Source organism: Schistocerca piceifrons, chromosome X (assembly GCF_021461385.2).
Source record: "Schistocerca piceifrons isolate TAMUIC-IGC-003096 chromosome X, iqSchPice1.1, whole genome shotgun sequence".
In the NCBI taxonomy this organism is placed as follows: Eukaryota; Metazoa; Arthropoda; class Insecta; order Orthoptera; family Acrididae; genus Schistocerca; species Schistocerca piceifrons.
Window position 1 is genome coordinate 987507187 of NC_060149.1, and position 72089 is coordinate 987579275.

Below are 72089 nucleotides of genomic sequence, written 5' to 3' on the forward strand. Positions count from 1 at the left end.
CTTCTTGTAATTAAGTCGGTATTGTGCCTTTTGCATTTAATTCCGATGCAATTTCTGTGTTTCATCGTCAATAAGGTCAGAGGGATACAGTAAACCTGAAGTGAAGCATCGGAATCTATAACAAGTGTCACAGGAATGGTTCAAAACATAGATAGTGGGAAGAGTCAATCTTCTTGTACCTAAGTCGGCATTGTGCCTTTTGTATTTAATTCCGATGCAATTTCTGTTTTTCATCGTCAATAAGAAGGTGCAAGGGATACAGTAAACCTGGAGTGTAGCATCGGAATCTATAACAGGTGTCACAGATAATGGTTCAAAACATAGACAGTAAGAAGAGTCGGTCTATTGTACTTAAGTCGGCATTGTGCGTTTTGTATTTAACTCCGATGCAATTTCTGTGTTTCATCGTCAATAAGAAGGTCCAAGGGATACAGTAAAACTGACGTCATGTATCGGAATCTATAACTAGTGTCACAGGAATGGATCCAAGCATCGACAATAAGAACAGTAAGTCTACTTGTACGTAAATCGGCATTGTGCTTTTTCTATTTAATTCCGAAGCAATTTCTGTGTTTCATCGTCAATAAGAAGGTCAGAGGGATACAGTAGACCTGAAGTGAAGCATCGGAATCTATAACTAGTGTCACAGATATGGATCAAAATACAGTCAGTAAGAAAAGTCAGTCTCTTGTACTTCAGTCGGCATTGTGCGTTTTGTATTTAATTCTGATGCAATTTCTGTGTTTCATCGTCAATAAGAAGGTCCAAGGGATATAGTAAAACTGACGTCATGCATCGGAATCTATAACTAGTGTCACAGGAATGGATCCAAGCATCGACAATAAGAAGAGTAAGTCTACTTGTACGTAAGTCGGCATTGTGCTTTTTCTATTTAATTCCGAAGCAATTTCTGTGTTTCATCGTCAATAAGAAGGTCAGAGGGATACAGTAAACCTGAAGTGAAGCATCGGAATCTATAACTAGTGTCACAGGAATGGTTCAAAACATAGTCAGTAAGAAGAGTCAGTCTTCTTGTACTTAAGTCTGCATTATGCCTTTCGTATTTAATTCCGATGCAATTTCTGTGTTTCATCGACAATAAGAAGGTCAGAGGGATACAGAAAACCTGAAGTGAAGCATCGGAATCTATAACTAGTGTGACAGGAATGGTTCAAAACATAGACAGTAAGAAGAGTCAGTCTCTAGTACTTAAGTCGGCATAGTGCCTTTTGTATTTAATTCCGATTTAATTTCTGTGTTTCATCGTCAATAAGAAGTTCAGAGGGATACAGTAAACCTGAAGTGAAGCACCGGAATCTATAACTAGTGTCACAGGAATGGTTCAAAGCATAGTCAATAAGAAGAGTCAGTCGTTTTCTACTTAAGTCGGCATTGTGATTTTTGAATTTAATTCCGATACAATTTCTGAGTTTCATCGTCTATACGAAGGTCCAAGGGATAGAGTAAACCTGAGGTGAAACATCGGAACCTATAACCAGTGTCACAGGATTGGTGCAAAACATAGACAGTAAGAAGAGTCAGACTTCTTGTACTTAAGTCGGCATTGTGCATTTTGTATTTAATTCCGATGCAATTTCTGTGTTTCATCGTCAACAAGAAGGTCCAAGGGATACAGTAAACCGGAAGTGAAGCATCGGAATCGATAATTAGTGTCACAGGAATGGTTCAAAACATAGACAGTAAGAGGAGTCAGTCTCTTGTACTTAAGAAGGCATTGTGCATTTTGTATTTAATTCCGATGCAATTTCTGTGTTTCATCGTCAATAAGAACGTCCAAGGGGTACAGTACAGCTGAAGTCAAGCAACGGAATCTATAACTAGTGTCGCAGGAATGGTTCAAAACATAGACAGTAAGAAAAGTCAGTGTTCTTGTACTTAAGTCGGCATTGTGCCTTTTCTATTTAATTCCGATGCAATTTCTGTGTTTCATCGTCAATAAGAAGGTCCAAGGGATACAGTAAACCTGGAGTGAAGCATTGGAATCTATAACTAGTGTCAATGGAATGGTTCTAAGCATAGACAGTAAGAAGAGTCAGTCTTCTTGTACTTAAGTCGGCATTGTGCCTTTTGTATTTAATTCGGATGCAATTACTGTGTTTCATCGTCAATAAGAAGGTCAGAGGGATACAGTAAACCTGAAGTGAAGCATCGGAATCTATAACTAGTGTCACAGGAGTGGTTCAAAACATAGTCAGTAAGAGGAGTCAGTCTTCTTGTCCTTAAGTCGGCATTGTGCCTTTCGTATTTAATTCCGATGCAATCTCTGTATTTCATCGTCGATTAGAAGGTCCAAGGATACAGTAAACTTGAAGTGAAGCATCGGAATCTATAACTTGTGTCACATGAATGGTTCATAACATAGACAGAAGGAAGAGTCAGACTTCTTGTACTTAAGTCGGCATTGTGATTTTGTATTTAATTCCAATGCAATTTCTGTGTTTCAACGTCAATAAGAAGGTCCAAGGGATACAGTAACCTAAAGTAAAGGATCGGAATATATAACTAGTGTCACAGGAATGGTTCAAAACATAGTCTGTAAGAAGAGTCCGTCTTCTTGTCCGTAAGTCGGCATTGTGCATTTTGTATTTAATTCCGATGCAATTTCTTTGTTTCATCGTCAATAAGAAGGTCCCAGGGATACAGTTAACCTGGAGTGAAGCATCGGAATCTATAACTAGTGTCAATGGAATGGTTCAAATCATAGGCAGTAAGAAGAGTCAGTCTTCTTGCACTTAAGTCTGCATTGTGCCTTTTGTATTTAATTCCGGTGCAATTTCTGTGTTTCATCGTCAATAAGAAGGTCCAAGGGATACAGTAAACCTGAAGTAAAGCATCGAAATCTATAACTAGTGTCACAGGAATGGTTCAGAACATAGTCAGTAAGAAGAGTCGGTCTTCATGCACTTAAGTCGGCATTGTGCCTTTTGTATTTAATTCCGATGCAATTTCTGTGTTTCATCGTCAATACGAAGGTTCAAGGGATACAGTAAACCTGAAGTGAAGCATCGGAATCTATAACTAGTGTTCAGGAATGATTCAAAACATAGACAGTAGGAAGAGTCCTTCTTCTTTTACTTAAGTCGGCATTGTGCACTTTGTATTTAATTCCGATGCAATATCTGAGTTTCATCGTCACTAAGAAGGTCCAAGGGATACAGTAAAACTGAAGTGAAGCATCGGAATCTATAACCAGTGTCACAGGATTGGTGCAAAACATAGACAGTAAGAAGAGTCAGACTTCTTGTACTTAAGTCGGCATTGTGCATTTTGTATTTAATTCCGATGCAATTTCTGTGTTTCATCGTCAATAAGAAGGTCCAAGGGATACAGGAAACCGGAAGTGAAGCATCGGAATCGATAATTAGTGTCACAGGAATGGTTCAAAACATAGACAGTAAGAGGACTCAGTGTCTTGTACTTAAGAAGGCATTGTGCCTTTAGTATTTAATTCCGATGCAATTTCTGTGTTTCATCGTCAATAAGAAGGTCCAAGGGATACAGTAAAGCTGAAGTCAAGCAACGGAATCTATAACTAGTGTCGCAGGAATGGTTCAAAACATAGACAGTAAGAAGAGTCAGTGTTCTTGTACTTAAGTCGGCATTTTGCCTTTTCTATTTAATTCCGATGCAATTTCTGTGTTTCATCGTCAATAAGAAGGTCCAAGGATACAGTAAACTTGAAGTGAAGCTTCGGAATCTATAACTCAAGTCACATGAATGGTTCAAAACATAGACAGAAAGAAGAGTCAGACTTCTTGTACTTCAGTCGGCATTGTGCCTTTTGTATTTAATCCGATGCAATTTCTGTGTTTCAACGTCAATAAGAAGGTCCAAGGGATACAGTAACCTAAAGTAAAGCATCGGAGTATATAACTAGTGTCACAGGAATGGTTCAAAACATAGTCTGTAAGAAGAGTCAGTCTTCTTGTCCTTAAGTCGGCATTGTGCCTTTTGTATTTATTTCCGATGGAATTTCTTTGTTTCATCGTCAATAAGAAGGTCCAAGGGATACAGTTAACCTGGAGTGAAGCATCGGAATCTATAACTAGTGTCAATGGAATGGTTCAAATCATAGGCAGTAAGAAGAGTCAGTCTTCTTGTCCTTAAGTCGGCATTGTGCATTTTGTATTTAATACCGGTGCAATTTCTGTGTTTCATCGTCAATAAGAAGGTCCAAGGGATACAGTAAACCTGGAGTGTAGGATCGGAATCTATAAGTAGTGTCACAGGAATGGTACAAAGCATAGACAGTACTTAAGTCGGCATTGTGCCTTTTGTATTTAGTTCCGATGCAATTTCTGTGTTTCATCGTCAATAAGAAGGTCCAAGGGATACAGTAAACCTGAAGTAAAGCTTCGGAATCTATAACTAGTGTCACAGGAATTGTTCAAAGCATAGTCAGTAAGAAGAGTCGGTCTTCTTGTACTTAAGTCGGCATTGTGCCTTTTGTATTTAATTCCGATGCAATTTCTGTGTTTCATCGTCAATACGAAGGTTCAAGGGACACAGTAAACCTGAAGTGAAGCATCGGAATCTATAACTAGTGTCACAGGAATGGTTCAAAACATAGACGGTAGGAAGAGTCAGTCATCTTGTACTTAAGTCGGCATTGTGCCTTTTCTATTTAATTCCGATCCAATTTCTGTGTTTCATCGTCAATCAGAAGGTCAGAGGGATACATTAAACGTGAAGTGAAGCATCGGAATCTATAACTATTGTCACAGGAGTGGTTCAAAACATAGTCAGAAATAAGAGTCAGTCTTCTTGTACTTAAGTCGGCATTGTGCCTTTTGTATTTAATTCCGATGCAATTTCAGTGTTTCATCGTCAATAAGAAGGTCAGAGGGATACAGTAAACCTGAAGAGAAGCATCCTAATCTATAACTAGTGTCACAGGAATGGTTCGAAGCATAGTCGGTAAGAAGAGTCAGTCTATTGTACTTAGTCGGCATTTTGCCTTTTGTATTTAATTCCGATGCACTTTCTGTGTTTCATCGTCAATAAGAAGGTCCAAGGGATGCAGTAAACCTGAAGTGAAGCATCGGAATCTATAACTAGTTTCACAGGATTGGTGATAAACATAGGCAGTAACAAGGGTCAGTCTTCCTGTACTTAAGTCGGCATTGTTCCTTTTCTATTTAATTCCGATGCAATTTCTGTGTTTCATCGTTAATAAGAAGGTCAGAGGGATACAGTAAACCTGAAGTGAAGCATCGGAATCCATAACTAGTGTTACAGGAATGGTTCAAAACATAGCCAGTAAGATAGTCAGTCTTCTTGTCTTTAAGTCGGCATTGTGACTTTTGTATTTAATTCCGATGCAATTGCTGTGTTTCTTCGTCAATACGAAGGTCCACGTAATACAGTAAACCTGGAGTGAAGCATCGGAATCTATAACTAGTGTCACATTAATGGTTCAAACATAGTCAGTAAGAAGAGTCAGTCTTCTTGTCCTTAAGTCGGCATTGTGCCTTTCGTATTCAATTCCGATGCAATTTCTGTATTTCATCGTCAATTAGAAGGTCCAAGGATACAGTAAACCTGAAGTGAAGCATCGGAATCTATAACTCGTGTCACATGAATGGTTCAAAACATAGACAGTAAGAAGAGTCAGACTTCTTGTACTTAAGTCGGCATTGTGCCTTTTGTATTTAATTCCGATGCAATTTCTGTGTTTCAACGTCAATAAGAAGGTCCAAGGGATACAGTAACCTAAAGTAAAGCATCGGAATAATTAACTAGTGTCACAGGAATGGATCAAAACATAGTCAGTAAGAAGAGTCAGACTTCTAGTCTTTACGTCGGCATTGTGCCTTTTGTATTTAATTCCGATGCAATTTCTGTGTTTCATCGTCAATAAGAAGGTCCAAGGGATACAGTAAACCTGAAGTAAAGCATCGGAATCTATAACTAGTGTCTCAGGAAAGGTTCAAAACATAGTCAGTAAGAAGAGTCGGTCTTCATGTACTTAAGTCTGCATTGTGAATTTTGTATTTAATTCCGATGCAATTTCTGTATTTCATCGTCTATACGAAGGTCCAAGGGATACAGTAAACCTGAAGTGAAGCATCGGAATCTATAACTGGTGTCACAGGAATGGTTCAAAACATAGACAGTAGGAAGAGTCAGTCTCCTTTTCATTAAGTCAGCATTGTACCTTTTGTATTTAATTCCGATGCAATTTCTGTGTTTCATCGTCAAAAAGAAGGTCCCAGGGATACAGTAAACCTGAAGTGAAGCATCGGAATCTATAACTAGTGTCACAGAAATGGTTCAAAACGTAGACAGTAAGAAGAGCCGGTCTTCTTGTAATTATGTCGGCATTGTGCCTTTTCTATTTAATTCCGACGCAATTTCTGTGTTTCATCGTCAATAAGAAGGTCAGAGGGATACATTAAACCTGAAGTGAAGCATCGGAATCTATAACTAGTGTCACAGGAATGGTTCAAAACATAGTCAGTAATAAGAGTCAGTCTTCTTGTACTTAAGTCGGCATTGTGCCTTTTGTATTTAATTCCTGTGCAATTTCAGTGTTTCATCGTCAATAAGAGGGTCAGAGGGATACAGTGAACCTGAAGTGAAGCATGGGAATCTATAACTAGTTTCACAGGATTGGTTCAAAACATAGACAGTAACAAGAGTCAGTCTTCTTGTACTTAAGTCGGCATTGTGCCTTTTGTATTTAATTCCGATGCAATTTCTGTGTTTCATCGTCATTAAGGAGGTCCAAGGGAGACAGTAAACCTGAAGTGAAGCATCGGAATCTATAACTAGTGTCACAAGAATGGTTCAAACATAGACAGTAAGAAGAGTCAGTCTCTTGTACTTAAGTCGGCATTGTGCCTTTTGTGTTTAAATCCGATGCTATTTCTGTGTTTCATATTCAATAAGAAGGTCCAAGGGATACAGTAAAACTGAAGTCAAGCATCGGAATCTATAACTAGTGTCGCAGGAATGGTTCAAAACATAGACAGTAAGAAGAGTCAGTCTTCTTGTACTTAAGTCGGCATTGTGCCTTTTCTATTTAATTCCGATGCAATTTCTGTGATTCATCGTCAATAAGAAGGTCCAAGGGATACAGTAATCCTGGAGTGAAGCATCGGAATCTAAAACTAGTGTCACGGGAATGGTTCAAAACATAGACAGTAAGAAGAGTCAGTCTTCTAGTACTTAAGTCGGCATTGTTCCTTTTCTATTTAATTCCGATGCAATTTCTGTGTTTCATCGTCAATAAGAAGGTCAGAGGGGTCCAGTAAACCTGAAGTGAAGCATCGGAATCTATAACTAGTATCACAGGAATGGTTCAAAACATAGTCAGTAATAAGAGCCAGTCTTCTTGTACTTAAGTCGGCATTGTGCCTTTTGTATTTAATTCCAATGCAATTTCAGTGTTTCATCGTCAATAAGAGGGTCAGAGGGATAGAGTGAACCTGAAGTGAAGCATGGGAATCTATAACTAGTTTCACAGGATTGGTTCAAAACATAGACAGTAAGAAGAGTCAGTCTTCTTTTACTTAAGTCGGCATTGTGCCATTTGTATTTAATTCCGATGCAATGTCTGTGTTTCATCGTCAATAAGAAGGTCCAAGGGATACAGTAAACATGGAGTGTAGCATCGGAATCTGTAACTAGTGTCACAGGAATGGTTCAAAGCATAGTCAGTAAGAAGAGTCAGTCTCTTGTACTTATGTCGGCATTGTGCCTTTTGCATTTAATTCCGATGCAATTTCTGTGTTTCGTCGTCAATAAGAAGGTCCAAGGTATACAGTAAAACTGAAGTCAAGCATCGGAATCTATAACTAGTGTCACAGGAGTGGTTCAAAACATAGTCAGTAAGAGGAGTAAGTCTTTTTGTACTTATGTTGGCATAGTGCCTTTTGTATTTAATTCCGAAGCACTTTCTGTGTTTTATCGTCAATAAGAAGGTCCAAGGGATACAGTAAACCTGAATTGAAGCAATGGAATCGATAACTAGTTTCACAGGATTGGTTCAAAACATCGACAGTAAGAAGAGTCAGTCTTCTTGTACTTTAGTCGGCATTGTGCCTTTTGTATTTAATTGCGATGCAATTTCTGTGTTTCATCGTCAATATGGGGGTCCAAGGGATATAGTAGACCTGAAGTGAAGCATCGGAATCTATAACTAGTGTCACAGGAGTGGTTCAAAGATAGACAGTAAGAAGAGTCAGTCTCTAGTACTTAAGTCGTAATTGTGCCTTTTGTATTTAATTCCGATGCAATTTCTGTGTTTCATCGTCAATAAGAAGGTCCAAGGGATACAGTAAAACTGAAGTCAAGCATCGGAATCCATAACTAGTGTCGCAGGAACGGTTCAAATCATAGACAGTAAGAAGAGTCAGTCTTCTTGTACTTAAGTCGGCATTGTGCATTTTCTATTTAATTCCGATGCAATTTCTGTGTTTCATCGTCAATAAAATGGTCAGAGGGATACAGTAAACCTGAAGTGAAGCATCGCAATCTATAACTAGTGTCACAGGAATGGTTCAAAACATAGTCAGTAAGAAGACTTAGTCTCCTTGTATTTAAGTCGGCATAGTGCCTTTTGTATTTAATTCCGATGCAATTTCTGTGTTTCATCGTCAATAAGAAGGACCGAAGGGATACAGTAAACCTGAAGTGAAGCATCGGAATCTATAACTAGTGTCACAGGGTTGGTTCAAAACATAGACAGTAAGAAGAGTCAGTCTGCTTGTACTTAAGTCATCATTGTGCCTTTTGTATTTAATTCCGATGCAATTTCTGTGTTTCATCGTCAATAAGAAGGACCGAAGGGATACAGTAAACCTGAAGTGAAGCATCGGAATCTATAACTAGTGTCACAGGATTGGTTCAAAACATAGACAGTAAGAAGAGTCAGTCTGCTTGTACTTAAGTCATCATTGTGCCTTTTGTATTTAATTCCGATGCAATTTCTGTGTTTCATCGTCAATAAGAAGGTCTAAGGGATACAGTAATCCTGTAGTGAAGCATTGGAATCTATAACTAGTGTCACAGGAATGGTTCAAAACATAGACAGTAAAAAGAGTCAGTCTTCTTGTACTTAAGTCAGCATTGTGCCTTTTGTATTTAATTCCGATGTAGTTTCTGTCTTTCCTCGTCAATATGTTGGTCCAAGGGATACAATAAACCTGAAGTGAAGCATCGCAATCTATAACTAGTGTCACTGGAATAGTTCACAACATAGGCAGTAGGAAGAGTCAGTCTTCTTGTACTTAAGTCGGCATTGTGCCTTTTGTATTTAATTCCGATGAAACTACTGTGTTTCATCGTCAATAAGAAGGTCCAAGGGATACAGTAACCTACAGTGGAGCATCGGAATATATAATTGGTGTCACAGGAATGGTTCAAGACATAAACAGTAAGAAGAGTCAGTTTTCTTGTACTTAAGTCGGTACTGTGCCTTTTGCATTTAATTCCGATGCAATTTCTGTGTTTCATCGTCAATAAGGTCAGAGGGATACAGTAAACCTGAAGTGATGCATCGGAATCTATAACTAGTGTCACAGGAATGGTACAAAACATAGATAGTAGGAAGAGTCAGTCTTCTTGTACTTAAGTCGGCGTTGTGCCTTTTGTATTTAATTCCCATGCAATTTCTGTGTTTCATCGTCAATAAGGGTTCCAAGGGATACAGTAAACCTGGAGTGTAGCATCGGAATCTATAACTAGTGTCACAGAGAATTGTTCATAACATAGTCAGTAAGAGGAGTCGGTCTTCATGTACTTAAGTCGGCATTGTGCCTTTTGTATTTAATTCCGATTCAATTTCTGTGTTTCATCGTCAATACGAAGGTCTAAGGGATACAGTATACCTGAAGTGAAGCCTTGGAATCGATAACTAGTGTGACAGGAATGGTTCAAAACATAGTCAGAAAGAAGAGTCAGTCTTCTTGTACTTAATTCGGCATTGTGCCTTTTCAATTAAATTCCGATGCAATTTCTGTGTTTCATCGTCAATAAGAAAGTAAGAAGGATACAGTAAACCTGAAGAGAAGCATCGGAATCTATAACTAGTGTCACAGGAATGGTTCACAACACAGACAATAAGAGGGGTCAGTCTTCTTGTACTTAAGTCGGCTTTTTGCGTTTTGTATTTAGTTCCGATGCAAATTCTGTGTTTCATCGTCAATAAGAATGTCCAAGTGATACAGTAAACCTGAAGTGAAGCATCGGAATCTAAAATTAGTGTCACAGGAATGGTTCAAATCATTGTCAATAAGAAGAGTCGGTTTTCATGTACTTAAGTCGCCATTGTGCCTTTTGTATTTAATTCCGATGCAATTTCTGTGTTTCATCGTCAATAAGAAGGTCCAAGGGATACAGTAACCTAAAGTAAAGCATCGGAGTATATAACTAGTGTCACAGGAATGGTTCAAAACATAGTCTGTAAGAAGAGTCAGTCTTCTTGTCCTTAAGTCGGCATTGTGCCTTTTGTATTTATTTCCGATGCAATTTCTTTGTTTCATCGTCAATAAGAAGGTCCAAGGGATACAGTTAACCTGGAGTGAAGCATCGGAATCTATAACTAGTGTCAATGGAATGGTTCAAATCATAGGCAGTAAGAAGAGTCAGTCTTCTTGTCCTTAAGTCGGCATTGTGCATTTTGTATTTAATACCGGTGCAATTTCTGTGTTTCATCGTCAATAAGAAGGTCCAAGGGATACAGTAAACCTGGAGTGTAGGATCGGAATCTATAAGTAGTGTCACAGGAATGGTACAAAACATAGACAGCACTTATGTCGGCATAGTGCCTTTTGTATTTAGTTCCGATGCAATTTCTGTGTTTCATCGTCAATAAGAAGGTCCAAGGGATACAGTAAACCTGAAGTAAAGCATCGGAATCTATAACTAGTGTCACAGGAATGGTTCAAAGCATAGTCAGTAAGAAGAGTCGGTCTTCTTGTACTTAAGTCGGCATTGTGCCTTTTGTATTTAATTCCGATGCAATTTCTGTGTTTCATCGTCAATACGAAGGTTCAAGGGATACAGTAATCCTGAAGTGAAGCATCGGAATCTATAACTAGTGTCACAGGAATGGTTCAAAACATAGACGGTAGGAAGAGTCAATCATCTTTTACTTAAGTCGGCATTGTACCTTTGGTATTTAATTCCGATGGAATTACTGTGTTTCATCGTCAATAAGAAGGTCCAAGGGATACAGTAAACCTGAAGTGAAGCATCGGAATCTATAACTAGTGTCACATTAATGGTTCAAAACATAGACAGTAAGAAGAGTCGGTCTTCTTGTACTTATGACGGCATTGTGCCTTTTCTATTTAATTCCGACGCAATTTCTGTGTTTCATCGTCAATCAGAAGGTCAGAGGGATACATTAAACGTGAAGTGAAGCATCGGAATCTATAACTAGTATCACAGGAGTGGTTCAAAACATAGTCAGAAATAAGAGTCAGTCTTCTTGTACTTAAGTCGGCATTGTGCCTTTTGTATTTAATTCCGATGCAATTTCAGTGTTTCATCGTCAATAAGAAGGTCAGAGGGATACAGTAAACCTGAAGAGAAGCATCCTAATCTATAACTAGTGTCACAGGAATGGTTCGAAGCATAGTCAGTAAGAAGACTCAATCTATTGTACTTAGTCGGCATTTTGCCTTTTGTATTTACTTCCGATGCACTTTCTGTGTTTCATCGTCAATAAGAAGGTCCAAGGGATGCAGTAAACCTGAAGTGAAGCATCGGAATCTATAACTAGTTTCACAGGATTGGTGATAAGTATAGGCAGTAACAAGAGTCAGTCTTCCTGTACTTAAGTCGGCATTGTTCCTTTTCTATTTAATTCCGATGCAATTTCTGTGTTTCATCGTTAATAAGAAGGTCAGAGGGATACAGTAAACCTGAAGTGAAGCATCGGAATCCATAACTAGTGTTACAGGAATGGTTCAAAACATAGCCAGTAAGATAGTCAGTCTTCTTGTCTTTAAGTCGGCATTGTGACTTTTGTATTTAATTCCGATGCAATTGCTGTGTTTCATCGTCAATACGAAGGTCCACGGGATACAGTAAACCTGGAGTGAAGCATCGGAATCTATAACTAGTGTCACATTAATGGTTCAAACATAGTCAGTAAGAAGAGTCAGTCTTCTTGTCCTTAAGTCGGCATTGTGCCTTTCGTATTCAATTTCGATGCAATTTCTGTATTTCATCGTCAATTAGAAGGTCCAAGGATACAGTAAACCTGAAGTGAAGCATCGGTATCTATAACTCGTGTCACATGAATGGTTCAAAACATAGACAGTAAGAAGAGTCAGACTTCTTGTACTTAAGTCGGCATTGTGCCTTTTGTATTTAATTCCGATGCAATTTCTGTGTTTCAACGTCAATAAGAAGGTCCAAGGTATACAGTAACCTAAAGTAAAGCATCGGAATAATTAACTAGTGTCACAGGAATGGTTCAAAACATAGTCAGTAAGAAGAGTCAGACTTCTTGTCTTTACGTCGGCATTGTGCCTTTTGTATTTAATTCCGATGCAATTTCTGAGTTTCATCGTCAATAAGAAGGTCCAAGGGATACTGTAAACCTGAAGTAAAGCATCGGAATCTATAACTAGTGTCACAGGAAAGGTTCAAAACATAGTCAGTAAGAAGAGTCGGTCTTAATGTACTTAAGTCGGCATTGTGAATTTTGTATTTAATTCCGATGCAATTTCTGTGTTTCATCGTCTATACGAAGGTCCAAGGGATACAGTAATTCTGAAGTGAAGCATCGGAATCTATAACTGGTGTCACAGGAATGGTTCAAAACATAGACAGTAGGAAGAGTCAGTCTTCTTTTCATTAAGTCGGCATTGTACCTTTTGTATTTAATTCCGATGCAATTTCTGTGTTTCATCGTCAAAAAGAAGGTCCCAGGGATACAGTAAACCTGAAGTGAAGCATCGGAATCTATAACTAGTGTCACAGGAATGGTTCAAAACGTAGACAGTAAGAAGAGTCGGTCTTCTTGTAATTATGTCGGCATTGTGCCTTTTCTATTTAATTCCGACGCAATTTCTGTGTTTCATCGTCAATAAGAAGGTCAGAGGGATACATTAAACCTGAAGTGAAGCATCGGAATCTATAACTAGTGTCACAGGAATGGTTCAAAACATAGTCAGTAATAAGAGTCAGTCTTCTTGTACTTAAGTCGGCATTGTGCCTTTTGTATTTAATTCCTATGCAATTTCAGTGTTTCATCGTCAATAAGAGGGTCAGAGGGATACAGTGAACCTGAAGTGAAGCATGGGAATCTATAACTAGTTTCACAGGATTGGTTCAAAACATAGACAGTAACAAGAGTCAGTCTTCTTGTACTTAAGTCGGCATTGTGCCTTTTGTATTTAATTCCGATGCAATTTCTGTGTTTCATCGTCATTAAGGAGGTCCAAGGGAGACAGTAAACCTGAAGTGAAGCATCGGAATCTATAACTAGTGTCACAAGAATGGTTCAAACATAGACAGTAAGAAGAGCCAGTCTCTTGTACTTAAGTCGGCATTGTGCCTTTTGTGTTTAATTCCGATGCTATTTCTGTGTTTCATATTCAATAAGAAGGTCCAAGGGATACAGTAAAACTGAAGTCAAGCATCGGAATCTATAACTAGTGTCGCAGGAATGGTTCAAAACATTGACAGTAAGAAGAGTCAGTCTTCTTGTACTTAAGTCGGCATTGTGCCTTTTCTATTTAATTCCGATGCAATTTCTGTGATTCATCGTCAATAAGAAGGTCCAAGGGATACAGTAATCCTGGAGTGAAGCATCGGAATCTAAAACTAGTGTCACAGGAATGGTTCAAAACATAGACAGTAAGAAGAGTCAGTCTTCTAGTACTTAAGTCGGCATTGTTCCTTTTCTATTTAATTCCGATGCAATTTCTGTGTTTCATCGTCAATAAGAAGGTCAGAGGGGTCCAGTAAACCTGAAGTGAAGCATCGGAATCTATAACTAGTATCACAGGAATGGTTCAAAACATAGTCAGTAAGAAGAGTCAGTCTTCTTGTACTTAAGTCGGCATTGTGCCATTTGTATTTAATTCCGATGCAATGTCTGTGTTTCATCGTCAATAAGAAGGTCCAAGGGATACAGTAAACATGGAGTGTAGCATCGGAATCTGTAACTAGTGTCACAGGAATGGTTCAAAGCATAGTCAGTAAGAAGAGTCAGTCTCTTGTACTTATTTCGGCATTGCGCCTTTTGCATTTAATTCCGATGCAATTTCTGTGTTTCGTCGTCAATAAGAAGGTCCAAGGTATACAGTAAAACTGAAGTCAAGCATCGGAATCTATAACTAGTGTCACAGGAGTGGTTCAAAACATAGTCAGTAAGAGGAGTAAGTCTTTTTGTACTTATGTTGGCATTATGCCTTTTGTATTTAATTCCGAAGCACTTTCTGTGTTTTATCGTCAATAAGAAGGTCCAAGGGATACAGTAAACCTGAATTGAAGCAATGGAATCGATAACTAGTTTCACAGGATTGGTTCAAAACATCGACAGTAAGAAGAGTCAGTCTTCTTGTACTTTAGTCGGCATTGTGCCTTTTGTATTTAATTGCGATGCAATTTCTGTGTTTCATCGTCAATATGGGGGTCCAAGGGATATAGTAGACCTGAAGTGAAGCATCGGAATCTATAACTAGTGTCACAGGAGTGGTTCAAACATAGACAGTAAGAAGAGTCAGTCTCTTGTACTTAAGTCGTAATTGTGCCTTTTGTATTTAATTCCGATGCAATTTCTGTGTTTCATCGTCAATAAGAAGGTCCAAGGGATACAGTAAAACTGAAGTCAAGCATCGGAATCCATAACTAGTGTCGCAGGAATGGTTCAAATCATAGACAGTAAGAAGAGTCAGTCTTCTTGTACTTAAGTCGGCATTGTGCATTTTCTATTTACTTCCGATGCAATTTCTGTGTTTCATCGTCAATAAAATGGTCAGAGGGATACAGTAAACCTGAAGTGAAGCATCGCAATCTATAACTAGTGTCACAGGAATGGTTCAAAACATAGTCAGTAAGAAGACTCAGTCTCCTTGTACTTAAGTCGGCATAGTGCCTTTTGTATTTAATTCCGATGCAATTTCTGTGTTTCATCGTCAATAAGAAGGACCGAAGGGATACAGTAAACCTCAAGTGAAGCATCGGAATCTATAACTAGTGTCACAGGATTGGTTCAAAACATAGACAGTAAGAAGAGTCAGTCTGCTTGTACTTAAGTCATCATTGTGCCTTTTGTATTTAATTCCGATGCAATTTCTGTGTTTCATCGTCAATAAGAAGGTCTAAGGGATACAGTAATCCTGTAGTGAAGCATTGGAATCTATAACTAGTGTCACAGGAATGGTTCAAAACATAGACAGTAAAAAGAGTCAGTCTTCTTGTACTTAAGTCAGCATTGTGCCTTTTGTATTTAATTCCGATGCAGTTTCTGTCTTTCCTCGTCAATATGTTGGTCCAAGGGATACAATAAACCTGAAGAGAAGCATCGGACTCTATAACTAGTGTCACTGGAATAGTTCACACCATAGGCAGTAGGAAGAGTCAGTCTTCTTGTACTTAAGTCGGCATTGTGCCTTTTGTATTTAATTCCGATGAAACTACTGTGTTTCATCGTCAATAAGAAGGTCCAAGGGATACAGTAACCTACAGTGGAGCATCGGAATATATAATTGGTGTCACAGGAATGGTTCAAGACATAAACAGTAAGAAGAGTCAGTTTTCTTGTACTTAAGTCGGTACTGTGCCTTTTGCATTTAATTCCGATGCAATTTCTGTGTTTCATCGTCAATAAGGTCAGAGGGATACAGTAAACCTGAAGTGATGCATCGGAATCTATAACTAGTGTCACAGGAATGGTTCAAAACATAGATAGTAGGAAGAGTCAGTCTTCTTGTACTTAAGTCGGCGTTGTGCCTTTTGTATTTAATTCCCATGCAATTTCTGTGTTTCATCGTCAATAAGGGTTCCAAGGGATACAGTAAACCTGGAGTGTAGCATCGGAATCTATAACTAGTGTCACAGAGAATTGTTCATAACATAGTCAGTAAGAATAGTCGGTCTTCATATACTTAAGTCGGCATTGTGCCTTTTGTATTTAATTCCGATTCAATTTCTGTGTTTCATCGTCAATACGAAGGTCCAAGGGATACAGTATACCTGAAGTGAAGCCTTGGAATCGATAACTAGTGTGACAGGAATGGTTCAAAACATAGTCAGAAAGAAGAGTCAGTCTTCTTGTACTTAAGTTGGCTTTTTGCGTTTTGTATTTAGTTCCGATGCAAATTCTGTGTTTCATCGTCAATAAGAATGTCCAAGTGATACAGTAAACCTGAAGTGAAGCATCGGAATCTAAAACTAGTGTCACAGGAATGGTTCAAATCATTGTCAATAAGAAGAGTCGGTTTTCATGTACTTAAGTCGCCATTGTGCCTTTTGTATTTAATTCCGATGCAATTTCTGAGTTTCATCGTCAATAAAAAGGTACAAGGGATACAGAAAACCTGAAGTGAAGCATCGGAATGTATAACTAGTGTCACAAGAATGGTTCAAAAACTAGACAGTAGGAAGAGTCAGTGTTCTTGTACTTAAGTCGGCATTGTGCCTTTGGTATTTAATTCCGATGCAATTTCTGTGTTTCATCGTCAATACAAAGGTCCAAGGGATACAGTGAACCTGAAGTGAAGCATCGGAATCTACAACTAGTGCCTCAGGAATGGTTCAAAGCATAGACAGTAAGAAGAGTCAGTCTTCTTGTACTTAAGTTGGCATTGTGCCTTATCTATTTAATTCCGATGCAATTTCTGTGTTTCATCGTCAATGAGAATGTCAGAGGGATACAGTGTACCTGACATGAAGCATCGGAATCTATAACTAGTGTCACAGGAATGGTTCAAAACATAGTCATTCAGAAGAGTCAGTCTTCTTGAACTTAAGTCGGCATTGTGCTTTTCGTATTCAATTCCGATGTAATCTCTGTGTTTCACCCTCAGTAAGAAGGTCAGAGGGATACGGTAAACCTGAAGTGAAGCATCGGAATCTATAACTAGTGCCACTGGAATGTTTCAAAACATAGATAGTAGGAAGAGTCAGTCTTCTTGTACTTAAGTCGGCATTGTGCCATATGTATTTAATTCCGATGCAATTTCTGTGTTTCATCGTCAATACGAAGGTCCAAGGGATACAGTAAACCTGGAGTGTAGCATCGGAATCTATAACTAGTGGCACAGAGAATGGTTCTAAACATAGACAGTAAGAAGAGTCGGTCTTCATGTACTTAAGTCGGCGTTGTGCCTTTTGTATTTAATTACGATTCAATTTCTGTGTTTCATCGTCAATACGAAGGTCCAAGGATACAGTATACCTGAAGTGAAGCCTTGGAATCTATAACTAGTGTAACAGGAATGGTTCAAACATAGTCAGTAAGAAGAGTCAGTCTTCTTGTACTTAAGTCGGCATTTTGCCTTATTAATTTAATTCCGATGCAATTTCTGTGTTTCATCGTCAATAAGAAAGTCCAAGGGATACAGTAAACCTGGAGTGATGCATCGGAATCTATAACTAGTGTCAATGAAATGGTTCAAAACATAGACGGTAAGAAAAATCAGTCCTCTTGTACTTAAGTCGGCACTGTGCCATTTGTATTTAATTCCGATGCAATTTCTGAGTTTCATCGTCAATAAGAAAGTCAGAAGGATACAGTAAACCTGAAGTGAAGCATCGGAATCTATAACTAGTGTCACAAGAATGGTTCAAAAACTAGACAGTAGGAAGAGTCAGTGTTCTTGTACTTAAGTCGGCATTGTGCTTTTGGTATTTAATTCCGACGCTATTTCTGTGTTTCATCGTCAATAAGAAGGTCCAAGGGATACAGTAAACCTGAGGTGAAGCATTGGAATCTACAATTAGTGTCACAGAAATGGTTCAAAACATAGACAGTAAATGACAATTCCGATGCAATTTCTGTGTTTCATCGTCAATAAGAAGGTCCAAGGGATACAGTGAACTTGGAGTGAAGCATCGGAATCTATAAGTAATGTCACAGGAATGGTTCAAACCATAGACAGTAAGAAGAGTCAGACTTCTTGTACTTAAGTCGGCATTGTGCCTTTTCTATTTAATTCCGATGCAATTTCTGTGTTTCATTGTCAACGAGATGGTCGGAGGGATACAGTAAACCTGAAGTGAAGCATCGGAATCTGTAATTAGTGTCACAGGAATGGTTCAAAACATAGTCAGTAAGATGAGTCAGTCTTCTTGTACTAAAGTCGGCATTGTGCCTTTTATATTTAATTCCGATTCAATTTCTGTGTTTCATCGTCAATAAGAAGGTCCAAGGGATACAGTAGACATGGAGTGTAGCATCGGAATCTATAACTAGTGTCACAGGAATGGTTCAAAACATAGGCAGTAAGAAGAGTCAGTCTTCGTGTACTTAAGTCGGCATTTTGCCTTATGTATTTAATTCCGATGCAATTTCTGTGTTTCATCGTCAATGACAAGGTCCAAGGGATACAGTAAAACTGAAGTGAAGCATCGGAATCTATAAGTAGTGTCACAGGAATGGTTCAAAACATAGTCAGTAAGAGGAGTCAGTCTTCTTGTACTTAAGTCGGCATTGTGCCCTTTCTATTTAATTCCGATGCAATTTCTGTGTTTCATCGTCAACGAGATGGTCGGAGGGATACAGTAAACCTGAAGTGAAGCATCGGAATCTGTAACTAGTGTCACAGGAATGGTTCAAAACATAGTCAGTAAGATGAGTCTGTCTTCTTGTACTTAAGTCGGCATTGTGCTTTTTCAATTAAATTCCGATGCAATTTCATTGTTTCATCGTCAATAAGAAGGTCCAAGGGATACAGTAAACCTGAGGTAATGCATCGGAATCTATAACTAGTGTCAATGAAATGGTTCAAAACATAGTCAGTAAGAAGAGTCAGTCCTCTTGTACTTAAGTCGGCATTGTGCCTTTTGTATTTAATTCCGATTCAATTTCTGTGTTTCATCGTCAATACGAAGGTCCAAGGATACAGTATACCTGAAGTGAATCCTTGGATTCTATTACTAGTGTCACAGGAATGGTTCAAAACATAGTCAGTAAGAAGAGTCAGTCTTCTTTTACTTAAGTCGGCATTGTGCCTTTTCTATTAAATTCCGATGCAATTTCATTGTTTCATCGTCAATAAGAAGGTCCAAGGGATACAGTAAACCTGGAGAGATGCCTCGGAATCTATAACTAGTGTCAATGAAATGGTTCAAAACATAGTCAGTAAGAAGAGTCAGTCCTCTTGTACTTAAGTCGGCATTGTGCCATTTGTATTTAATTCCGATGCAATTTCTGAGTTTCATCGTCAATAAGAAAGTCAGAAGGTTACAGTAAACCTGAAGTGAAGCATCGGAATCTATAACTAGTTTCACAATAATGGTTCAAAACATAGTCAGGCATTGTGCCTTTTGTAATTAAATCCGATGCAATATCTGAGTTTCATCGTCAATAAGAAGGTCAGAGGGATACAGTAAACCTGAAGTGAAGCATCGGAATCTATATCTAGTGTCACAGGAATGGTTCAAATCATTGTCAATAAGAAGAGTCGGTTTTCATGTACTTAAGTCGCCATGGTGCTTTTGTATTTAATTCCGATGCAATTTCTGTGTTTCATCGTCAATAAGAAGGTACAAGGGATACAATAAACCTGAAGTGAAGAATCGGAATGTTTAACTAGTTTCACAGGAATGGTTCAAAACCTAGACAGTAGGAAGAGTCAGTGTTCTTGTACTTAAGTCGGCATTGTGCCTTTTGTATTTAATTCCGATGCAATATCTGTGTTTCATCGTCAATAAGAAGGTCCAAGGGATACAGTAAACCTGAAGTGAAACATCGGAATCTACAACCAGTGTCGCAGGAATGGTTCAAAGCATAGACAGTAAGAAGAGTCAGTCTTCTTGTACTTAAGTTGGCATTGTGCCTTTTATATTTAATTCCGATGCAATTTCTGTGTTTCATCGTCAATGATAAGGTCAGAGGGATACAGTAAACCTGAAGTGAAGCATCGGAATCTATAACTAGTGCCACAGGAATGGTTCAAAGCATAGTCAGTAAGAAGAGTCAGTGTTCTTGTACTTAAGTCGGCATTGCGCCTTTTCTATTTAATTCCGATTCAATTTCTGTGTTTCATCGTCAATACGAAGGTCAGAGGGATACAGTAAACCTGAAGTGAAGCATCGGAACCTATAACTAGTTACACAGGAATTTTTCAAAACATAGTCGGTAAGAAGACTCAGTCTTCTTGTACTTAAGTCGGCATAGTGCCATTTCTATTTAATTCCGATGCTATTTCTGTGTTTCATCGTCAATAACAAGGTCAGAGGGATACAGTAAACCTGAAGTGAAGCATCGGAATCTATAACTAGTATCAACGGAATGGTTCAAAACATAGTCAGTAAAAAGAGTCAGTCTTTTTGTACTTAAGTCGGCATTGTGCCTTTTGTTTTTAATTCCCATGCAATTTCTGAGCTTCATCGTCAATAAGAAGGTATAAGGGATACAGTTAACCTGAAGTGAAGCATCGGAATCTATAACTAGTGTCACAGGATTGGTGCAAATCATAGACAGTAAGAAGAGTCAGTCTTCTTGTACTTAAGTCGGCATTGTGCCTTTTGTATTTAATTCCGATGCAATTTCTGTGTTTCTTCGTCAATAAGAAGGTCCAAGGGATACAGTAAACCGGAAGTGAAGCATCGGAATCTGTAATTAGTGTCACAGGATTGGTTCAAAACATAGACAGTAAGAGGAGTCAGTCTGCTGTACTTAAGTATGCATTGTGTGTTTTGTATTTAATTCCGATGTAATTTCTGTGTTTCATCGTCAATAAGAAGGTCAAAGGGATACAGTAAACCTGAAGTGAAACATCGGAATCTACAACTAGTGTCGCAGGAATGGTTCAAAGCATAGACAGTAAGAAGAGTCAGTCTTCTTCTACTTAAGTTAGCATTGTGCCTTTTATATTTAATTCCGATGCAATTTCTGTGTTTCATCGTCAATGATAAGGTCAGAGGGATACAGTAAACCTGAAGTGAAGCATCGGAATCTATAACTAGTGCCACAGGAATGGTTCAAAGCATAGTCAGTAAGAAGAGTCAGTGTTCTTGTACTTAAGTCGGCATTGCGCCTTTTCTATTTAATTCCGATTCAATTTCTGTGTTTCATCGTCAATAAGAAGGTCAGAGGGATACAGTAAACCTGAAGTGAAGCATCGGAACCTATAACTAGTTACACAGGAATTTTTCAAAACATAGTCGGTAAGAAGAGTCAGTCTTCTTGTACTTAAGTCGGCATAGTGCCATTTGTATTTAATTCCGATGCTATTTCTGTGTTTCATCGTCAATAACAAGGTCAGAGGGATACAGTAAACCTGAAGTGAAGCATCGCAATCTATAACTAGTATCACCGGAATGGTTCAAAACATAGTCAGTAAAAAGAGTCAGTCTTTTTGTACTTAAGTCGGCATTGTGCTTTTTGTTTTTAATTCCCATGCAATTTCTGAGCTTCATCGTCAATAAGAAGGTATAAGGGATACAGTTAACCTGAAGTGAAGCATCGGAATCTATAACTAGTGTCACAGGATTGGTGCAAATCATAGACAGTAAGAAGAGTCAGTCTTCTTGTACTTAAGTCGGCATTGTGCCTTTTGTATTTAATTCCGATGTAATTTCTGTGTTTCATCGTCAATAAGAAGGACCAGGGATACAGTAAACCTGAAGTGAAGCATCGGAATCTATAACTAGTGTCACAGGAATGATTCAAAACATAGTCAGTAAGAAGAGTCAGTCCTCTTGTACTTGAGTCGGCATTGTGACTTTTATATTAAATTCCGATGCAATTTCTTTGTTTCATCGTCAATAAGAAGGTCCACGGGATACAGTGAACCTGGAGTGTAACATCGGAATCTAAAACTAGTGTCTCAGGAATGGTTCAAAACATAGTCAGTAAGAAGAGTCAGTCTTCTTGTACTTAAGTCGGCATTGTGCATTTTGTATTTTCTTAAGATGCCATTTCTGTGTTTCATCGTCAATAAGAAGGTCCAAGGGGATACTGTTAACCTGGAGTGTAGCATCGGAATCTATACCTAGTGTCACAGGAATTGTTCAAAACATAGACAGTAAGAAGAGTCAGTCTTCATGTACCGAAGTCGGCATTGTGCCTTTTGCATTTAATTCCGATGCAATATCTGTGATTCATCGTCAACAAGAAGGTCCAAGGGATACAGTAAACGTGAAGTGAAGCATCCTAATCTATAACTAGTGTCACAGGAATGGTTCAAAAATAGTCAGTAAGAAGAGTCAGTCTTCTTGTACTTAAGTCGCGCATTGTGCCTTTTGTATTTTCTTCCGATGCCATTCCTGTGTTTCATCGTCAATAAGAAGGTCCAAGGGATACTGTTAACCTGGAGTGTAGCATCGGAATCTATACCTAGTGTCACAGGAATTGTTCAAAACATAGACAGTAAGAAGAGTCAGTCTTCATGTACCGAAGTCGGCATTGTGCCTTTTGCATTTAATTCCGATGCAATATCTGTGTTTCATCGTCAACAAGAAGGTCCAAGGGATACAGTAAACCTGAAGTGAAGCATCCTAATCTATAACTAGTGTCACAGGAATGGTTCAAATCATAGTCAGTAAGAAGAGTCAGTCTTCATGTACTTAAGTCGGCATTGTGCCTTTTGTATTTAATTCCGATGTAATTTCTGTGTTTCATCGTCAATAAGAAGGACCAGGGATACAGTAAACCTGAAGTGAAGCATCGGAATCTATAACTAGTGTCACAGGAATGGTTCAAAACATAGTCAGTAAGAAGAGTCAGTCCTCTTGTACTTGAGTCGGCATTGTGACTTTTATATTTAATTCCGATGCAATTTCTTTGTTTCATCGTCAATAAGAAGGTCCATGGGATACAGTAAACCTGGAATGTAGCATCGGAATCTAAAACTAGTGTCTCAGGAATGGTTCATACCATAGTTAGTAAGAAGAGTCAGTCTTCTTGTACTTAAGTCGGCATTGTGCCTTTTGTATTTTCTTCCGATGCAATATCTGTGTTTCATCGTCAACAAGAAAGTCCAAGGGATAGAGTAAACCTGAAGTGAAGCATCCTAATGTATAACTAGTGTCACAGGAATGGTTCAAATCATAGTCAGTAAGAAGAGTCAGTCTTCATGTACTTAAGTCGGCATTGTGCATTTTGTATTTAATTCCGATGCAATTTCTGTGTTTCATCGTCAATAAGAAGGTCCATGGGATACAGTAAACCTGGAGTGTAGCATCGGAATCTATAACTAGTGTCACAGGAATGGTTAAAAACATAGTCAGTAAGAAGAGTCAGTCTTCTTGTACTTAAGTCGGCATTGTGCCTTTTGTATTTTCTTCCAATGCCATTTCTGTGTTTCATCGTCAATAAGAAGGTCCAAGGGATACAGTAAACCGTGAGTGTAGCATCGGAATCTATAACTAGTGTCACAGGAATGATTCAAAACATAGACAGTAAGAAGAGGCAGTCTTCATGTACCTAAGTCGGCATTGTGCCTTTTGTATTTAATTCCGATGCAATATCTGTGTTTCATCGTCAACAAGAAAGTCCAAGGGATACAGTAAACCTGAAGTGAAGCATCCTAAACTATAACTAGTGTCACAGGAATGGTTCAAATCATAGTCAGTAAGAAGAGTCAGTCTTCATGTACTTAAGTCGGCATTGTGCCTTTTTTATTTAATTCCGATGTAATTTCTGTGTTTCATCGTCAATAAGAAGGACCAGGGATACAGTAAACCTGAAGTGAAGCATCGGAATCCATAACTAGTGTCACAGGAATGATTCAAAACATAGTCAGTAAGAAGGGTCAGTCCTCTTGTACTTGAGTCGGCATTGTGACTTTTATATTAAATTCCGATGCAATTTCTTTGTTTCATCGTCAACAAGAAGGTCCACGGGATACAGTAAACGTGGAGTGTAGCATCGGAATCTAAAACTAGTGTCTCAGGAATGGTTCAAAACATAGTCAGTAAGAAGAGTCAGTCTTCTTGTACTTAAGTCGGCATTGTGCCTTTTGTATTTTCTTAAGATGCCATTTCTGTGTTTCATCGTCAATAAGAAGGTCCATGGGATACTGTTAACCTGGAGTGTAGCATCGCAATCTATACCTAGTGTCACAGGAATTGTTCAAAACATAGACAGTAAGAAGAGTCAGTCTTCATGTACCGAAGTCGGCATTGTGCCTTTTGCATTTAATTCCATGCAATATCTGTGTTTCATCGTCAACAAGAAGGTCCAAGGGATACAGTAAACCTGAAGTGAAGCATCCTAATCTATAACTAGTGTCACAGGAATGGTTCAAATCATAGTCAGTAAGAAGAGTCAGTCTTCATGTACTTAAGTCGGCATTGTGCCTTTTGTATTTAATTCCGATGCAATTTCTGTGTTTCATCGTCAATAAGAAGGTCCAGGGATACAGTAAACCTGAAGTGAAGCATCGGAATCTATAACTAGTGTCACAGGAATGGTTCAAAACATAGTCAGTAACAAGAGTCAGTCTTTTTGTACTTAAGTCGGCATTGTGCATTTTGTATTTAATTCCGATTTAATTTCTGTGAGTCATCGTCAATAAGGCCCAAATGATACAGTAAACCTGAAGTAAAGCATCAGAAACTATAACTAGTGTCACAGGAATGGTTCAAAACATAGTCAGTAAGAAGAGTCAGTCTTCTTGTCCTTATGTCGGCATTGTGCCTTTTGTATTTAATTCCGATGCACTTTCTGTGTTTCATCGTCAATAAGAAGGTCCAAGGCATACAGTAAACCTGGAGTGTACGTTCGGAATCTATAACTAGTGTCACAGGAAGGGTTCAAAACATAGAAAGTAAGAAGAGTCAGTCTTCATGAACATATGTCGGCATTGTGCCTTTTGTATTTAATTCCGATGTAATTTCTGTGTTTCATCGTCAATAAGAAGGTCCAAGGGGTACACTAAACCTGGAGTGAAGCATCGGAATATATAACTAGTGTCACAGGAATGGTTCACAACATAGTCAGTAAGAAGAGTCAGTCTTCTTGTCCTTAAGTCGGCATTGTGCCTTTTGTATTTAATTCCGATACAATTTCTGTGTTTCATCGTGAATAAGAAGGTCAGGGGGATTCAGTAACCCTGAAGTGAAACATCGGAATCTATAACTAGTGTCACAGGAATGGTTCAAAACATAGTCAGTAACAAGAGTTAGTCTTTTTGTACTTAAGGTGGCACTGTGCATTTTGTATTTAATTCCGATGTAATTTTTGTGCGTCATCGTCAATAAGAAGGTCCAAATGATACAGTAAACCTGACGTGAAGCATCGGAATCTATAACTAGTGTCACAGGAATGGTTCAAAACATAGTCAGTAAGAAGAGTTGGTCTTCATGTACTTAAGTCGCCATTGTTCCTTTTGTATTAAATTCCGATGCAATTTCTGTGTCTCATCATCAACAAGAAGGTCCAAACGATACAGTAAACCTGAAGTGAAGCATCGGAATCTATAACTAGTGTCAGAGGAATTTTTCAAAACATAGTCAGTAAGAAGAGTCAGTCTTCAAGTACTTAAGTCGGCATTGTGCTTTTTGTATTTAATTCCAATGCAATTTGTGTGTTTTATCGTCAATAAGAAGGTCCACGGGATACAGTAAACCTGAAGTGAAGCATCGGGATCTATAACTAGTGTAACAAAATGGTTGAAAACAAAGTCAGTAAGAAGAGTCAGTCTTCTTGTACTGAAGTCGGCATTTTGCCTAATCTATTTAATACCGATGCAATTTAAGTGTTTCATCGTCATTAAGAAGGTCCAAGGGATACAGTAAACCTGGAGTGAAAGATCTGAATCTATAATTAGTGTCAATGGAATTGTTCAAAACATAGACAGTAAGAAGAGTCAGTCTTCTTGTACTTAAGTCGGCATTGTGCCTTTGGAATTTAATTCCGATGGAATTTCAGTGTTTCATCATCAATAAGAAGGTCCAAGGGATACAGTAAACCTGAAGTGAAGCATCGGAATCTATAACTAGTGTCACAGGAATGGTTCAAAACATAGTCAGTAAGAAGAGTCAGTCTTCTTGTACTTAAGTCGACATTGTGCCTTTTGTATTTAACTCCGATACAATTTCTGTGTTTCATCGTCAATAAGAAGGTCCAAGGGATACAGTAAACCTGGAGTGTAACTTCGGAATCTATAACTAGTGTCACAGGAAGGGTTCAAAACATAGAAAGTAAGAAGAGTCAGTCTTCATGTACCTAAGTCGGCATTGTGCCTTTTGTATTTAATTCCGATGCAATTTCTGTGTTTCATCGCCAATTAGAAGGTCCAAGGGATACAGTAAACCTGAAGTGAAGCATCGGAATCTATAACTAGTGTCACAGGAATGGTTCAAAACATAGACAGTAAGAAGAGTCAGTCTTCTTGTACTTAAGTCGACAATGTTCCCTTTCTATATAATTCCGATGCAATTTCAGTGTTTCTTCGTCAAAAAGATGGTCCCAGGGATACAGTAAACCTGGAGTGTAGCATCCGAGTCTATAACTAGTGTCAATATAATGGTTCAAATCATAGACAGTAAGAAGAGTCAGTCTTCTTGTACTTAAGTCGGCATTGTGCCTTTTGAATTTATTGCCGGTGCAATTTCTGTGTTTCATCGGCAATAAGAAGGTCAGAGGAATACTGTAATCCTGAAGTCAAGCATCGGAATCTATAACTAGTGTCACAGGAATGGTTCAAAACATAGACAGTAAGAAGATAGAGTCCTCTTGTACTTAAGTCGGCATTGTGCCTTTTGTATTTAATTCCGATGCTATTTCTGTGTTTCATCGTCAATAAGAAGGTCCAAGGCTTCCAGTAAACCTGAAGTGAAGCATCGGAATCTATAACTAGTGTCACAGGAATGGATCAAAACATAGCCAGGAAGAAGAGTCAGTCTTCTTGTACTTGAGTCGGCATTGTGCCTTTTGTATTAAATTCCGATGCAATTTCTGTGTTTCATCGTCAATAAGAAGGTCGTAGTGATACAGTAAACCTGAAGTCAAGCATCGGAATCTATAACTAGTGTCACAGGAATGGTTCAAAACATGGACCGTAAGAAGAGTCAGTCTTCTTGTACTTAAGTCGGCATTGTGCCTTTTCTATTTAATTCCGATGCAATTTCTTTGTTTCATCGTCAATAAGAATGTCAGAGGGATACAGTACACCTGAAGTGAAGCATCGGAATCTATAACTAGTGTCACAGGAATGGTTCAAAACATAGTCAGTAACAAGAGTCCGTCTTTTTGTACTTAAGTCGGCATTGTGCCTTTTGTATTTAATTCCGATGTAATTTCTGTGTTTCATCGTCAATAAGAAGTTCCAAATTATACAGTAAACATGAAGTGAAGCATCGGAAACTATAACTAATGTCAATGGAATGGTTCAAAGCATAGACAGTAAGAAGAGTCAGTCTTCTTGTATTTAGGTCGGCATTGTGCCTTTTGTATTTAATTCCGGTGCCATTTCTGTGTTCCATCTTCAATAAGAAAGGTCAGAGGGATACAGTGAACCTGAAGTGAAGCATCGGAATCTATAACTAGTGTCACAGGAATGGTTCAAAACATAGTCAGAAAGAAGAGTCAGTCTTCTTGTCCTTAAGTCGGCATTGTGCCTTATGTATTTTATTCCGATGCAATATCTATGTTTCATCGTCAATAAGAAGGTCCAAGGGATACAGTAAACCTGGAGTGTAGCATTGGAATCTATAACTAGTGTCACAGGAATGGTACAAAACATAGTCAGTAAGTAAAGTCAGTCCCTATGTACTTAAGTCGGCATTGTGCCTTTTGTATTTAATTCCGATGCAATTTCTGTATTTCATCGTCAAAAAGAAGGTCCAAGGGATACAGTACATGTGAAGTGAAGCATCGGAATTTATAACTAGTGTCACAAGAATGGTTCAAAACATAGTCAGTAAGAAGAGTGAGTCTTCTTGTACTTAAGTCGGCAATGTGCCTTTTCTATTTAATTCCGATGCAATTTCAGTGTTTCATCGTCAATAAGAAGGTCCAAGGGACACAGTAAACCTGGAGTGAAGCATCGGAATCTATAACTACTGGCACAGGATTGCTTCAAAACACAGACAGTACTTAAGTCGGCATTGTGCCTTTTGTATTTAATTCTGATGCAATTTCTGTGTTTCATCGTCAATAAGAAGGTCAGAGAGATACAGATAACCTGAAGTGAAGCATGGGAATCTATAACTAGTGTCAGGGGAATGGTTCAAATCATAGTCAGTAAAAAGAGTCAGTCTTCTTGTCCTTAAGTCGGCATTGTGCTTTGGAATTTAATTCCGACGCAATTTCAGTGTTTCATCGACAATAAGAAGGTCCACGGGATACAGTAAACCTGAAGTGAAGCATCGGAATCTATAACTAGTGTCACAGGAATGGTTTAAAACATAGTCATTAAGATGAGGCTGTCTTCTTGTCCTTAAGTCGGCATTGTGCCTTTTGTATTTAATTCCAACGCAATTTCAGTGTTTCATAGACAATAAGAAGGTCCAAGGGATACAGTAAACCTGAAGTGAAGCATCGAAATCTGTAACTAGTGTCACACGAATGGTTCAAAACATAAACAGTAAGAAGATACAGTCTTCTTGTACTTAAGTCGGCATTCTGTCGTTTGTATTTAATTCCGAAAAAATTTCTGTGTTTCATCGTCAATAGGAAGGTCCAAGGGATACAGTAAACCTGAAGTGAAGCATCGGAATCTATAACTAGTGTCACAGGAATGGTTCAAAACATAGACAGTAAGAAGAGTCAGTCTTCGTGTCCTTAAGTCGGCATTGTGCCTTTTGTATTTAATTCCGATGCAATTTCTGTGTTTCATCGTCAATTAGAAGGTCAGAGGGATACAGTAAACCTGAAGTGAAGCATCGGAATCTATAACTAGTGTCACAGGAATGGTTCAAAACATAGTCAGTAAGAAGAGTCAGTCTTCCTGCCCTTAAGTCGGCATTGTGCCTTTTGTATTTAATTCGGTGCAATTTCTGTGTTTCATCGTCAATAAGGTCAGAGGGATACTGTGAACCTGAAGTGAAGCATCGGAATTTATTACTAGTGTCTCAGGAATGTTTCGAAACATAGACAGTAGGACGAGTCAGTCTTCTTGAACTTAAGACGGCATTTTGCCTTTTGTATTTAATTCCGATGCAATTTCAGTGTTTCATCGTCAATAAGATGGTCCAAGGCATACAGTCAACGTGGAGTGAAGCATCGGAATCTATAACTTGTGGCAGTGGAATGGTTCAAATCATACATAGTTAGAAGTGACTGTCTTCTTGTACTTAAGTCGGCATTGTGCCTTTCGTATTTAATTCCGGTGCAATTTCTGTGTTTTATTGTCAATAAGAAGGTCAGAGGGATACAGTAAACCTGAAGTGAAGCATCGGTATCTATAACTGGTGTCACTGGAATGGTTCAAAACATAGACAGTATGAAGATACAGTCTTCTTGTACTTGAGTCGGCATTGTGATTTTTGTATTTAATTCCGATGCAATTTCTGTGTTTCATCGTCAAAAAGACGGTCAGAGGGATACAGTAAACCTGAAGTGAAGCTTCGGAAACTATAACTAATATCACAGGAATGGTTCAAAACATAGTCAGTAAGTAGAGTCAGTCTTCTTGTCCTTAAGTCGGCATTGTGCTTTTTGTATGTAATTCCGATGCAATTTCTGTGTTTCTTCGTCAATAGGAAGGTCCAAGGGATATAGTAAACCTGGAGTGTAGCATCGGAATCTATAACTAGTGTCACAGGAATGGTTCAAAACATAGTCAGTAACAAGAGTCCGTCTTTTTGTACTTAAGTCGGCATTGTGCCTTATGTATTTTATTCCGATGTAATATCTATGTTTCATCGTCAATAAGAAGGTCCAAGGGATACAGTAAACCAGGAGTGTAGCATTGGAATTTATAACTAGTGTCACAGGAATGGTACAAAACATAGTCAGTAAGAAGAGTCAGTCTCTATGTACTTAAGTCGGCATTGTGCCTTTTGTATTTAATTCCGATGCAATTTCTGTATTTCATCGTCAAAAAGAATTTCCAAGGGATACAGTACATGTGAAGTGAAGCATCGGAATTTATAACTAGTGTCACAAGAATGGTTCAAAACATAGTCAGTAAGAAGAGTGAGTCTTCTTGTACTTAAGTCGGCAATGTGCCTTTTCTATTTAATTCCGATGCAATTTCAGTGTTTCATCGTCAATAAGAAGGTCCAAGGGACACAGTAAACCTGGAGTGAAGCATCGGAATCAATAACTACTGGCACAGGATTGCTTCAAAACACAGACAGTACTTAAGTCGGCATTGTGCCTTTTGTATTTAATTCTGATGCAATTTCTGTGTTTCATCGTCAATAAGAAGGTCAGAGAGATACAGAAAACCTGAAGTGAAGCATGGGAATCTATAACTAGTGTCAGAGGAATGGTTCAAATCATAGTCAGTAAAAAGAGTCAGTCTTCTTGTCCTTAAGTCGGCATTGTGCCTTTGGAATTTAATTCCGATGCAATTTCAGTGTTTCATCGACAATAAGAAGGTCCACGGGATACAGTAAACCTGAAGTGAAGCATCGGAATCTATAACTAGTGTCACAGGAATGGTTTAAAACATAGTCAGTAAGATGAGGCAGTCTTCTTGTCCTTAAGTCGGCATTGTGCCTTTTGTATTTAATTCCAACGCAATTTCAGTGTTTCATCGACAATAAGAAGGTCCAAGGGATACAGTAAACCTGAAGTGAAGCATCGGAATCTATAACTAGTGTCACAGGAATGGTTCATAAGATAGTCAATAAGAAGCGTCAGTCTTCTTGTACTTAAGTCGGCATTGTGCCTTTTGTATTTACCCCGACGCAATTTCTGTGTTTCATCGTCAATAAGAAGGTCAGAGGGATACAGTAAACCTGAAGTGAAGCATCGAAATCTGTAACTAGTGTCACACGAATGGTTCAAAACATAAACAGTAAGAAGATACAGTCTTCTTGTACTTAAGTCGGCATTCTGTCGTTTGTATTTAATTCCGATACAATTTCTGTGTTTCATCGTCAATAGGAAGGTCCAAGGGATACAGTAAACCTGAAGTGAAGCATCGGAATCTATAACTAGTGTCACAGGAATGGTTCAAAACATAGACAGTAGGAAGAGTCAGTCTTCGTGTCCTTAAGTCGGCATTGTTCCTTTTGTATTTAATTCCGATGCAATTTCTGTGTTTCATCGTCAATAAGAAGGTCAGAGGGATACAGTAAACCTGAAGTGAAGCATCGGAATCTATAACTAGTGTCAAAGGAATGGTTCAAAACATAGTCAGTAAGAAGAGTCAGTCTTCCTGCCCTTAAGTCGGCATTGTGCCTTTTGTATTTAATTCGGTGCAATTTCTGTGTTTCATCGTCAATAAGGTCAGAGGGATACTGTGAACCTGAAGTGAAGCATCGGAATCTATTACTAGTGTCTCAGGAATGTTTCGAAACATAGACAGTAGGACCAGTCAGTCTTCTTGAACTTAAGACGGCATTTTGCCTTTTGTATTTAATTCCGATGCAATTTCAGTGTTTCATCGTCAATAAGATGGTCCAAGGCATACAGTCAACGTGGAGTGAAGCATCGGAATCTATAACTTGTGGCAGTGGAATGGTTCAAATCATATATAGTTAGAAGTGACTGTCTTCTTGTACTTAAGTCGGCATTGTGCCTTTTGTATTTAATTCCGGTGCAATTTCTGTGTTTTATTGTCAATAAGAAGGTCAGAGGGATACAGTAAACCTGAAGTGAAGCATCGCAATCTATAACTAGTGTCACAGGAATGGTTCAATGCATAGTCATTAAGAAGAGTCAGTCTTCTTGTACTTAAGTCGGCATATTGCCTTTTCTATTTAATTCCGATGCAATTTCAGTGTTTCATCGTCAATAAGAAGGTCCAAGGGATACAGTAAACCTGGAGTGAAGCATCGGAATCTATAACTAGTGTCGCAGGAAAGGTTCAAAACATAGACAGTAAGAAGAGTCGATCTTCTTGTACTTAAGTCGGCATTGTGCCTTTTGTATTTAATTCCGATGCAATTTCTGTGTTTCATCGTCAATAGGAAGATCAGAGGGATACAGTAAACCTGAGGTGAAGCATCGGAATCTATAACTAGTGTCACTGGAATGGTTCAAAACATAGTCAGTAAGAAGGGTCAGTCTTCTTGTACTTAAGTCGGCATTGTGCATTTTCTATTTAATTCCGATGCAATTTCTGTGTTTCATGGTCAATACGAAGGTCCAAGGGATACAGTAAACCTGGAGTGAAGCATCGGAATCTATAACTAGTGTCTCTGGAATGGTTCAAAACGTAGACAGTACTTAAGTCGGCATTGTGCATTTTGTATTTAATTCCGATGCAATATCTGTGTTTCATCGACAATAAGAAGGTCCAAGGGATGCAGTACATCTGAACCGAAGCATCGCTATCTATAACTAGTGTCACAGGAATGGTTCAAAACATAGACAGTAAGAAGAGTCAGTCTTCTGGTACTTAAGTCGTCATTGTGCCTTTTGTATTGCATTCCGATGCAATTTCTGTGTTTCATCGTCAATAAGAGGGTCAGAGGGATGCAGTAAAACTGAAGTGAAGCATCGGAATCTATAACAAGTGTCACAGGAATGGATCAAATCAAAGTCAGTAAGAAGAGTCAGTCATCTCGTCCTTAAGTCGGCATTGTGCCTTTGTATTTAATTCCGATACAATCTCTGTGTTTCATCGTCAATAAGACGGTCCAAGGGATACGGTAAACCTGGAGTGATGCATCGGAATCTATAACTAGTGTCACATGAATGGTTCAAAACATAGACAGTAAGAAGACACAGTCTTCTTGTACTTAAGTCGGCATTGTGCCTTTTGTATTTAATTCCGATGGAATTTCTGTGTTTCATCGTCAATAAGAAGGTCCAAGGGATACAGTAAACCTGAAGTCAAGCATCGGAATCTATAACTAGTGTCACAGGAATGGTTCAAAACATAGACAGTAAGAAGAGTCAGCCTTCTTGTACTTAAGTCGGCATTGTGCCTTTTCTATTTAATTCCGGTGCAATTTCTGTGTTTCGTCGTCAATAAGAAGGTCAGAGGGATACAGTAAACCTGAGGTAAGGCATCGGAATCTATAAGTAGTGTCACAGGATTGGTTCAAAACATAGTCTGTACGAAGAGTCAGTCTTTTTGTACTTAAGTCGGCAATGTGCCTTTTGTATTTAATTCCGATGTAATTTCTGTGCTTCATCGTTAATAAGAAGGTCCAAATGATACAAAAAAACCTGAAGTGCAGTGACGGAATCGCTAACTAGTGTCACAGGAATGGTTCAAAACATAGACAGTAAGAAGAGTCAGTCATCTTATACTTAAGTCGGTATTGTGCCTTTTGTATTTAGTTCCGATGATATTTCTGTGTTTCACCGTCAATAAGGTCAGAGGGATACAGCAAACCTGAAGTAAAGCATCGGAAACAATAACTAGTGTCACAGGAATGGTTCAAAACATAGACAGTAGGATGAGTCAGTCTTCTTGTCCTGAAGTCGGCATTGTGCCTTTTGTATTTAATTCCGATGCAATTTCTGTGTTTCGTCGCCAATAAGAGGGTACAAGGGATACAGTAAACCTGGAGTGAAGCGTCGGAATCTATAACTAGTGTCACAGGAGTGGTTCAAATCATAGACAATAAGAAGATACAGTCTTCTTGTACTTATGTCGGCATTGTGCTTTTTGTATTTAATTCCAATGCAATTTCTGTGTTTCATCGTCAATAAGAAGGAAAGAGGGATACAGTAAACCTGAAGTGAAGCATCAGAATCTATAACTAGTGTCACTGGAATGGTTTAAAACATAGTCAGTAAGAAGAGTCAGTCTTCTTGTCGTTATGTCGGCATAGTGCATTTTGTATTTAATTCCGATGCAATTTCTGTGTTTCATCGTCAATAAGAAGGTCCAAGGGATACATTAAACCTGGAGTGAAGCATCGGAATCTATAACTAGTGTCACAGGAATGGTTCAAAACATAGTCAGTAAGAAGAGTCAGTCTTCTTGTCCTTAAGTCGGTCTTATGCATTTTGTATTTAATTCCGATGCAATTTCTGTGTTTCATCGTCAATAAGAAGGTCCAAGGGATACAGTAAACCTGGAGTGAAGCATCGGAATCTATAACTAGTGTCACAGGAATGGTTCAAAACATAGACAGTACTTAAGTCGTCATTGTGACTTTTGTACTTAATTCCGATGCAATTTCTGTGTTTCATCGTCAATAAGAAGTCAGAGGGATACAGTAAACCTGAAGTGTAGCATCGGAATCTACAACTAGTGTAACAGGAATGGTTAAAAGATAGTCAGTAAGAAGAGTCAGTCTTCTTGTCCTTAAGTCGGCCTTATGCATTTTGTATTTAATTCCGATGCAATTTCTGTGTTTCATCGTCAATAAGAAGGTCCAAGGGATACAGTAAACCTGGAGTGAAGCATCGGAATCTATAACTAGTGTCACAGGAATGGTTCAAAACATAGACAGTACTTAAGTCGTCATTGTGACTTTTGTACTTAATTCCGATGCAATTTCTGTGTTTCATCGTCAATAAAAATGTCAGAGGGATACAGTAAACCTGAAGTGAAGCATCGGAATCTATAACTAGTGTCACAGGAAGGGTTCAAAATTTACTCAGTAAGAAGAGTCAGGCTCTTGTACTTATGTCGGCATTGTGCATTTTGTATTTAATTCCGATGCAATTTCTGTGTTTCATCGTCAATAAGAAGCTCCAAGGGATACAGTAAAACTGAATTCAAGCATCGGAATCTGCAACTAGTGTCACAGGAATGGTTCAAATCATAGACAGTAAGAAGAGTCAGTCTTCTTGTACTTAAGTCTGCATTGTGCTTTTTGTATTTAACTCCGATGCAATTTCTGGGTTTCATCGCCAATAAGAAGGTCAGAGGGATACAGTAAACCTGAAGTGAAGCATCAGAATCTATAACTAGTATCACAGGAATGGTTCAAAACATAGTCAGTAAGAAGAGTCAGTCTTTTTGTACTTAAGTCGGCATTGTGCTCTTTTTTCTAATTCCGATGGAATTTCTGAGTTTCATCGTCAACAAGATGGTCCAAGGGATGCAATAAAACTGAAGTCAAGCATCGGAATCTATAACTAGTGTCGCAGGAATTTTTCAAAACATAGACAGTAAGAAGAGTCAGTGTTCTTGTACCTAAGTCAGCATTGTGCCATTTCTATTTAATTCCGATGCAATTTCTGTGTTTCATCGTCAATAAGAAGGTCACAGGAATACAGTAAACCTGAAGTGAAGCATCGGAATCTATAACTAGTGTCACAGGAATGGTTCAAAACATAGACAGTATGAAGAGTCAGTCTTCTTGTACTTAAGTCGGCATTGTGCCTTTTCTATTTCATTCCATGCAATTTCAGAGTTTCATCGTCAATAAGAAGGTCCAAGGGATACAGTAAACCTGGATTGAAGCATCGGAATCTATAACTAGTGTCAGTGGAATGGTTCAAAACATAGATAGTAAGAGGAGTCAGTCTTCTTGTACTTAAGGAGGCATTGTGCCTTTTGTATTTAATTCCAGTGCAATTTCTGTGTTTCATTGTCAATAAGAAAGGCAGAGGGATACAGTAAACCTGAAGTGAAGCATCGGAATCTATAACTAGTGTCACAGGAATGGTTCAAAACATAGTCAGTAAGAAGAGTCAGTCTTCTTGTACTTAAGTCGGCATTGTGCCTTTTGTATTTAATTCCGATGCAATTTCTGTGTTTCATCGTCAATCAGAAGGTCCAAGGGATACAGTAAACCTGGAGTGAAGCATCGGAATCTATAACTAGTGTCACACGAATGGTTCAAAACATAGACAGTAAGAAGATACAGTCTTCTTGTACTTAAGTCGGCATTTTGCCTTTTGTATTTAATTCCGATGCGATTTCTGTGTATCATCGTCAATACGAAGGTCAGAGGGATGCAGTAAACCTGAAGTGAAGCTTCGGAATCTATAACTAGTGTCACAGGAATGGTTCAAAGCATGGTCAGTAAGAAGAGTCAGTCTTCTTGTCCTTAGGTCTGCATTGTGCCTTTTGTATTTAATTCCGATGCAATTTCTGTGTTTCATCGTGAATAAGAAGGTCCAAGGGATACAGTAAACTTGAAGTGAAGCATCGGAATCTATAACTAGTGTCAATGAAATGGTTCAAAACATAGACAGTAAGAAGAGTCAGTCTTCTTGTACTTAACTCGGCATTGTGCCTTTTGTATTTAATTCCGGTGCAAATTCTGTGCTTCATCGTCAATACGAAGGTCCAAGGGATACAGTAAACCAGGAGTGAAGCATCGGAATCTATAACTAGTGTCACAGGTATGGTTCAAAACATAGACAGTACTGAAGTCGGCATTGTGGCTTTTGTATTAAATTCCGATGCAATTTCTGTGTTTCAACGTCAATAAGATTGTCAGAGGGATACAGTAAACCTGAAGTGAAGCATCGGAATCTATAACTAGTGTCACAGGAATGGTTCAAAACATAGTCAGTAAGAAGAATCAGTCTTCTTGTCCTTAAGTCGGCATTGTGCCTTTGTATTGAATTCCGATGCAATTTCTGTGTTTCATCGTCAATAAGAAGGTCCAAGGGACACAGTAAACCTGTAGTGAAGCATCGGAATCCGTAACTAGTGTCACAGGAATGGTTCAAAACATAGTCAGTAAGAAGAGTCAGTCTTCCTGTCCTTAAGTCGTCATTGTGCCTTTCGTATTTAATTCCGATGCAATTTCTGTTTTTCATCGTCATTGCGAAGGTCCAAGGGGTACAGTAAACCTGGAGTGAAGCATCGGAATCTATAACTAGTGTCACAGGATTGTTTCAAAATATAGACAGTAAGAAGATACAGTCTTCTTGTACTTAAGTCGGCATTGTGCCTTTTGTATTTAATTCCGATGCAATTTCTGTGTTTCATCGTCAATAAAAGGTCCCAGGGATACAGTAAACCTGAAGTGAGGCATCGGAATCTATAACTAGTGTCACAGGAAAGTTTCAAAACATAGTCAGTAAGAAGAGTCAGTCTTTTTGTACTTAAGTCGGCAATGTGCTTTTGTATTTAATTCTGATGTAATTTCTGTGTTTCATCGTCAATAAGAAGGTCCAAATGATACAGTAAACCTGAAGTGAAGCATCGGAATCTATAACTAGTGTCACAGGAATGGTTCAAAACATAGTCCGTAAGAAGAGCCGGTCTTCATGTAGTTAAGTCGGCATTGTGCCTTTTGTATTTAATTCCGGTGCAATTTCTGTGTTTCATCGTCAATAAGACGGTCAGAGGGATACAGTAAACCTGAAGTGAGGCATCGGAATCTATAACTAGTGTCACAGGAATGGGTCAAAACATACTCAGTAAGAAGAGTCAGTCTTCTTTTCCTTAAGTCGGCATTGTGCCATTTGTATTTAATTCCGATGCAATTTCTGTGTTTCTTCGTCATTGAGAAGGTCCAAGGGATACAGTTAACCTGGAGCGCAGCATCGGAATCTATGACTAGTGTCACAGGTATGGTTCAAAGAATAGACAGTAAGAAGATACAGTCGTCTTGTACTTAAGTCGGCATTGTGCCTTTTTCATTTAATTCCAGTGCAATTTCTGTGTTTCATCGTCAATAAGAAGGTCAGAGGGATACAGTAAACCTGAAGTGAGGCATCGGAATCTATAACTAGTGTCACGGGAATGGTTCAAAACATAGTCAGTATGAAGAGTCAGTCTTTTTGTACTTAAGTCGGCAATGTACCTTTTGTATTTAATTCCGATGTAATTTCTGTGTTTCATCGTCAATAAGAAGGTCCAAATGATACAGTAAACCTGATGTGAAGCATCGGAATCGCCAACTAGTGTCACAGGCATGGTTCATAACATAGACAGTAAGAAGAGTCAGTCTTCTTGTACTTAAGTCGGTATTGTGCCTTTTGTATTTAATTCCGATGCAATATCTGCGTTTCATCGTCAATAAGAAGGTCCAAATGATACAGTAAACCTGAAGTGAAGCTTCGGAATCTATAACTAGTGTCACAGGAATGGTTTAAAACATACTCAGGAAGAAGAGTCAATCTTTTTGTACTTAAATCGGCATTGTGCCTTTTGTATTTAATTCCGATGCAATCTCTGAGTTTCATCGTCAATAAAAAGGTCCAAGGGATACAGTAAACCTGAAGTGAGGCATCGGAATCTATAACTAGTGTCACAGGATTGATGCAAAACATAGACAGTAAGAAGAGTCAGACTTCTTGTATTTAATGTGGCATTGTGTATTTTGTATTTAATTCCGATGCAATTTCTGTGTTTCATCGTCAATAAGAAGGTCCAAGGGATACAGTAAACCGGAAGTGAAGCATCGGAATCTATAATTAGTGTCACAGGAATGGTTCAAAACATAGACAGTAAGAGGAGTCAGTCTCTTGTATTTAAGTAGGCATTGTGCCATTTGTATTTAATTCCGATGCAATTTCTGTGTTTCATCGTCAATACGAAGGTCCAAGGGATGCAGTAAAACTGAAGTCAAGCAACGGAATCTATAACTAGTGTCGCAGGAATGGTTCAAAACGTAGACAGTAAGAAGAGATAGTTTTCTTGTACTTAAGTCGGCATTGTGCCTTTTCTATTTAATTCCGATGCAATATCTGTGTTTCATCGTCAATAAGAAGGTCCAAGGGATACAGTAAACCTGGAGTGAAGCATCGGAATCTATAACTACTGTCAATGGAATGGTTCTAAACATAGACAGTAAGAAGAGTCAGTCTTCTTGTACTTAAGTCCGCATTGTGCCTTTTGTATTTAATTCCGGTGCAATTTCTGTGTTTCAACGTCAATACGAAGGTCAGAGGGATACAGTAAACCGGAAGTGAAGCATCGGAATCTATAATTAGTGTCACAGGAATGGTTCAAAACATAGACAGTAAGAGGAGTCAGTCTCTTGTATTTAAGTAGGCATTGTGCCATTTGCATTTAATTCCGATGCAATTTCTGTGTTTCAACGTCAATAAGAAGGTCCAAGGGATACAGTAACCTAAAGTGAAGCATCGGAATATATGACCAGTGTCACAAAAATGGTTCAAAACTTAGTCTGTAAGAAGAGTCAGTCTTCTTGTCCATAAGTCGCCATTATGCCTTTTGTATTTAATTCCGATGCAATGTCTTTGTTTCATCGTCAATAAGAAGGTCCAAGGGATACAGTAAACCTGGAGTGAAGCATCGGAATCTATAACTAGTGTCAGTGGAAAGATTCAAATCATAGACAGTAAGAAGAGTCAGTCTTCTTGTACTTAAGTCGGCATTGTGCCTTTTGTATTTAATTCCGGTGCAATTTCTGTGTTTCATCGTCAAAAGAAAGTCAAAGGGATACAGTAAAACTGACGTCATGCATCGGAATCAATAACAATTGTCACAGGAAAGGATCAATACATAGAGAGTAGGAAGAGTCAGTCCTCTTGTACTTAAGTCGGCATTGTACCTTTTCTATATAATTCCGATGCAATTTCTGTGTTTCATCGTCAATAAGAAGGTTAGAGGGGTACAGTAAACCTGAAGTGAAGCATCGGAATCTATAACTAGTGTCACAGGAATGGTTCAAAGCATAGTCAGTAAGAAGAGTCAGTCTTCATGTACTTAAGTCTGCATTGTGCCTTTTGTATTTAATTCCGATGCAATTTCTGTGTTTCATCGTCAATAAGAAGGTCAGAGGGATACAGCAAACCTGAAGTGAAGCATCGGAATCTATAACTAGTGTCACAGGAATGGTTCAAACATAGTCAGTAAGGAGAGTCAGTCTTTTTCTACGTAAGTCGGCATTGTGCCCTTTGTATTTAATTCTGATGCAATTTCTGAGTTTCATCGTCAATAAGAAGGTCCAAGGGATACAGTAAACCTGAAGTGAAGCATCGGAATCTATAACTAGTGTCACAGGAATGGTTCAAAACATAGACAGTAAGAAGAGTCAGTCTCTAGTACTTAAGTCGCCATAGTGCATTTTGTATTTAATTCCGATTCAATTACTGTGTTTCATCGTCAATAAGAAGGTCAGAGGGATACAGTAAACCTGTAGTGAAGCATCGGAATCTATAACTAGTGTCACAGGAATGGTTCAAAGCATAGTCAGTAAGAAGAGTCAGTCTTTTTGAACTCAAGTCGGCATTGTGAGTTTTGTATTTAATTCCGATGCAATTTCTGAGTTTCATCATCAATAAGAAGGTCCAAGGGATACAGTAAACCTGAAGTGAAGCATCGGAATCTATAACTAGTGTCACAGGATTGGTGCAAAGCATAGACAGTAAGAAGAGTCAGACTTCTTGTACTTAAGTCGGCATTGTGCATTTTGTATTTAATTTCGATGCAATTTCTGTGTTTCGTCGTCAATAAGAAGGTCCAAGGGATACAGTAAACCGGAAGTGAAACATGGGAATCGATAATTAGTGTCTCAGGAATGGTTCAAAACATAGACAGTAAGAGGAGTCAGTCTCTTGTACTTAAGTATGCATTGAGCTTTTTGTATTGAATTATGATGCAATTTCTGTGTTTCATCGTCAATAAGAAGGTCCAAGGGAAACAGTAAAGCTGAAGTCAAGCAAAGGAATCTATAACTAGTGTCGCAGGAATGGTTCAAAGCATAGACGGTTAGAAGAGTTAGTGTTCTTGTACTTAAGTCGGCATTGTGCCTTTTCTATTTAATTCCGATGCAGTTTCTGTGTTTCATCGTCAATAAGAAGGTCCAAGGGATACAGTAAACCTGGAGTGAAGCATCGGAATCTATAACTAGTGTCAATGGAATGGTTCTAAACATAGACAGTAAGAAGAGTCAGTCTTCTTGTACTTAAGTCGGCATTGCGCCTTTTGTATTTAATTCCGGTGCAATTTCTGTGTTTCATCGTCAATACGAAGGTCAGAGGGATACAGTAAACCTGAAGTGAAGCATCGTAATCTAAAACTAGCGTCACAGGAATGGTTCAAAACATAGGCAGTAGGAAGAGTCAGTCTTCTTGTCCTTAAGACGCCATTGTGCCTTTCGTATACAATTCCGATGCAATTTCTGTATTTCATCGTCAATTAGAAGGTCCAAGGATACAGTAAACTTCAAGTGAAGCATCGGAATCTATAACTCGTGTCACAGGAATGGTTCAAATCATAGTCAGTAAGAAGAGTCGGTCTTCATGTACTTAAGTCGGCATTGTGCATTTTGTATTTAATTCCGATGCAATTTCTGTGTTTCAACGTCAATAAGAAGGTCCAAGGGATACAGTAACCTAAAGTAAAGCATCGGAATATATAACTAGTGTCACAGGAATGGTTCAAAACACAGTCTGTAAGAAGAGTCAGTCTTCTAGTCCTTAAGTCGGCATTGTGCCTTTTGTATTTAATTCCGATGCAATTTCTTTGTTTCATCGTCAATAAGAAGGTCCAAGGGATACAGGAAACCTGGAGTGAAGCATCGGAATCTATATCTAGTGTCAGTGGAATGGTTCAAAACATAGTCAGTAAGGAGAGTCAGTCTTCTTGTCCTGAAGTCGGCATTGCGCCTTTTGTATTTAATTCCGATGCAATTTCTGTGTTTCATCGTCAATAAGAATGTCCAAGGGATACAGTAAACCTGGAGTGAAGCATCGGAATCTATAACTAGTGTCACAGGAATGGTTCAAATCATAGTCAGTAAGAAGAGTCGGTCTTCATGTACTTAAGTCGGCATTGTGCATTTTGTATTTAATTCCGATGCAATTTCTGTGTTTCATCGACAATAAGGAGGTGCAAGGGATACAATAAACCTGAAGTGAAGCATCGGAATCTATAACTAGTGTTACAGGAATGGTTCAAAACATAGTCAGTAAGATGAGTCAGTCTTCTTGTTCTTATGTCGGCTTTGTGCCTTTTGTATTTAATTCCGATGCAATTTCTGTGTTTCATCGTTAATAAGAAGGTCAGAGGGATACAGTAAACCTGAAGTGAAGCATCAGAATCTATAACTAGTGTTACAGGAATGGTTCAAAACATAGTCAGTAAGATGAGTCAGTCTTCTTGTTCTTATGTCGGCTTTGTGCCTTTTGTATTTAATTCCGATTCAATTTCCGTGTTTCGTCGTCAATAAGAATTTCCAAGGGATACAGTAAACCTGAAGTGAAGCATCGGAATCTATAACTAGTGTCACAGAGAATGGTTCAAAACATAGACAGTAAGAAGAGTCGGTCTCTTGTACTTAAGTCGGCATTGTACGTTTTGTATTTAACTCCGATGCAATTTCTGTGTTTCATCGTCAATAAGAAGGTCCAAGGGATACAGTAAAACTGACGTCATGCATCGGAATCTATAACTAGTGTCACAGGAATGGATCCAAGCATCGACAATAAGAAGAGTAAGTCTACTTGTACGTAAGTCGGCATTGTGCTTTTTCTATTTAATTCCGAAGCAATTTCTGTGTTTCATCGTCTATAAGAAGGTCAGAGGGATACAGTAAACCTGAAGTGAAGCATCGGAATCTATAACTAGTGTCACAGATATGGATCAAAATACAGTCAGTAAGAAAAGTCAGTCTCTTGTACTTAAGTCGGCATTGTGCGTTTTGTATTTAATTCCGATGCAATTTCTGTGTTTCATCGTCAATAAGAAGGTCCAAGGGATACAGTAAAACTGACGTCATGCATCGGAATCTATAACTAGTGTCACAGGAATGGATCAAAGCATAGACAGTAAGAAGAGTCAGTCTCTTGTACTTAAGTCTGCATTATGCCTTTCGTATTTAATTCCGATGCAATTTCTGTGTTTCTTCGACAATAAGAAGGTCAGAGGGATACAGAAAACCTGAAGTGAAGCATCGGAATCTATAACTAGTGTCACAGGAATGGTTCAAAACATAGACAGTTAGAAGAGTCAGTCTCTAGTACTTAAGTCGGCATAGTGCCTTTTGTATTTAATTCCGATTTAATTTCTGTGTTTCATCGTCAATAAGAAGTTCAGAGGGATACAGTAAACCTGATGTGAAGGACCGGAATCTATAACTAGTGTCACAGGAATGGTTCAAAACATAGTCAATAAGAAGAGTCAGTCGTTTTCTACTTAAGTCGGCATTGTGATTTTTGAATTTAATTCCGATGCAATTTCTGAGTTTCATCGTCTATACGAAGGTCCAAGGGATAGAGTAAACCTGAAGTGAAGCATCGGAATCTATAACCAGTGTCACAGGATTGGTGCAAAACATAGACAGTAAGAAGAGTCAGACTTCTTGTACTTAAGTCGGCATTGTGCATTTTGTATTTAATTCCGATGCAATTTCTGTGTTTCATCGTCAATAAGAAGGTCCAAGGGATACAGTAAACCGGAAGTGAAGCATCGGAATCGATAATTAGTGTCACAGGAATGGTTCAAAACATAGACAGTAAGAGGAGTCAGTCTCTTGTACTTAAGAAGGCATTGTACATTTTGTATTTAATTCCGATGCAATTTCTGTGTTTCATCGTCAATAAGAAGGTCCAAGGGGTACAGTACAGCTGAAGTCAAGCAACGGAATCTATAACTAGTGTCGCAGGAATGGTTCAAAACATAGACAGTAAGAAAAGTCAGTGTTCGTGTACTTAAGTAGGCATTGTGCCTTTTCTATTAAATTCCGATGCAATTTCTGTGTTTCATCGTCAATAAGAAGGTCCAAGGGATACAGTAAACCTGGAGTGAAGCATCGGAATCTATAACTAGTGTCAATGGAATGGTTCTAAGCATAGACAGTAAGAAGAGTCAGTCTTCTTGTACTTAAGTCGGCATTGTGCCTTTTGTATTTAATTCCGATGCAATTTCTGTGTTTCATCGTCAATAAGAAGGTCAGAGGGATACAGTAAACCTGAAGTGAAGCATCGGAATCTATAACTAGTGTCACAGGAATGGTTCAAAACATAGTCAGTAAGAAGAGTCAGTCTTCTTGTCCTTAAGTCGGCATTGTGCCTTTCGTATTTAATTCCGATGCAATCTCTGTATTTCATCGTCAGTTAGAAGGTCCAAGGATACAGTAAACTAGAAGTGAAGCATCGGAATCTATAACTAGTGTCACAGGAATGGTTCAAAGCATAGTCAGTAAGAAGAGTCGGTCTTCATGTACTTAAGTCGGCATTGTGCCTTTTGTATTTAATTTCGATGCAATTTCTGTGTTTCATCGTCAATACGAAGGTTCAAGGGATACAGTAAACCTGAAGTGAAGCATCGGAATCTATAACTAGTGTCACAGGAATGGTTCAAAACATAGACGGTAGGAAGAGTCAGTCATCTTTTACTTAAGTCGGCATTGTACCTTTGGTATTTAATTCCGATGCAATTTCTGTGTTTCATCGTCAATAAGAAGGTCCAAGGGATACAGTAAACCTGAAGTGAAGCATCGGAATCTATAACTAGTGTCACATTAATGGTTCAAAACATAGACAGTAAGAAGAGTCGGTCTTCTTGTACTTATGACGGCATTGTGCCTTTTCTATTTAATTCCGACGCAATATCTGTGTTTCATCGTCAATCAGAAGGTCAGAGGGATACATTAAACGTGAAGTGAAGCATCGGAATCTATAACTAGTGTCACAGGAGTGGTTCAAAACATAGTCAGAAATAAGAGTAAGTCTTCTTGTACTTAAGTCGGCATTGTGCCTTTTGTATTTAATTCCGATGCAATTTCAGTTTTTCATCGTCAATAAGAATGTCAGAGGGATACAGTAAACCTGAAGAGAAGCATCCTAATCTATATCTAGTGTCACAGGAATGGTTCGAAGCATAGTCAGTAAGAAGAGTCAGTCTATTGTACTTAGTCGGCATTTTGCCTTTTGTATTTAATTCCGATGCACTTTCTGTGTTTCATCGTCAATAAGAAGGTCCAAGGGATGCAGTAAACCTGAAGTGAAGCATCGGAATCTATAACTAGTTTCACAGGATTGGTGATAAACATAGGCAGTAACAAGAGTCAGTCTTCCTGTACTTAAGTCGGCATTGTTCCTTTTCTATTTAATTCCGATGCAATTTCTGTGTTTCATCGTTAATAAGAAGGTCAGAGGGATACAGTAAACCTGAAGTGAAGCATCGGAATCCATAACTAGTGTTACAGCAATGGTTCAAAACATAGCCAGTAAGATGAGTCAGTCTTCTTGTCTTTAAGTCGTCATTGTGACTTTTGTATTTAATTCCGATGCAATTGCTGTGTTTCATCGTCAATACGAAGGTCCACGGGATACAGTAAACCTGGAGTGAAGCATGGGAATCTATAACTAGTGTCACATTAATGGTTCAAACATAGTCAGTAAGAAGAGTCAGTCTTCTTGCCCTTAAGTCGGCATTGTGCCTTTCGTATTCAATTCCGATGCAATTTCTGTATTTCATCGTCAAAAAGAAGGTCCAAGGATAGAGTAAACCAGTAGTGAAGCATCGGAATCTATAACTCGTGTCACATGAATGGTTCAAAATATAGACAGTAAGAAGAGTCAGACTTCTTGTACTTAAGTCGGCATTGTGCCTTTTGTATATAATTCCGATGCAATTTCTGTGTTTCAACGTCAATAAGAAGGTCCAAGGGATACAGTAACCCAAAGTAAAGCATCGGAATATGTAACTAGTGTCACAGGAATGGTTCAAAGCATAGTCAGTAAGAAGAGTCAGACTTCTTGTCTTTACGTCGGCATTGTGCTTTTTGTATTTAATTCCGATGCAATTTCTGTGTTTCATCGTCAATAAGAAGGTCCAAGGGATACAGTAAACCTGAAGTAAAGCATCGGAATCTATAACTAGTGTCACAGGAAAGGTTCAAAACATAGTCAGTAAGAAGAGTCGGTCTTCATGTACTTAAGTCGGCATTGTGAATTTTGTATTTAATTCCGATGCAATTTCTGTGTTTCATCGTCAATACGAAGGTCCAAGGGATACAGTAAACCTGAAGTGAAGCATCGGAATCTATAACTGGTGTCGCAGGAATGGTTCAAAACATAGACAGTAGGAAGAGTCAGTCTTCTTTTAATTAAGTCGGCATTGTACCTTTTGTATTTAATTCCGATGCAATTTCTGTGTTTCATCGTCAATAAGAAGGTCCCAGGGATACAGTAAACCTGAAGTGAAGCATCGGAATCTATAACTAGTGTCACAGGAATGGTTCAAAACGTAGACAGTAAGAAGAGTCGGTCATCTTGTAATTATGTCGGCATTGTGCCTTTTCTATTTAATTCCGAAGCAATTTCTGTGTTTCATCGTCAATAAGAAGGTCAGAGGGATACATTAAACCAGAAGTGAAGCATCGTAATCTATAACTAGTGTCACAGGAATGGTTCAAAACATAGTCAGTAATAAGAGTCAGTCTTCTTGTACTTAAGTCGGCATTGTGCCTTTTGTATTTAATTCCTATGCAATTTCAGTGTTTCATCGTCAATAAGAGGGTCAGAGGGATACAGTGAACCTGAAGTGAAGCATGGGAATCTATAACTAGTTTCACAGGATTGGTTCAAAACATAGACAGTAACAAGAGTCAGTCTTCTTGTACTTAAGTCGGCATTGTGCCTTTTGTATTTAATTCCGATGCAATTTCTGTGTTTCATCGTCATTAAGGAGGTCCAAGGGAGACAGTAAACCTGAAGTGAAGCATCGGAATCTATAACTAGTGTCACAAGAATGGTTCAAACATAGACAGTAAGAAGAGTCAGTCTTCTTGTACTTAAGTCGGCATTGTGCCTTTTCTATTTAATTCCGATGCAATTTCTGTGATTCATCGTCAATAAGAAGGTCCAAGGGATACAGTAATCCTGGAGTGAAGGATCGGAATCTAAAACTAGTGTCACAGGAATGGTTCAAAACATAGACAGTAAGAAGAGTCAGTCTTCTAGTACTTAAGTCGGCATTGTTCCTTTTCTATTTAATTCCGATGCAATTTCTGTGTTTCATTGTCAATAAGAAGGTCAGAGGGGTCCAGTAAACCTGAAGTGAAGCATCGGAATATATAACTAGTATCACAGGAATGGTTCAAAACATAGTCAGTAAGAAGAGTCAGTCTTCTTTTACTTAAGTCGGCATTGTGCCATTTGTATTTAATTCCGATGCAATGTCTGTGTTTCATCGTCAATAAGAAGGTCCAAGGGATACAGTAAACATGGAGTGTAGCATCGGAATCTGTAACTAGTGTCACAGGAATGGTTCAAAGCATAGTCAGTAAGAAGCGTCATTCTCTTGTACTTATGTCGGCATTGTGCCTTTTGCATTTAATTCCGATGCAATTTCTGTGTTTCGTCGTCAATAAGAAGGTCCAAGGTATACAGTAAAACTGAAGTCAAGCATCGGAATCTATAACTAGTGTCAGATGAGTGGTTCAAAACATAGTCAGTAAGAGGAGTAAGTCTTTTTGTACTTATGTTTGCATTGTGCCTTTTGTATTTAATTCCGAAGCACTTTCTGTGTTTTATCGTCAATAAGAAGGTCCAAGGGATACAGTAAACCTGAATTGAAGCAATGGAATCGATAACTAGTTTCACAGGATTGGTTCAAAACATCGACAGTAAGAAGAGTCAGTCTTCTTGTACTTTAGTCGGCATTGTGCCTTTTGTATTTAATTGCGATGCAATTTCTGTGTTTCATCGTCAATATGGGGCTCCAAGGGATATAGTAGACCTGAAGTGAAGCATCGGAATCAATAACTAGTGTCACAGGAGTGGTTCAAACATAGACAGTAAGAAGAGTCAGTCTCTTGTACTTAAGTCGTAATTGTGCCTTTTGTATTTAATTCCGATGCAATTTCTGTGTTTCATCGTCAATAAGAAGGTCCAAGGGATACAGTACAACTGAAGTCAAGCATCGGAATCCATAACTAGTGTCGCAGGAATGGTTCAAATCATAGACAGTAAGAAGAGTCAGTCTTCTAGTACTTAAGTCGGCATTGTGCATTTTCTATTTAATTCCGATGCAATTTCTGTGTTTCATCGTCAATAAAATGGTCAGAGGGATACAGTAAACCTGAAGTGAAGCATCGGAATCTATAACTAGTGTCACAGGAATGGTTCAAAACATAGTCAGTAAGAAGACTCAGTCTCCTTGTACTTAAGTCGGCATAGTGCCTTTTGTATTTAATTCCGATGCAATTTCTGTGTTTCATCGTCAATAAGAAGGACCGAAGGGATACAGTAAACCTGAAGTGAAGCATCGGAATCTATAACTAGTGTCACAGGATTGGTTCGAAACATAGACAGTAAGAAGAGTCAGTCTGCTTGTACTTAAGTCATCATTGTGCCTTTTGTATTTAATTCCGATGCAATTTCTGTGTTTCATCGTCAATAAGAAGGTCTAAGGGATACAGTAATCCTGTAGTGAAGCATTGGAATCTATAACTAGTGTCACAGGAATGGTTCAAATCATAGACAGTAAAAAGAGTCAGTCTTCTTGTACTTAAGTCAGCATTGTGCCTTTTGTATTTAATTCCGATGCAGTTTCTGTCTTTCCTCGTCAATATGTTGGTCCAAGGGATACAATAAACCTGAAGAGAACCATTGGACTCTATAACTAGTGTCACTGGAATAGTTCACAACATAGGCAGTAGGAAGAATCAGTCTTCTTGTACTTAAGTCGTCATTGTGCCTTTTGTATTTAATTCCAATGAAACTACTGTGTTTCATCGTCAATAAGAAGGTCCAAGGGATACAGTAACCTACAGTGGAGCATCGGAATATATAATTGGTGTCACAGGAATGGTTCAAGACATAAACAGTATGAAGAGTCAGTCTTCTTGTACTTAAGTCGGTACTGTGCCTTTTGCATTTAATTCCGATGCAATTTCTGTGTTTCATCGTCAATAAGGTCAGAGGGATACAGTAAACCTGAAGTGAAGCATCGGAATCTGTAACTAGTCTCACAGGAATGGTTCAAAACATAGTCAGTAAGATGAGTCTGTCTTCTTGTACTTAAGTCGGCATTGTGCCTTTTCAATTAAATTCCGATGCAATTTCATTGTTTCATCGTCAATAAGAAGGTCCAAGGGATACAGTAAACCTGAGGTAATGCATCGGAATCTATAACTAGTGTCAATGAAATGGTTCAAAACATAGTCAGTAAGAAGAGTCAGTCCTCTTGTACTTAAGTCGGCATTGTGCCTTTTGTATTTAATTCCGATTCAATTTCTGTGTTTCATCGTCAATACGAAGGTCCAAGGATACAGTATACCTGAAGTGAAGCCTTGGAATCTATTACTAGTGTCACAGGAATGGTTCAAAACATAGTCAGTAAGAAGAGTCAGTCTTCTTTTACTTAAGTCGGCATTGTGCCTTTTCTATTAAATTCCGATGCAATTTCATTGTTTCATCGTCAATAAGAAGGTCCAAGGGATACAGTAAACCTGGAGAGATGCATCGGAATCTATAACTAGTGTCAATGAAATGGTTCACAACATAGTCAGTAAGAAGAGTCAGTCCTCTAGTACTTAAGTCGGCATTGTGCCCTTTCTATTTAAATCCGATGCAATTTCTGTGTTTCATCGTCAATAAGAAGGTCCAAGGGATACAGTAAACCTGGAGTGAATCTATAACTAGTGTCAATAGAATGGTTCAAAACATAGACAATAAGAAGGGTCAGTCTTCTTGTACTTATGTCTTCATCGTGCCTTTTGCATTTAATTCCGATGCAATATCTGAGTTTCATCGTCAATAAGAAGGTCAGAGGGATACAGTAAACCTGAAGTGAAGCATCGGAATCTATATCTAGTGTCACAGGAATGGTTCAAATCATTGTCAATAAGAAGAGTCGGTTTTCATGTACATAAGTCGCCATGGTGCTTTTGTATTTAATTCCGATCCAATTTCTGTGTTTCATCGTCAATAAGAAGGTACAAGGGATACAATAAACCTGAAGTGAATCATCGGAATGTATAACTAGTGTCACAGGAATGGTTCAAAACCTATACAGTAGGAAGAGTCAGTGTTCTTGTACTTAAGTCGGCATTGTGCCTTTTGTATTTAATTCCGATGCAATATCTGTGTTTCATCGTCAATAAGAAGGTACAAGGGATACAATAAACCTGAAGTGAAGCATCGGAATGTATAACTAGTTTCACAGGAATGGTTCAAAACCTAGACAGTAGGAAGAGTCAGTGTTCTTGTACTTAAGTCGGCATTGTGCCTTTTGTATTTAATTCCGATGCAATATCTGTGTTTCATCGTCAATAAGAAGGTCCAAGGGATACAGTAAACCTGAAGTGATGCATCGGAATCTACAACTAGTGTCGCAGGAATGGTTCAAAGCATAGACAGTAAGAAGAGTCAGTCTTCTTGTACTTAAGTTGGCATTGTGCCTTTTATATTTAATTCCGATGCAATTTCTGTGTTTCATCGTCAATGATAAGGTCAGAGGGATACAGTAAACCTGAAGTGAAGCATCGGAATCTATAACTAGTGCCACAGGAATGGTTCAAAGCATAGTCAGTAAGAAGAGTCAGTGTTCTTGTACTTAAGTCGGCATTGCGCCTTTTCTATTTAATTCCGATTCAATTTCTGTGTTTCATCGTCAATAAGAAGGTCAGAGGGATACAGTAAACCTGAAGTGAAGCATCGGAACCTATAACTAGTTACACAGGAATTTTTCAAAGCATAGTCAGTAAGAAGAGTCAGTCTTCTTGTACTTAAGTCGGCATAGTGCCATTTGTATTTAATTCCGATGCTATTTCTGTGTTTCATCGTCAATAACAAGGTCAGAGGGATACAGTAAACCTGAAGTGAAGCATCGGAATCTATAACTAGTATCACCGGAATGGTTCAAAACATAGTCAGTAAAAAGAATCAGTCTTTTTGTACTTAAGTCGGCATTGTGCTTTTTGTTTTTAATTCCCATGCAATTTCTGAGCTTCATCGTCAATAAGAAGGTCCAAGGGATACAGTTAACCTGAAGTGAAGCATCGGAATCTATAACTAGTGCCACAGGATTGGTGCAAATCATAGACAGTAAGAAGAGTCAGTCTTCTTGTACTTAAGTCGGCATTGCGCCTTTTGTATTTAATTCCGGTGTAATTTCTGTGTTTCATCGTCAATACGAAGTTCAGGGGGATACAGTAAACCTGAAGTGGAGCATCGTTATCTATAACTAGTGTCACAGGAATGGTTCAAAACATAGGCAGTAGGAAGAGTCAGTCTTCTTGTCCTTAAGACGCCATTGTGCCTTTCGTATATAATTCCGATGCAATTTCTGTATTTCATCGTCAATTAGAAGGTCCAAGGATACAGTAAACTTCAAGTGAAGCATCGGAATCTATAACTCGTGTCACATGAATGGTTCAAAACATAGTAAGAAGAGTCAGACATCTTGTACTAAGTCGGCATTGTGCCTTTTGTATTTAATTCCGATGCAATTTCTGTGTTTCAACGTCAATAAGAAGGTCCAAGGGATACAGTAACCTAAAGTAAAGCATCGGAATATATAACTAGTGTCACAGGAATGGTTCAAAACATAGTCTGTAAGAAGAGTCAGTCTTCTAGTCCTTAAGTCGGCATTGTGCCTTTTGTATTTAATTCCGATGCAATTTCTTTGTTTCATCGTCAATAAGAAGGTCCAAGGGATACAGGAAACCTGGAGTGAAGCATCGGAATCTATATCTAGTGTCAGTGGAATGGTTCAAAACATAGTCAGTAAGGAGAGTCAGTCTTCTTGTCCTGAAGTCGGCATTGCGCCTTTTGTATTTAATTCCGATGCAATTTCTGTGTTTCATCGTCAATAAGAAGGTCCAAGGGATACAGTAAACCTGGAGTGAAGCATCGGAATCTATAACTAGTGTCACACGAATGGTTCAAAACATAGTCAGTAAGAAGAGTCGGTCTTCATGTACTTAAGTCGGCATTGTGCATTTTGTATTTAATTCCGATGCAATTTCTGTGTTTTATCGTCAATAAGGAGGTGCAAGGGATACAATAAACCTGAAGTGAAGCATCGGAATCTATAACTAGTGTCACAGGAATGGTTCAAACATAGACAGTAAGAAGAGTCAGTCTCTTGTACTTAAGTCGGCATTGTGCCTTTTGTATTTAATTCCGATGCAATTTCTGTGTTTCATCGTTAATAAGAAGGTCAGAGGGATACAGTAAACCTGAAGTGAAGCATCGGAATCTATAACTAGTGTTACAGGAATGGTTCAAAACATAGTCAGTAAGATGAGTCAGTCTTCTTGTTCTTATGTCGGCATTGTGCCTTTTGTATTTAATTCCGATTCAATTTCCGTGTTTCGTCGTCAATAAGAATTTCCAAGGGATACAATAAACCTGAAGTGAAGCATCGGAATCTATAACTAGTGTCACAGGAATGGTTCAAAACTTAGACAGTAAGAAGAGTCAGTCTTCTTGTACTTAAGTCGGCATTGCGCCTTTTGTATTTAATTCCGATGCAGTTTCTGTCTTTCATCGTCAATAAGAAGGTCCTAGGGATACAATATACCTGAAGTGAAGCATCGGACACTATAACTAGTGTCACAGGAATAGTTCACAACATAGACTGTAGGAAGAGTCAGTCTTCTTGTAATTAAGTCGGTATTGTGCCTTTTGCATTTAATTTCGATGCAATTTCTGTGTTTCATCGTCAATAAGGTCAGAGGGATACAGTAAACCTGAAGTGAAGCATCGGAATCTATAACAAGTGTCACAGGAATGGTTCAAAACATAGATAGTGGGTAGAGTCAATCTTCTTGTACCTAAGTCGGCATTGTGCCTTTTGTATTTAATTCCGATGCAATTTCTGTTTTTCATCGTCAATAAGAAGGTGCAAGGGATACAGTAAACCTGGAGTGTAGCATCGGAATCTATAACAGGTGTCACAGAGAATGGTTCAAAACATAGACAGTAAGAAGAGTCGGTCTCTTGTACTTAAGTCGGCATTGTGCGTTTTGTATTTAACTCCGATGCAATTTCTGTGTTTCATCGTCAATAAGAAGGTCCAAGGGATACAGTAAAACTGACGTCATGCATCGGAATCTATAACTAGTGTCACAGGAATGGATCCAATCATCGACAATAAGAAGAGTAAGTCTACTTGTACGTAAATCGGCTTTGTGCTTTTTCTATTTAATTCCGAAGCAATTTCTGTGTTTCATCGTCAATAAGAAGGTCAGAGGGATACAGTAGACCTGAAGTGAAGCATCGGAATCTATAACTAGTGTCACAGATATGGATCAAAATACAGTCAGTAAGAAAAGTCAGTCTCTTGTACTTCAGTCGGCATTGTGCGTTTTGTATTTAATTCTGATGCAATTTCTGTGTTTCATCGTCAATAAGAAGGTCCAAGGGATACAGTAAAACTGACGTCATGCATCGGAATCTATAACTAGTGTCACAGGAATGGATCCAAGCATCGACAATAAGAAGAGTAAGTCTACTTGTACGTAAGTCGGCATTGTGCTTTTTCTATCTAATTCCGAAGCAATTTCTGTGTTTCATCGTCAATAAGAAGGTCAGAGGGATACAGTAAACCTGAAGTGAAGCATCGGAATCTATAACTAGTGTCACAGGAATGGTTCAAAACATAGTCAGTAAGAAGAGTCAGTCTTCTTGTACTTAAGTCTGCATTATGCCTTTCGTATTTAATTCCGATGCAATTTCTGTGTTTCATCGACAATAAGAAGGTCAGAGGGATACAGAAAACCTAAAGTGAAGCATCGGAATCTATAACTAGTGTGACAGGAATGGTTCAAAACATAGACAGTAAGAAGAGTCAGTCTCTAGTACTTAAGTCGGCATAGTGCCTTTTGTATTTAATTCCGATTTAATTTCTGTGTTTCATCGTCAATAAGAAGTTCAGAGGGATACAGTAAACCTGAAGTGAAGCACCGGAATCTATAACTAGTGTCACAGGAATGGTTCAAAACATAGTCAATAAGAAAAGTCAGTCGTTTTCTACTTAAGTCGGCATTGTGATTTTTGAATTTAATTCCGATACAATTTCTGCGTTTCATCGTCTATACGAAGGTCCAAGGGATAGAGTAAACCTGAAGTGAAACATCGGAATATATAACCAGTGTCACAGGATTGGTGCAAAACATAGACAGTAAGAAGAGTCAGACTTCTTGTACTTAAGTCGGCATTGTGCATTTTGTATTTAATTCCGATGCAATTTCTGTGTTTCATCGTCAATGAGAAGGTCCAAGGGATACAGTAAACCTGGAGTGAAGCATCGGAATCTATAACTAGTGTCAATGGAATGGTTCTAAGCATAGACAGTAAGAAGAGTCAGTCTTCTTGTACTTAAGTCGGCATTGTGCCTTTTGTATTTAATTCGGATGCAATTTCTGTGTTTCATCGTCAATAAGAAGGTCAGAGGGATACAGTAAACCTGAAGTGAAGCATCGGAATCTATAACTAGTGTCACAGGAGTGGTTCAAAACATAGTCAGTAAGAGGAGTCAGTCTTCTTGTCCTTAAGTCGGCATTGTGCCTTTCGTATTTAATTCCGATGCAATCTCTGTATTTCATCGTCAATTCGAAAGTCCAAGGATACAGTGAACTTGAAGTGAAGCATCGGAATCTATAACTTGTGTCACATGAATGGTTCATAACATAGACAGAAGGAAGAGTCAGACTTCTTGTACTTAAGTCGGCATTGTGATTTTGTATTTAATTTCAAAGCAATTTCTGTGTTTCAACGTCAATAAGAAGGTCCAAGGGATACAGTAACCTAAAGTAAAGGATCGGAATATATAACTAGTGTCACAGGAATGGTTCAAAACATAGTCTGTAAGAAGAGTCCGTCTTCTTGTCCGTAAGTCGGCATTGTGCATTTTGTATTTAATTCCGATGCAATTTCTTTGTTTCAACGTCAGTAAGAAGGTCCCAGGGATACAGTTAACCTGGAGTGAAGCATCGGAATCTATAACTAGTGTCAATGGAATGGTTCAAATCATAGGCAGTAAGAAGAGTCAGTCTTCTTGCACTTAAGTCTGCATTGTGCCTTTTGTATTTAATTCCGGTGCAATTTCTGTGTTTCATCGTCAATAAGAAGGTCCAAGGGATACAGTAAACCTGAAGTAAAGCATCGAAATCTATAACTAGTGTCACAGGAATGGTTCAGAACATAGTCAGTAAGAAGAGTCGGTCTTCATGCACTTAAGTCGGCATTGTGCCTTTTGTATTTAATTCCGATGCAATTTCTGTGTTTCATCGTCAATACGAAGGTTCAAGGGATACAGTAAACCAGAAGTGAAGCATCGGAATCTATAACTAGTGTTCAGGAATGGTTCAAAACATAGACAGTAGGAAGAGTCTTTCTTCTTTTACTTAAGTCGGCATTGTGCACTTTGTATTTAATTCCGATGCAATATCTGAGTTTCATCGTCACTAAGAAGGTCCAAGGGATACAGTAAAACTGAAGTGAAGCATCGGAATCTATAACCAGTGTCACAGGATTGGTGCAAACATAGACAGTAAGAAGAGTCAGACTTCTTGTACTTAAGTCGGCATTGTGCATTTTGTATTTAATTCCGATGCAATTTCTGTGTTTCATCGTCAATAAGAAGGTCCAAGGGATAAAGTAAACCGGAAGTGAAGCATCGGAATCGATAATTAGTGTCACAGGAATGGTTCAAAACATAGACAGTAAGAGGAGTCAGTGTCTTGTACTTAAGAAGGCATTGTGCCTTTTGTATTTAATTCCGATGCAATTTCTGTGTTTCATCGTCAATAAGAAGGTCCAAGGGATACAGTAAAGCTGAAGTCAAGCAACGGAATCTATAACTAGTGTCGCAGGAATGGTTCAAAACATAGACAGTAAGAAGAGTCAGTGTTCTTGTACTTAAGTCGGCATTTTGCCTTTTCTATTTAATTCCGATGCAATTTCTGTGTTTCATCGTCAATACGAAGGTCCAAGGATACAGTAAACTTGAAGTGAAGCTTCGGAATCTATAACTAGTGTCACAGGAATGGTTCAATACATAGACGGTAGGAAGAGTCAGTCATCTTTTACTTAAGTCGGCATTGTACCTTTGGTATTTAATTCCGATGCAATTTCTGTGTTTCATCGTCAATAAGAAGGTCCAAGGGATACAGTAAACCTGAAGTGAAGCATCGGAATCTATAACTAGTGTCACATTAATGGTTCAAAACATAGACAGTAAGAAGAGTCGGTCTTCTTGTACTTATGACGGCATTGTGCCTTTTCTATTTAATTCCGACGCAATATCTGTGTTTCATCGTCAATCAGAAGGTCAGAGGGATACATTAAACGTGAAGTGAAGCATCGGAATCTATAACTAGTGTCACAGGAGTGGTTCAAAACATAGTCAGAAATAAGAGTCAGTCTTCTTGTACTTAAGTCGGCATTGCGCCTTTTGTATTTAATTCCGATGCAATTTCAGTTTTTCATCGTCAATAAGAATGTCAGAGGGATACAGTAAACCTGAAGAGAAGCATCCTAATCTATATCTAGTGTCACAGGAATGGTTCGAAGCATAGTCAGTAAGAAGAGTCAGTCTATTGTACTTAGTCGGCATTTTGCCTTTTGTATTTAATTCCGATGCACTTTCTGTGTTTCATCGTCAATAAGAAGGTCCAAGGGATGCAGTAAACCTGAAGTGAAGCATCGGAATCTATAACTAGTTTCACAGGATTGGTGATAAACATAGGCAGTAACAAGAGTCAGTCTTCCTGTACTTAAGTCGGCATTGTTCCTTTTCTATTTAATTCCGATGCAATTTCTGTGTTTCATCGTTAATAAGAAGGTCAGAGGGATACAGTAAACCTGAAGTGAAGCATCGGAATCCATAACTAGTGTTACAGCAATGGTTCAAAACATAGCCAGTAAGATGAGTCAGTCTTCTTGTCTTTAAGTCGGCATTGTGACTTTTGTATTTAATTCCGATGCAATTGCTGTGTTTCATCGTCAATACGAAGGTCCACGGGATACAGTAAACCTGGAGTGAAGCATGGGAATCTATAACTAGTGTCACATTAATGGTTCAAACATAGTCAGTAAGAAGAGTCAGTCTTCTTGCCCTTAAGTCGGCATTGTGCCTTTCGTATTCAATTCCGATGCAATTTCTGTATTTCATCGTCAAAAAGAAGGTCCAAGGATAGAGTAAACCTGTAGTGAAGCATCGGAATCTATAACTCGTGTCACATGAATGGTTCAAAATATAGACAGTAAGAAGAGTCAGACTTCTTGTACTTAAGTCGGCATTGTGCCTTTTGTATTTAATTCCGATGCAATTTCTGTGTTTCAACGTCAATAAGAAGGTCCAAGGGATACAGTAACCTAAAGTAAAGCATCGGAATATGTAACTAGTGTCACAGGAATGGTTCAAAGCATAGTCAGTAAGAAGAGTCAGACTTCTTGTCTTTACGTCGGCATTGTGCTTTTTGTATTTAATTCCGATGCAATTTCTGTGTTTCATCGTCAATAAGAAGGTCCAAGGGATACAGTAAACCTGAAGTAAAGCATCGGAATCTATAACTAGTGTCACAGGAAAGGTTCAAAACATAGTCAGTAAGAAGAGTCGGTCTTCATGTACTTAAGTCGGCATTGTGAATTTTGTATTTAATTCCGATGCAATTTCTGTGTTTCATCGTCAATACGAAGGTCCAAGGGATACAGTAAACCTGAAGTGAAGCATCGGAATCTATAACTGGTGTCGCAGGAATGGTTCAAAACATAGACAGTAGGAAGAGTCAGTCTTCTTTTAATTAAGTCGGCATTGTACCTTTTGTATTTAATTCCGATGCAATTTCTGTGTTTCATCGTCAATAAGAAGGTCCCAGGGATACAGTAAACCTGAAGTGAAGCATCGGAATCTATAACTAGTGTCACAGGAATGGTTCAAAACGTAGACAGTAAGAAGAGTCGGTCTTCTTGTAATTATGTCGGCATTGTGCCTTTTCTATTTAATTCCGAAGCAATTTCTGTGTTTCATCGTCAATAAGAAGGTCAGAGGGATACATTAAACCAGAAGTGAAGCATCGTAATCTATAACTAGTGTCACAGGAATGGTTCAAAACATAGTCAGTAATAAGAGTCAGTCTTCTTGTACTTAAGTCGGCATTGTGCCTTTTGTATTTAATTCCTATGCAATTTCAGTGTTTCATCGTCAATAAGAGGGTCAGAGGGATACAGTGAACCTGAAGTGAAGCATGGGAATCTATAACTAGTTTCACAGGATTGGTTCAAAACATAGACAGTAACAAGAGTCAGTCTTCTTGTACTTAAGTCGGCATTGTGCCTTTTGTATTTAATTCCGATGCAATTTCTGTGTTTCATCGTCATTAAGGAGGTCCAAGGGAGACAGTAAACCTGAAGTGAAGCATCGGAATCTATAACTAGTGTCACAAGAATGGTTCAAACATAGACAGTAAGAAGAGTCAGTCTTCTTGTACTTAAGTCGGCATTGTGCCTTTTCTATTTAATTCCGATGCAATTTCTGTGATTCATCGTCAATAAGAAGGTCCAAGGGATACAGTAAACATGGAGTGTAGCATCGGAATCTGTAACTAGTGTCACAGGAATGGTTCAAAGCATAGTCAGTAAGAAGCGTCATTCTCTTGTACTTATGTCGGCATTGTGCCTTTTGCATTTAATTCCGATGCAATTTCTGTGTTTCGTCGTCAATAAGAAGGTCCAAGGTATACAGTAAAACTGAAGTCAAGCATCGGAATCTATAACTAGTGTCAGAGGAGTGGTTCAAAACATAGTCAGTAAGAGGAGTAAGTCTTTTTGTACTTATGTTTGCATTGTGCCTTTTGTATTTAATTCCGAAGCACTTTCTGTGTTTTATCGTCAATAAGAAGGTCCAAGGGATACAGTAAACCTGAATTGAAGCAATGGAATCGATAACTAGTTTCAGAGGATTGGTTCAAAACATCGACAGTAAGAAGAGTCAGTCTTCTTGTACTTTAGTCGGCATTGTGCCTTTTGTATTTAATTGCGATGCAATTTCTGTGTTTCATCGTCAATATGGGGGTCCAAGGGATATAGTAGACCTGAAGTGAAGCATCGGAATCTATAACTAGTGTCACAGGAGTGGTTCAAACATAGACAGTAAGAAGAGTCAGTCTCTTGTACTTAAGTCGTAATTGTGCCTTTTGTATTTAATTCCGATGCAATTTCTGTGTTTCATCGTCAATAAGAAGGTCCAACGGATACAGTACAACTGAAGTCAAGCATCGGAATCCATAACTAGTGTCGCAGGAATGGTTCAAATCATAGACAGTAAGAAGAGTCAGTCTTATAGTACTTAAGTCGGCATTGTGCATTTTCTATTTAATTCCGATGCAATTTCTGTGTTTCATCGTCAATAAAATGGTCAGAGGGATACAGTAAACCTGAAGTGAAGCATCGGAATCTATAACTAGTGTCACAGGAATGGTTCAAAACATAGTCAGTAAGAAGACTCAGTCTCCTTGTACTTAAGTCGGCATAGTGCCTTTTGTATTTAATTCCATTGCAATTTCTGTGTTTCATCGTCAATAAGAAGGACCGAAGGGATACAGTAAACCTGAAGTGAAGCATCGGAATCTATAACTAGTGTCACAGGATTGGTTCGAAACATAGACAGTAAGAAGTGTCAGTCTGCTTGTACTTAAGTCATCATTGTGCCTTTTGTATTTAATTCCGATGCAATTTCTGTGTTTCATCGTCAATAAGAAGGTCTAAGGGATACAGTAATCCTGTAGTGAAGCATTGGAATCTATAACTAGTGTCACAGGAATGGTTCAAATCATAGACAGTAAAAAGAGTCAGTCTTCTTGTACTTAAGTCAGCATTGTGCCTTTTGTATTTAATTCCGATGCAGTTTCTGTCTTTCCTCGTCAATATGTTGGTCCAAGGGATACAATAAACCTGAAGAGAAGCATTGGACTCTATAACTAGTGTCACTGGAATAGTTCACAACATAGGCAGTAGGAAGAATCAGTCTTCTTGTACTTAAGTCGTCATTGTGCCTTTTGTATTTAATTCCAATGAAACTACTGTGTTTCATCGTCAATAAGAAGGTCCAAGGGATACAGTAACCTACAGTGGAGCATCGGAATATATAATTGGTGTCACAGGAATGGTTCAAGACATAAACAGTAAGAAGAGTCAGTCTTCTTGTACTTAAGTCGGTACTGTGCCTTTTGCATTTAATTCCGATGCAATTTCTGTGTTTCATCGTCAATAAGGTCAGAGGGATACAGTAAACCTGAAGTGAAGCATCGGAATCTGTAACTACTCTCACAGGAATGGTTCAAAACATAGTCAGTAAGATGAGTCTGTCTTCTTGTACTTAAGTCGGCATTGTGCCTTTTCAATTAAATTCCGATGCAATTTCATTGTTTCATCGTCAATAAGAAGGTCCAAGGGATACAGTAAACCTGAGGTAATGCATCGGAATCTATAACTAGTGTCAATGAAATGGTTCAAAACATAGTCAGTAAGAAGAGTCAGTCCTCTTGTACTTAAGTCGGCATTGTGCCTTTTGTATTTAATTCCGATTCAATTTCTGTGTTTCATCGTCAATACGAAGGTCCAAGGATACAGTATACCTGAAGTGAAGCCTTGGAATCTATTACTAGTGTCACAGGAATGGTTCAAAACATAGTCAGTAAGAAGAGTCAGTCTTCTTTTACTTAAGTCGGCATTGTGCCTTTTCTATTAAATTCCGATGCAATTTCATTGTTTCATCGTCAATAAGAAGGTCCAAGGGATACAGTAAACCTGGAGAGATGCATCGGAATCTATAACTAGTGTCAATGAAATGGTTCACAACATAGTCAGTAAGAAGAGTCAGTCCTCTAGTACTTAAGTCGGCATTGTGCCCTTTCTATTTAATTCCGATGCAATTTCTGTGTTTCATCGTCAATAAGAAGGTCCAAGGGATACAGTAAACCTGGAGTGAATCTATAACTAGTGTCAATAGAATGGTTCAAAACATAGACAATAAGAAGGGTCAGTCTTCTTGTACTTATGTCTTCATCGTGCCTTTTGCATTTAATTCCGATGCAATATCTGAGTTTCATCGTCAATAAGAAGGTCAGAGGGATACAGTAAACCTGAAGTGAAGCATCGGAATCTATATCTAGTGTCACAGGAATGGTTCAAATCATTGTCAATAAGAAGAGTCGGTTTTCATGTACATAAGTCGCCATGGTGCTTTTGTATTTAATTCCGATGCAATTTCTGTGTTTCATCGTCAATAAGAAGGTACAAGGGATACAATAAACCTGAAGTGAATCATCGGAATGTATAGCTAGTGTCACAGGAATGGTTCAAAACCTATACAGTAGGAAGAGTCAGTGTTCTTGTACTTAAGTCGGCATTGTGCCTTTTGTATTTAATTCCGATGCAATATCTGTGTTTCATCGTCAATAAGAAGGTACAAGGGATACAATAAACCTGAAGTGAAGCATCGGAATGTATAACTAGTTTCACAGGAATGGTTCAAAACCTAGACAGTAGGAAGAGTCAGTGTTCTTGTACTTAAGTCGGCATTGTGCCTTTTGTATTTAATTCCGATGCAATATCTGTGTTTCATCGTCAATAAGAAGGTCCAAGGGATACAGTAAACCTGAAGTGATGCATCGGAATCTACAACTAGTGTCGCAGGAATGGTTCAAAGCATAGACAGTAAGAAGAGTCAGTCTTCTTGTACTTAAGTTGGCATTGTGCCTTTTATATTTAATTCCGATGCAATTTCTGTGTTTCATCGTCAATGATAAGGTCAGAGGGATACAGTAAACCTGAAGTGAAGCATCGGAATCTATAACTAGTGCCACAGGAATGGTTCAAAGCATAGTCAGTAAGAAGAGTCAGTGTTCTTGTACTTAAGTCGGCATTGCGCCTTTTCTATTTAATTCCGATTCAATTTCTGTGTTTCATCGTCAATAAGAAGGTCAGAGGGATACAGTAAACCTGAAGTGAAGCATCGGAACCTATAACTAGTTACACAGGAATTTTTCAAAGCATAGTCGGTAAGAAGAGTCAGTCTTCTTGTACTTAAGTCGGCATAGTGCCATTTGTATTTAATTCCGATGCTATTTCTGTGTTTCATCGTCAATAACAAGGTCAGAGGGATACAGTAAACCCGAAGTGAAGCATCGGAATTTATAACTAGTATCACCGGAATGGTTCAAAACATAGTCAGTAAAAAGAGTCAGTCTTTTTGTACTTAAGTCGGCATTGTGCTTTTTGTTTTTAATTCCCATGCAATTTCTGAGCTTCATCGTCAATAAGAAGGTCCAAGGGATACAGTTAACCTGAAGTGAAGCATCGGAATCTATAACTAGTGCCACAGGATTGGTGCAAATCATAGACAGTAAGAAGAGTCAGTCTTCTTGTACTTAAGTCGGCATTGCGCCTTTTGTATTTAATTCCGGTGTAATTTCTGTGTTTCATCGTCAATACGAAGTTCAGGGGGATACAGTAAACCTGAAGTGAAGCATCGTTATCTATAACTAGTGTCACAGGAATGGTTCAAAACATAGGCAGTAGGAAGAGTCAGTCTTCTTGTCCTTAAGACGCCATTGTGCTTTTCGTATATAATTCCGATGCAATTTCTGTATTTCATCGTCAATTAGAAGGTCCAAGGATACAGTAAACTTCAAGTGAAGCATCGGAATCTATAACTCGTGTCACATGAATGGTTCAAAACATAGTAAGAAGAGTCAGACATCTTGTACTTAAGTCGGCATTGTGCCTTTTGTATTTAATTCCGATGCAATTTCTGTGTTTCAACGTCAATAAGAAGGTCCAAGGGATACAGTAACCTAAAGTAAAGCATCGGAATATATAACTAGTGTCACAGGAATGGTTCAAAACATAGTCTGTAAGAAGAGTCAGTCTTCTAGTCCTTAAGTCGGCATTGTGCCTTTTGTATTTAATTCCGATGCAATTTCTTTGTTTCATCGTCAATAAGAAGGTCCAAGGGATACAGGAAACCTGGAGTGAAGCATCGGAATCTATATCTAGTGTCAGTGGAATGGTTCAAAACATAGTCAGTAAGGAGAGTCAGTCTTCTTGTTCTGAAGTCGGCATTGCGCCTTTTGTATTTAATTCCGATGCAATTTCTGTGTTTCATCGTCAATAAGAAGGTCCAAGGGATACAGTAAACCTGGAGTGAAGCATCGGAATCTATAACTAGTGTCACACGAATGGTTCAAAACATAGTCAGTAAGAAGAGTCGGTCTTCATGTACTTAAGTCGGCATTGTGCATTTTGTATTTAATTCCGATGCAATTTCTGTGTTTCATCGTCAATAAGGAGGTGCAAGGGATACAATAAACCTGAAGTGAAGCATCGGAATCTATAACTAGTGTCACAGGAATGGTTCAAACATAGACAGTAAGAAGAGTCAGTCTCTTGTACTTAAGTCGGCATTGTGCCTTTTGTATTTAATTCCGATGCAATTTCTGTGTTTCATCGTTAATAAGAAGGTCAGAGGGATACAGTAAACCTGAAGTGAAGCATCGGAATCTATAACTAGTGTTACAGGAATGGTTCAAAACATAGTCAGTAAGATGAGTCAGTCTTCTTGTTCTTATGTCGGCATTGTGCCTTTTGTATTTAATTCCGATTCAATTTCCGTGTTTCGTCGTCAATAAGAATTTCCAAGGGATACAATAAACCTGAAGTGAAGCATCGGAATCTATAACTAGTGTCACAGGAATGGTTCAAAACATAGACAGTAAGAAGAGTCAGTCTTCTTGTACTTAAGTCGGCATTGCGCCTTTTGTATTTAATTCCGATGCAGTTTCTGTCTTTCATCGTCAATAAGAAGGTCCTAGGGATACAATATACCTGAAGTGAAGCATCGGACACTATAACTAGTGTCACAGGAATAGTTCACAACATAGACTGTAGGAAGAGTCAGTCTTCTTGTAATTAAGTCGGTATTGTGCCTTTTGCATTTAATTCCGATGCAATTTCTGTGTTTCATCGTCAATAAGGTCAGAGGGATACAGTAAACCTGAAGTGAAGCATCGGAATCTATAACAAGTGTCACAGGAATGGTTCAAAACATAGATAGTGGGTAGAGTCAATCTTCTTGTACCTAAGTCGGCATTGTGCCTTTTGTATTTAATTCCGATGCAATTTCTGTTTTTCATCGTCAATAAGAAGGTGCAAGGGATACAGTAAACCTGGAGTGTAGCATCGGAATCTATAACAGGTGTCACAGAGAATGGTTCAAAACATAGACAGTAAGAAAAGTCAGTGTTCTTGTACTTAAGTCGGCATTGTGCCTTTTCTATTTAATTCCGATGCAATTTCTGTGTTTCATCGTCAATAAGAAGGTCCAAGGGATACAGTAAACCTGGAGTGAAGCATCGGAATCTATAACTAGTGTCAATGGAATGGTTCTAAGCATAGACAGTAAGAAGAGTCAGTCTTCTTGTACTTAAGTCGGCATTGTGCCTTTTGTATTTAATTCGGATGCAATTTCTGTGTTTCATCGTCAATAAGAAGGTCAGAGGGATACAGTAAACCTGAAGTGAAGCATCGGAATCTATAACTAGTGTCACAGGAGTGGTTCAAAACATAGTCAGTAAGAGGAGTCAGTCTTCTTGTCCTTAAGTCGGCATTGTGCCTTTCGTATTTAATTCCGATGCAATCTCTGTATTTCATCGTCAATTAGAAAGTCCAAGGATACAGTAAACTTGAAGTGAAGCATCGGAATCTATAACTTGTGTCACATGAATGGTTCATAACATAGACAGAAGGAAGAGTCAGACTTCTTGTACTTAAGTCGGCATTGTGATTTTGTATTTAATTCCAATGCAATTTCTGTGTTTCAACGTCAATAAGAAGGTCCAAGGGATACAGTAACCTAAAGTAAAGGATCGGAATATATAACTAGTGTCACAGGAATGGTTCAAAACATAGTCTGTAAGATGAGTCCGTCTTCTTGTCCGTAAGTCGGCATTGTGCATTTTGTATTTAATTCCGATGCAATTTCTTTGTTTCAACGTCAGTAAGAAGGTCCCAGGGATACAGTTAACCTGGAGTGAAGCATCGGAATCTATAACTAGTGTCAATGGAATGGTTCAAATCATAGGCAGTAAGAAGAGTCAGTCTTCTTGCACTTAAGTCTGCATTGTGCCTTTTGTATTTAATTCCGGTGCAATTTCTGTGTTTCATCGTCAATAAGAAGGTCCAAGGGATACAGTAAACCTGAAGTAAAGCATCGAAATCTATAACTAGTGTCACAGGAATGGTTCAGAACATAGTCAGTAAGAAGAGTCGGTCTTCATGCACTTAAGTCGGCATTGTGCCTTTTGTATTTAATTCCGATGCAATTTCTGTGTTTCATCGTCAATACGAAGGTTCAAGGGATACAGTAAACCAGAAGTGAAGCATCGGAATCTATAACTAGTGTTCAGGAATGGTTCAAAACATAGACAGTAGGAAGAGTCTTTCTTCTTTTACTTAAGTCGGCATTGTGCACTTTGTATTTAATTCCGATGCAATATCTGAGTTTCATCGTCACTAAGAAGGTCCAAGGGATACAGTAAAACTGAAGTGAAGCATCGGAATCTATAACCAGTGTCACAGGATTGGTGCAAACATAGACAGTAAGAAGAGTCAGACTTCTTGTACTTAAGTCGGCATTGTGCATTTTGTATTTAATTCCGATGCAATTTCTGTGTTTCATCGTCAATAAGAAGGTCCAAGGGATAAAGTAAACCGGAAGTGAAGCATCGGAATCGATAATTAGTGTCACAGGAATGGTTCAAAACATAGACAGTAAGAGGAGTCAGTGTCTTGTACTTAAGAAGGCATTGTGCCTTTTGTATTTAATTCCGATGCAATTTCTGTGTTTCATCGTCAATAAGAAGGTCCAAGGGATACAGTAAAGCTGAAGTCAAGCAACGGAATCTATAACTAGTGTCGCAGGAATGGTTCAAAACATAGACAGTAAGAAGAGTCAGTGTTCTTGTACTTAAGTCGGCATTTTGCCTTTTCTATTTAATTCCGATGCAATTTCTGTGTTTCATCGTCAATAAGAAGGTCCAAGGATACAGTAAACTTGAAGTGAAGCTTCGGAATCTATAACTCAAGTCACATGAATGGTTCAAAACATAGACAGAAAGAAGGGTCAGACTTCTTGTACTTCAGTCGGCATTGTGCCTTTTGTATTTAATCCGATGCAATTTCTGTGTTTCAACGTCAATAAGAAGGTCCAAGGGATACAGTAACCTAAAGTAAAGCATCGGAGTATATAACTAGTGTCACAGGAATGGTTCAAAACATAGTCTGTAAGAAGAGTCAGTCTTCTTGTCCTTAAGTCGGCATTGTGCCTTTTGTATTTATTTCCGATGCAATTTCTTTGTTTCATCGTCAATAAGAAGGTCCTAGGGATACAGTTAACCTGGAGTGAAGCACCGGAATCTATAACTAGTGTCAATGGAATGGTTCAAATCATAGGCAGTAAGAAGAGTCAGTCTTCTTGTCCTGAAGTCGGCATTGTGCATTTTGTATTTAATACCGGTGCAATTTCTGTGTTTCATCGTCAATAAGAAGGTCCAAGGGATACAGTAAACCTGGAGTGTAGGATCGGAATCTATAAGTAGTGTCACAGGAATGGTACAAAACACAGACAGTACTTAAGTCGGCATTGTGCCTTTTGTATTTAGTTCCGATGCAATTTCTGTGTTTCATCGTCAATAAGAAGGTCCAAGGGATACAGTAAACCTGAAGTAAAGCATCGGAATCTATAACTAGTGTCACAGGAATGGTTCAAAGCATAGTCAGTAAGAAGAGTCGGTCTTCTTGTACTTAAGTCGGCATTGTGCCTTTTGTATTTAATTCCGATGCAATTTCTGTGTTTCATCGTCAATACGAAGGTTCAAGGGATACAGTAAACCTGAAGTGAAGCATCGGAATCTATAACTAGTGTCACAGGAATGGTTCAAAACATAGACGGTAGGAAGAGTCAGTCATCTTTTACTTAAGTCGGCATTGTACCTTTGGTATTTAATTCCGATGCAATTTCTGTGTTTCATCGTCAATAAGAAGGTCCAAGGGATACAGTAAACCTGAAGTGAAGCATCGGAATCTATAACTAGTGTCACATTAATGGTTCAAAACATAGACAGTAAGAAGAGTCGGTCTTCTTGTACTTATGACGGCATTGTGCCTTTTCTATTTAATTCCGACGCAATTTCTGTGTTTCATCGTCAATCAGAAGGTCAGAGGGATACCTTAAACGTGAAGTGAAGCATCGGAATCTATAACCAGTGTCACAGGAGTGGTTCAAAACATAGTCAGAAATAAGAGTCAGTCTTCTTGTACTTAAGTCGGCATTGTGCCTTTTGTATTTAATTCCGATGCAATTTCAGTGTTTCATCGTCAATAAGAAGGTCAGAGGGATACAGTAAACCTGAAGAGAAGCATCCTAATCTATAACTAGTGTCACAGGAATGGTTCGAAGCATAGTCAGTAAGAAGAGTCAGTCTATTGTACTTAGTCGGCATTTTGCCTTTTGTATTTAATTCCGATGCACTTTCTGTGTTTCATCGTCAATAAGAAGGTCCAAGGGATGCAGTAAACCTGAAGTAAAGCATCGGAATCTATAACTAGTTTCACAGGATTGGTGATAAACATAGGCAGTAACAAGAGTCAGTCTTCCTGTACTTAAGTCGGCATTGTTCCTTTTCTATTTAATTCCGATGCAATGTCTGTGTTTCATCGTTAATAAGGTCAGAGGGATACAGTAAACCTGAAGTGAAGCATCGGAATCCATAACTAGTGTTACAGGAATGGTTCAAAACATAGCCAGTAAGATAGTCAGTCTTCTTGTCTTTAAGTCGGCATTGCGACTTTTGTATTTAATTCCGATGCAATTGCTGTGTTTCATCGTCAATACGAAGGTCCACGGGATACAGTAAACCTGGAGTGAAGCATCGGAATCTATAACTAGTGTCACATTAATGGTTCAAACATAGTCAGTAAGAAGAGTCAGTCTTCTTGTCCTTAAGTCGGCATTGTGCCTTTCGTATTCAATTCCGATGCAATTTCTGTATTTCATCGTCAATTAGAAGGTCCAAGGATACAGTAAACCTGAAGTGAAGCATCGGAATCTATAACTCGTGTCACATGAATGGTTCAAAACATAGACAGTAAGAAGAGTCAGACTTCTTGTACTTAAGTCGGCATTGTGCCTTTTGTATTTAATTCCGATGCAATTTCTGTGTTTCAACGTCAATAAGAAGGTCCAAGGGATACAGTAACCTAAAGTAAAGCATCGGAATAATTAACTAGTGTCACAGGAATGGTTCAAAACATAGTCAGTAAGAAGAGTCAGACTTCTTGTCTTTACGTCGGCATTGTGCCTTTTGTATTTAATTCCGATGCAATTTCTGTGTTTCATCGTCAATAAGAAGGTCCAAGGGATACAGTAAACCTGAAGTAAAGCATCGGAATCTATAACTAGTGTCACAGGAAAGGTTCAAAACATAGTCAGTAAGAAGAGTCGGTCTTCATGTACTTAAGTCGGCATTGTGAATTTTGTATTTAATTCCGATGCAATTTCTGTGTTTCATCGTCTATACGAAGGTCCAAGGGATACAGTAAACCTGAAGTGAAGCATCGGAATCTATAACTGGTGTCACAGGAATGGTTCAAAACATAGACAGTAGGAAGAGTCAGTCTTCTTTTCATTAAGTCGGCATTGTACCTTTTGTATTTAATTCCGATGCAATTTCTGTGTTTCATCGTCAAAAAGAAGGTCCCAGGGATACAGTAAACCTGAAGTGAAGCATCGGAATCTATAACTAGTGTCACAGGAATGGTTCAAAACGTAGACAGTAAGAAGAGTCGGTCTTCTTGTAATTATGTCGGCATTGTGCCTTTTCTATTTAATTCCGACGCAATTTCTGTGTTTCATCGTCAATAAGAAGGTCAGAGGGATACATTAAACCTGAAGTGAAGCATCGGAATCTATAACTAGTGTCACAGGAATGGTTCAAAACATAGTCAGTAATAAGAGTCAGTCTTCTTGTACTTAAGTCGGCATTGTGCCTTTTGTATTTAATTCCTATGCAATTTCAGTGTTTCATCGTCAATAAGAGGGTCAGAGGGATACAGTGAACCTGAAGTGAAGCATGGGAATCTATAACTAGTTTCACAGGATTGGTTCAAAACATAGACAGTAACAAGAGTCAGTCTTCTTGTACTTAAGTCGGCATTGTGCCTTTTGTATTTGATTCCGATGCAATTTCTGTGTTTCATCGTCATTAAGGAGGTCCAAGGGAGACAGTAAACCTGAAGTGAAGCATCGGAATCTATAACTAGTGTCACAAGAATGGTTCAAACATAGACAGTAAGAAGAGTCAGTTTCTTGTACTTAAGTCGGCATTGTGCCTTTTGTGTTTAATTCCGATGCTATTTCTGTGTTTCATATTCAATAAGAAGGTCCAAGGGATACAGTAAAACTGAAGACAAGCATCGGAATCTATAACTAGTGTCACAGGAGTGGTTCAAAACATGGTCAGTAAGAGGAGTAAGTCTTTTTGTACTTATGTTGGCATTGTGCCTTTTGTATTTAATTCCGAAGCACTTTCTGTGTTTTATCGTCAATAAGAAGGTCCAAGGGATACAGTAAACCTGAATTGAAGCAATGGAATCGATAACTAGTTTCACAGGATTGGTTCAAAACATCGACAGTAAGAAGAGTCAGTCTTCTTGTACTTTAGTCGGCATTGTGCCTTTTGTATTTAATTGCGATGCAATTTCTGTGTTTCATCGTCAATAAGAAGTTCCAAGGGATACAGTAAAACTGAAGTCAAGCATCGGAATCCATAACTAGTGTCGCAGGAATGGTTCAAATCATAGACAGTAAGAAGAGTCAGTCTTCTTGTACTTAAGTCGGCATTGTGCATTTTCTATTTAATTCCGATGCAATTTCTGTGTTTCATCGTCAATAAAATGGTCAGAGGGATACAGTAAACCTGAAGTGAAGCATCGCAATCTATAACTAGTGTCACAGGAATGGTTCAAAGCATAGTCAGTAAGAAGACTCAGTCTCCTTGTACTTAAGTCGGCATAGTGCCTTTTGTATTTAATTCCAAAGCAATTTCTGTGTTTCATCGTCAATAAGAAGGACCGAAGGGATACAGTAAACCTGAAGTGAAGCATCGGAATCTATAACTAGTGTCACAGGATTGGTTCAAAACATAGACAGTAAGAAGAGTCAGTCTGCTTGTACTTAAGTCATCATTGTGCCTTTTGTATTTAATTCCGATGCAATTTCTGTGTTTCATCGTCAATAAGAAGGTCTAAGGGATACAGTAATCCTGTAGTGAAGCATTGGAATCTATAACTAGTGTCACAGGAATGGTTCAAAACATAGACAGTAAAAAGAGTCAGTCTTCTTGTACTTAAGTCAGCATTGTGCCTTTTGTATTTAATTCCGATGCAGTTTCTGTCTTTCCTCGTCAATATGTTGGTCCAAGGGATACAATAAACCTGAAGAGAAGCATCGGACTCTATAACTAGTGTCACTGGAATAGTTCACAACATAGGCAGTAGGAAGAGTCAGTCTTCTTGTACTTAAGTCGGCATTGTGCCTTTTGTATTTAATTCCGATGAAACTACTGTGTTTCATCGTCAATAAGAAGGTCCAAGGGATACAGTAACCTACAGTGGAGCATCGGAATATATAATTGGTGTCACAGGAATGGTTCAAGACATAAACAGTAAGAAGAGTCAGTTTTCTTGTACTTAAGTCGGTACTGTGCCTTTTGCATTTAATTCCGATGCAATTTCTGTGTTTCATCGTCAATAAGGTCAGAGGGATACAGTAAACCTGAAGTGATGCATCGGAATCTATAACTAGTGTCACAGGAATGGATCAAAACATAGATAGTAGGAAGAGTCAGTCTTCTTGTACCTAAGTCGGCGTTGTGCCTTTTGTATTTAATTCCCATGCAATTTCTGTGTTTCATCGTCAATAAGGGTTCCAAGGGATACAGTAAACCTGGAGTGTAGCATCGGAATCTATAACTAGTGTCACAGAGAATTGTTCATAACATAGTCAGTAAGAAGAGTCGGTCTTCATGTACTTAAGTCGGCATTGTGCCTTTTGTATTTAACTCCGATTCAATTTCTGTGTTTCATCGTCAATACGAAGGTCCAAGGGATACAGTATACCTGAAGTGAAGCCATGGAATCGATAACTAGTGTGACAGGAATGGTTCAAAACATAGTCAGAAAGAAGAGTCAGTCTTCTTGTACTTAATTCGGCATTGTGCCTTTTCAATTAAATTCCGATGCAATTTCTGTGTTTCATCGTCAATAAGAAAGTAAGAAGGATACAGTAAACCTGAAGTGAAGCATCGGAATCTATAACTAGTGTCACAGGAATGGTACACAACACAGACAATAAGAGGGGTCAGTCTTCTTGTACTTAAGTCGGCTTTTTGCGTTTTGTATTTAGTTCCGATGCAAATTCTGTGTTTCATCGTCAATAAGAATGTCCAAGTGATACAGTAAACCTGAAGTGAAGCATCGGAATCTAAAACTAGTGTCACAGGAATGGTTCAAATCATTGTCAATAAGAAGAGTCGGTTTTCATGTACTAAAGTCGCCATTGTGCCTTTTGTATTTAATTCCGATGCAATTTCTGTGTTTCATCGTCAATAAGAAGGTCCAAGGGATACAGTAAACCTGAAGTCAAGCAACGGAATCTATAACTAGTGTCGCAGGAATGGTTCAAAACATAGACAGTAAGAAGAGTCAGTGTTCTTGTACTTAAGTCGGCATTTTGCCTTTTCTATTTAATTCCGATGCAATTTCTGTGTTTCATCGTCAATAAGAAGGTCCAAGGATACATTAAACTTGAAGTGAAGCTTCGGAATCTATAACTCAAGTCATGTGAATGGTTCAAAACATAGACAGAAAGAAGAGTCAGACTTCTTGTACTTCAGTCGGCATTGTGCCTTTTGTATTTAATCCGATGCAATTTCTGTGTTTCAACGTCAATAAGAAGGTCCAAGGGATACAGTAACCTAAAGTAAAGCATCGGAGTATATAACTAGTGTCA